This window comes from Castanea sativa, chromosome 7 (assembly GCF_040712315.1).
Source record: "Castanea sativa cultivar Marrone di Chiusa Pesio chromosome 7, ASM4071231v1".
NCBI classification, from domain to species: Eukaryota; Viridiplantae; Streptophyta; class Magnoliopsida; order Fagales; family Fagaceae; genus Castanea; species Castanea sativa.
In genome coordinates this window covers 22861400-22932854 of record NC_134019.1, presented here as the reverse complement: position 1 = coordinate 22932854, position 71455 = coordinate 22861400, and the positions used below count along the sequence as shown (strand labels likewise).

The 71455-nt window shown below is 34.5% G+C and overlaps 2 protein-coding genes across 3 annotated transcripts; one reads left to right on the top strand and one right to left on the bottom strand.

Annotated features, from left to right (window-relative positions):
* Window positions 1-27304: 27304 nt before the first annotated feature.
* Window positions 27305-33064, top strand: LOC142643223 (soluble inorganic pyrophosphatase 6, chloroplastic). The gene is made up of 6 exons (XM_075817762.1): window positions 27305-27683; window positions 28673-28833; window positions 29620-29720; window positions 29833-30014; window positions 31742-31840; window positions 32693-33064. Exons 1-6 carry the CDS (start codon window positions 27429-27431, stop codon window positions 32783-32785), a joined length of 891 nt encoding a protein of 296 aa, XP_075673877.1. The 5' UTR covers window positions 27305-27428; the 3' UTR covers window positions 32786-33064.
* Window positions 33065-43459: 10395 nt separating this feature from the next.
* LOC142605386 (putative sphingolipid transporter spinster homolog 2) lies at window positions 43460-55633 on the bottom strand. Of its 2 annotated transcripts, none has more exons than XM_075776850.1 (16): window positions 55290-55633; window positions 54148-54279; window positions 53621-53722; window positions 51476-51580; window positions 50787-50862; window positions 49629-49703; window positions 49297-49399; window positions 49037-49096; window positions 48244-48325; window positions 48001-48098; window positions 47727-47803; window positions 47426-47539; window positions 46863-46982; window positions 45091-45219; window positions 44271-44349; window positions 43460-43713 (listed from the first exon to the last, which is right to left on the bottom strand). In XM_075776850.1, the coding sequence occupies exons 1-16, from the start codon at window positions 55427-55429 to the stop codon at window positions 43598-43600; spliced, it is 1608 nt and encodes a 535-aa protein (XP_075632965.1). In that variant the 5' UTR covers window positions 55430-55633; the 3' UTR covers window positions 43460-43597. The 2 variants fall into 2 exon arrangements, with proteins under 2 accessions (XP_075632965.1, XP_075632966.1); XM_075776851.1 differs by having other exon boundaries at window positions 48244-48319; window positions 55290-55574.
* Window positions 55634-71455: the final 15822 nt, after the last annotated feature.

Genomic DNA, 71455 nt, shown 5'->3' with positions numbered 1-71455 from the left:
AAGAATGTGAAATATATAATGCTTTTTAACCCTTTTTTAAGCATTTTTTATGCGTTATTCAAATTGTATTACAATCACCATTTTCAAGACTCCATTTTCTCAAAAACTATAATCACCATTAAATTGTAATAAAACAATTCATTTTCATTTTCTCAACAAAAATATGAAGCCCAACTCCAAGTGCAAGTCCAACTTTCCAACTAATTTATTAGTAGTTCTCGTAAACCGTGAGAATGTGTGAAGAGAATTTATCTGGTGCGGGCAATATCGCAACTACCACGTACCTAATCCAGCTTTTAACAGGTGAAAGTACGAGTGTGTCTTTTTCTCATCTGACGTGGGAAGCTAGAATATGATCAATGGTGATTGGTGGCAAGTGGCATAAATATTTGTCTCGATAAATCCAATAACACCACATTGTTTACTATTTTATTCGCAACAATTCAAACTAATTTACATACTTCACATATATAGAGTGCGTTTGGATTCCACTGAAAAATATTGTGTTTGTGTTTTTAGTTTTTTTTTTTTTTCCAACCACAGTTATTGACCTAGTCTTTTGTGAACAATGCATTCGTGCACTGTTTACGGACCCACAAATTTCATTTTTCAGCAACTTTTTCATTAAAAATGGGTCCCGCGGTACTATTCACACATTTTAAATATAATTATTTTTGTTTAGTTTAAACTTAACCAAAATTGAAACTCTATTTCTCTAACAAGTCTAACCTATAGTGGGGCAACTTAATAATTGAACTTGGGTTTGGTTTTTTGAAAATGTGGGAAAGAAAATGTGTAACGCAAGTCCCAATGTACTTTTCAACATTTTTAATATAATGAATTCTGATTTGGCTTATTTTGATGTGTCCCATAATATCGAAATTTTGCACTTAATGCTCTGTTTGTTTTAATGTAAAATATTTTCAAGAAAATATTTTCATATTTTATGGTGTTTATTTGGGAGTAAAATATTTGGTCAAAAGTAAAATATTTTCAATCAACAAAACCAACCAAGACAAATTTGTGTAAAATATTTTACACTTGAAATATTGGTAAAATATTTTACATTTGTTGCACTTTTTTGTCCCGATACATTGTCTTTCTTTCTCATCTCAAGCTCTCTCAGTTTTCTCCACAACCCAGCCCATCATCAACCTTTCTCTCCCACCGATCATCGGCTCCACCCTCTTCGGCACCACCCATCACTAGCTCTCCCTTCACCAGTGCCACCCATCATTCGATCCATGTCATCGACGCCACCTTTAGTTCTCAAGTTCGATTTCTCATTTTCCTAAGTGTTTTTTTTTTCTTGTTGTCCATCTCTCTTTTTATTGCTTTTTTTTTTCCTAGCGCCACTGTCAATCTTGTTTAGTTGGATTTCTGGAGATTGAGTTGCGGTGGAACTTACTTTTAGTGGGTTGAAGGTGGATCTGGTGATTGAGATCAGATAGTTTTTGGGTTGATGGAATTTGGGTCTCAATTGTTTGAAGGATTTCAGGTATGGCTTGCATTGATGAGTTTTGTTTAAAGTGTTTCAAAAATACAGGTTGTCAAAGTCTTCCTTGCCATGAACTCTCTTCTTGCAAAGTTTTCCAAGAGTTTGTGTTATAATAGATTTTATTGTATTCAACAAGTGAGTATAAGTTGAATGATTTATGACTTCAATCATATGTTCATTTTTTTGTTGTGATTTTGTCACAAATTGCCAAATGGAGAGATTGTTAGGACATATGTGTTTCATGTTAGAAACATATGTCATCATGTATTGGCTAATCCTTTGACAAAACGCACTTTACTTGTAATTGGGTTGATCTAGGATGTGTTTAATACTTCAAAGAATAAGGTTTCAAGATCAAGCGTTAAAACCATGCAAATTTGTCCAAGAAACAAGTGATGAAGTGCTGGTTTTTAAATCTCAATAGCTAGCTCGATAGCTAGTATCTATCGAAGTTTAAAAAGTTGTTCTAACCCGATGCTCGATAGCTGCTCGATAGATAGGGTATCTATCGAGATTTATGAAAAACGGATTTTTAGTTCTGATTTTCATCCAATCCGTGAATAGATGTTTGGGCTTTCTTTTCTCACAACTCTAAACATATATAAGGATTATTTTAAGGGCCATCACAAGTTGCACGAGTGTGAAGCAAAGAGTTGTTCATGCAAATTGTGACTGGAAACCTAATTTGCACTAATTCTTCTTTCTCTTGAAGAAGCTACTATGTTTGTACACCGTAGGGTTTTGTGACCAAGGAGTTTCGTGATCTTCATCGTGTGATGAATTGAAGAACTTTGCAGTCAACATCTTTCTCAAGTTGGTGATTAAGTCACATACTGGAATCTGCGCATCTGTTGGTTAATCACGTACTGGAAGCCGTGCATTAAAATGAGAGATTGTCACTACAGAACAAGTCCAATTGTGTATTAGGGTAATGTTTTAACTATAGGTTGGTATAAGATATTAGGATTCATTTACTTGTAATTGCTTGTTGTGATAATAGTGAATTCTCGAGAGTAGTGACCTTAAAATCACCCGGTGGGGTTTTTGCCTTGGAGGTTTTCCTCATTCATAAAAAAATCACAGTGTCAACTTTATTTTCCACTGGATTTTATTTTAGTTGGTGATTTGTTTGTGCTGCCACGTATATTGTATGTTAATCTGATTAATTAATCAACTTGACTAATTAATTGGTTAATTCATCACAAGGGGTCAATACATTCTTGGTCTATCACAGTGTTTGAAGACTTTCGTATGGACGCAATGGAGCATTCTCCTGTGGTGGACTTCAACCCCATCAAGCTTAATATTGATGCTAGGAGCTCTCTTCTCCAGACGAGCTATGAAGATGTTAATATTGAAGACGATGCTTCTACGCAGCCTACTAACGACGACCCCTAGCCCGAAGAGAATTCCCCCCAGTGATTTATTGAAAAGCAATTTATGATTGCCTTGTCTATTTCTTACTTTTTTACTTACCTTTTTTTAAAAAGAAAGGGTCTATTGTTTTGGACTACTTTAAGTTCATCAAGAACCGTTGGCTTGTCCATGTTTAAAGATGAATTTTGATACATTTGCCTTTTTTAGGCTTAACTTTTTAAAGGGTTTTTGGATGATAGTCGTCTACCCTTTTTATTTATAAATGTGTTTTTATCCACACTTTTATTGCCAATTTTAATTCCAAGTGTTTTTTGTCCATATTTAGGACTTCATTTTGAAATATATATATATATATTCCTCGTCCTTAGATTCTTGGAACTTTACTTAGTTACTTTTTATCTAGAGCTTGGATTATCCAATTGGTTGGATGTGTTGTCCATAAAAAAGTGTTGCATGCATGCCTTTCTTTGTCATTAAATTTTTGGACAATGTAATGGGGGGTTTGTTCCTTCCCTTTGTGCTTATGTTATTGCCTTAGGTTTTATGGCAGTTTGCCTTTTCCTCATTTGAGGATAGCTTATGACGATACATCTCCGCGTCCAGAGATGTTACACATCTTTAATTTCATATGGATGTTAATTTCATAGAATCATAAACACTTAAATTAGGAAATTCAAGATGCTTTATATAAAATAACTGTACATAACATCATTCATAAACATCAAAAAATCTTAGTATATAGCATCATCCAAACACATGTCCTTGCTAGTACTTAGTTCTTTTTTTAGGGAATTCAAATTACTTTATATACAATGGGACTTTGTTCATGACATCGTCTATAGCACACACTAGTAGCTAGTGCTTTTTAGGAAATTCAAATACTCAACATAAAATACTGTTATAAAACATAAATACTGAAAGATAACAAAAACAGATCACTAGTGAACACTAGTAATCCTTAATCTCGTTCCAGCTTTCGTCCAACCAAGGCCTCCAAGTAGTATGAACCGCGCCTTTTGGAATTAATCACTCTGTATGGTCCTTCCCAGTTGGGTCCCAACTTTTCATGAGCGGGATACTTAGTAGTCAGGGGCACCATTTTTAAAACGAGATCTCCAATGTTAAATTGTCTTGGCTTTACTAGTGCATCATGGTGCTTAGCCACCAAGTCTTTGTAATGAGCCACCCTCTGTTCTACATCCATTCTTACCTCGTCCATAAGATCCAAACTGAGACGAAACTGTTTTTCATTCTCCTTGTTGTTGTAGTAAGCCACCCTGTAGCTAGTTAGACTGACCTCCACGGGTATGACCGCGTCACTTCCATATGCCAACTAAAAAGGAGTCTCTCTAGTTGGAGTCTTTACTGTTGTCCTGTACGCCCAAATGACACTGGGTAGTTCGTTCAGCCATATCCCTTGTGCTTGCTCAAGCCGGGCCTTGATGATCTTCAGCAAGGATCGGTTTGCAACTTCAGCTTGTCCATTAGCCTATGGGTAGGAGGGTGAGGAATAATATTCATAATCCCCAACTGCTCGCAAAACTCTTTAAAGGGTGTATTGTCAAATTGGCGTCTGTTGTCTACGACAAGCACCCTAGGAATTTTAAAGCGGCAAATTATGTTCTTCCAAACAAAGTTTCTGACATTTCACTCTAAAACTTAGTCCTTACTTTTAAGCTCATGTAATCAACGTCCTAACAGATCATCCAGCGGCCTCCAGCTTTTTCATGGCCTTCTTTAGTGGGTGATCTGTTAGGATGTTGATTACATGAGCTTGAAAGTAAGGCCTAAGTTTTCTTGTTGCTATCACTAACGAAAATGCAAGCTTTTCCATGGGTGGATACCGTCCTTCAACTCCCTTTAAAGCTTTACTAGTGTAGTAGACGGGCTTCTGTACTTTTCCTTCTTCCCTGATTAAGGCTGAACTTACTGTGTAAGGAGACTATTAAATAGAGGTACAACTCATCTCTAGGCTTGGACAGGCTCAGCAATGGAGTTGAAGTGAGATCAATCTTCAAATCTTCAAATGCTTGTTGGCATTCATCCATCCATTCAAATGCATTTCTTAATACTTTGAAAAATTGTAAACATTAGTCAGTAGCTTTTGAAACGAACCTGTTAAGGGCAACTACTTGTCCAATATGGCTCTGGACGTCGTTAATATTCTTTGGGGGCTCCATGTTCAATATTGCTTGGATTTTATTAGGGTTTGCTTCAATCCCTCTCTATGAAATCATAACATTAAGAAATTTCCCTAATTCGTAGAGCCTTGTTGATTTATGGTTTGTTGAGGTTTCTGGATACTTTTGAGCTTGATTCCAGCAAACTTTAAGATCTAGGTTGATAGCTTCGTTGGTTTTGCTTCGAATGTTCTTTAGTTTTGAGGTTGAAGTTCTTAAAGTTCTTGAAGGCTTTGAGGCTTGATTCCTGCAAAGCTTATGTACTTCTGAGTGCTTCTAAATCTTCTCTGATGCTGCTTATGCTCTAGATGGCTTGGTGGGTCTTTAAATGCCTTAGGAAGGCTTCTATCTATAGGAGTTTGGGGGTGGGTGAGCAACACGTGGCAGAGTTTGATTGGTGACATATGTCACAGCCTGATTGGTTTGGTTATGTCATCGCTTACATATGCTGGATTGCTTTTGTCATCGCTTACACGTGCAGGGTTGCTTATGTCATCGCTTACTCATGCTGATGCGTGATTTTTTCTTTTTTTGCATGCATTTTACACCCCTATTTCAATGACACTTGGAAAATTTCTGTTGGTTTCTAAATAGTGATAGCAAAACCTAGCAGCAGTACGTGGCACTTTGTAATTGGCTGTATTTTGTGGACTTGGTAGTATGATGTGTCAGATTGTGATACGTCGGGAATTATCCCTCTCTACAAATATTTTGCACTAAAATCCAATATATATGACATTATCTAACAAATAAAAGTGTTATCTTTTATTAGAATTGTATGAACATTACACATTATGCATATACCATGAGATGCATATTATTTTATTTAGGTGTGAGAATGAGATTTGCATATAAAATATCTAAGGCCATGTTTGGTTTCACTAAAAACATAACATTTTTGCTTTCTACTTCATTTGGTTGGTCTTGAGCTAGTTCTAACACCATTATAAAAAATAAAAATAAAATAAAGGAAGCCAGGGGAGGAAAATTATAATTATCTCTAGAACAAAAACCAAAACATGCACACAGTTACTTAAAACACTTGAAACGTCTTCATTCTCATTCAAGACTTGTTTTATAGAACGCATTAAAAGATTGAACCGTCAAAATTAAGATTTTCTAGTACATTGCAAAATGATTTTTTTTTACCCTTTTGTGAAGTTAAACGGATGTTACAAAATCGGGTGTTTACAAAAAGAAAAGTTTTTATTTTTTATTTAATAAAAGAAAAGAAAAAAACCGAGCCAATATCGATGTCAACAAGACTACTTTTTTAGTTAGGTTGCAAAATCGATATAAATTTCTCCTCATAAAATCATCAATTTTATTTCTTTCAATATGTATACATTTCACCACCTTAATATTTATTTGTTCCAATCATGCATCTTCCTATTTGTATGCAAATATGTATTATATAAGTAGAATCCATCCTCTTGTACTGTCCAAATGCAATGGTCCCCACCACATTTGAATTCAAGACTACTATCTTCTACATACACATCAAAAGAAGCACTGAAGTTTTCATAAAAAAAATAGCAGTAGAAATCTGTGGTCTTAAAAAGAGCGGGTTTAAAAGAGAATTCCCACTCTTCATTGGGTTGAAGAGTTCTAGGGCCTAAATCATCATCCGCAGATTTACAATGATAGGTGAGGGGTTTGTTGTTGAGATGGTTGACAATCCGCACATAGCGCCTTTCGGGGTAGGATGTTAACTTAAAAGAAGTACTTTGGCCAAAGGCTAAGAGAAGGATAAACACAAAACAGTAGAGTTGGGCTATGATCATTTGACTCATTTTTCTAGTGCTCAAAAAAGATATTTGGTAATACTTGAAATGTATTGCCCTTCTTATTTATAACTAGAGATTGTCAGTTGTACATTCACAAAAATTGTTCAAATATTAAATGATTGGTAGAAATAATGAATGCACATTAACTTTACTAAAATTATATTGGCACCTCCCTTCTTTCAAATTGTACCCAAACCTCCATAGCTTTTCAAAAAGAATTTGTGCACCCACCTGCCTATAATGTTTAAACATTAAATCTAATAAAAAAAATTTAAAAAAATTAAAAATTCTGTATATTTTCACTTTTACCCTTCACTGTCAAAGGATATGGTTTATGCAATTTCCTCCGGACTACCTTCGGCCTTTGCCCATTATTAGCTTTTGTAAACATAAAATTAGAAAGAAAATTATTAACTCAATGAAATATGCGAATGCTTCTTGCAATTTTGTGGGCAGCTTCTATTCAGACTTAAATTCACTAAACAAGGAAAAATAGTGCACCATAAAGCTTTTGATAATATTCATAACAATAATGTTATTTTTCATGGGAAATCTTATATTTATTTGTTGGGATATATTGAATTTTGCAATATTAATACATTTTTATATTTTGGCTTGTTTTTGAATTTTGGTTAAAAAAATTTATTTATGTTTTTAAAACCATATGGATAAGAAAATGGGATTTTCATTTGTAAAAGACAATAAATGTATAAACACAAAAAAAAAATTCTAAATTATATTTAAAATTGCTTTAATTGATTAAACAATTTTAAGTTGCAAGAAATGTGATTGAAGTTTAATTTTAAAAACAGGGTTTAAAAAAAAAATAGAAATATAGGGGAGGCGAATGTAATTTTAGTTAACATCAATGGTAAACAGTGCAATTTTTTCAGTTTTTTTTTTTGGCATTCATTAACAAATGTCTTAACAAATGTTTTTTGTAATATCCAACATTAAATATAGTTGCATAGTAATTGACTTAATAGCACATTAAGTGTATTTCTAAATTAAATTTTCAATATTTGTATACTAAATTTATTGCCATATATCAATCAAAACAATTATTGCAATAAATATGCTTGTTTAATATTTGCACCAATTAATTTGTCTTACATTAATAAATACACAAAGTTAAATTGTCATATTTTATTTATTAAATGTCTGGCATGAAACTTGAATGTTTTATTAAAAAATGATTTGTCATAATTAATTATTTATATTAATAAATATGAGTAATTAATTGTCTAGCATTAAATGTACTTGCTTGTTAAATGTCTTAGCACTAAGTAAATATACCCAACAATAAATTACTCCTTGTCTATCAATAAATATGTTTGCTCAATCAATAATACAATGACGACTTTTTTATTAAGATTTATAGAGGTAGTCAAGAGTTATATTGAGATAATTGTAGAGTTTCAAAAACTAAAAATTCTTTGGCTTTTTAGGGGGAAGATTATCGTGGTTGACAAAAAGGAATAACAATCACCTAATAGCTCTTTCTCAAGATGTCTCTCGAATAGTCAAATGTGAAATGTGCTTTATTCTTCCAGTTATAAAGTGGGAAACGTCGGGAATTTTTTGCACTAAAATCCAATTTGTATGACATTATCTAACAATTAAAAGTGTTATCTTTTATCAGAATTATATGAACATTACACATTATGCGTATACCATGAAATCCATCTTAATTTAATTAGGTGTGGGAATGAGATTTGCATATAGAATATCTAAGGCCATGTTTAATTTCACTAAAAACATATCATTTTTTCAGAAAGAAATTGACTTGAGGAAGCGTTTTTTGACAATTATAATTTTTTTTGGACTAAATAAATCTATTTTTGAAAAATAAAGATCACAGGAACCCTAGGTGATGAGAATCAACAAGCATTCAAGGATCCATTGCATGTTCCAGTTGGGCCTATTACAAGAGCAAGATCCAAGAAGATCCAAGAAGCACTTAATGGGCTGATTCAAGAGATTTGGGTTGATTCTAATGTAGGATATTCCAAGCTTGGTCCAAAGGAAGATGAAAGTGTAGTAAATTTAATTCAAGCTATTTAGGGCTGATCTGACTTAATTGGGAGTGATTTATGGCATGAATTAATGGCTGATTGACTTTCCAGCTCTGTATCAGTTAAGACAGATTTTTTCCTATTTTGGATCTGCTAATTTCAGACCAAATCAGCTTTTATTTAGGGTTTTATTATTTAGTACGTTTTTTAGGTATTTTCCTTGTTTTTAGGTGCATTTAATGCTTTTTAGGTCAAACTTGATTCCTGATATGGTAAGGTATCAATTAGGAGTTATTTCAGAATATATTTTCTTGTCTGTCAAGTTTTGTGGAGTCCTTAAATAGGCTCTGAAGTCTGTAAACGTTTTTCAGATTATTATTGAATAAAATTCAGAAAAGGTGAGGCTTTGCTCTCTTTTGGTTCTTCAAGAACTGTGAACTTATCAAGGATTCTTCCTTGTGGCGTTCAAACTTTATACCTTTGGTTCGTGATTCTTTATAATCATTGGGTTAAGGTCAACTTATACCTTTAGTTCGCGTTTCGATTATAAACGTTGGGTCAGGGTTTCTATCAAATATCTGATTTTTAGCTTTCCTGGGTTAAATATTCCAATATTTTTGTTGGGTCTTAAAGCGTGTCGATTGAGGTTCGCATCATTCAAGGATCCATTGCATGTTCCAGTTGGGCCTATTACAAGAGCAAGATCCAAGAAGATCCACGAAGCACTTAATGGGCTGATTCAAGAGATTTGGGCTGATTCTAATGTAGGATATTCCAAGCTTGGCCCAAAGGAAGATGAAAGTGTAGTAAATTTAATTCAAGCTATTTAGGGCTGATCTGACTTAATTGGGAGTGATTTATGGCATGAATTAATGGCTGATTGACTTTCCAGCTCTGTATCAGGCGATTTTTTCCTATTTTAGATCTGCTAATTTCAGACCAAATCAGCTTTTATTTAAGGTTTTATTATTTAGTACGTTTTTTAGGTATTTTCCTTGTTTTTAGGTGCATTTAATGCTTTTTTGGTCAAACTTGATTCCTGATATGGTAAGGTATCAATTAGGAGTTATTTCAGAATATATTTTCTTGTCTGTCAAGTTTTGTGGAGTCCTTAAATAGGCTCTGAAGTCTGTAAACGTTTTTCAGATTATTATTGAATAAAATTCAGAAAAGGTGAGGCTTTGCTCTCTTTTGGTTCTTCAAGAACTGTGAACTTATCAAGGATTCTTCCTTGTGGCGTTCAAACTTTATACCTTTGGTTCGTGATTCTTTATAATCATTGGGTCAAGGTCAACTTATACATTTGGTTCGCGTTTCGATTATAAACGTTGGGTCAGGGTTTCTATCAAATATCTGATTTTTAGCTTTCCTGGGTTAAATATTCCAATATTTTTGTTGGGTCTCAAAGCGTGTCGATTGAGGTTCGCATCATTTGGTGTTAAATATTCCAATATTTTTGTTGGGTCTCAAAGCGTGTCGATTGAGGTTTGCATCACTAGGTCAAGCGTACGCATACATGCGTATGCACACGCATGCTCAAGCTCTACGTGGGCATACTTCTTGCATGCGTATGCATACACGAGGCATGCGTGCACAGTCTAGGGTTCCAAAAAACAAAAAGGAAAGGTTTTCTACATTTAAAACTTGGTTTGGAACGAATCCCATATCATCTGGGAGCCAACCAAACCCCCTTTTTTTATATTATTATATAAAGCCTAAAAATGTAGATTTTCATAGGAGGATGATTTCTAAAGGAAAACACACAACCTTCATTAGATAATATTGAATCGAAGAGGGAGTTTTTCACAAAACATCCTCAAGTCAATATTTTTCTGATTGAGACCTTTTATGGTCTTGATCTTTGAGTTTCAAAGGTTTACTAACTAATTTTGGTTTGGTTGTGACTAGATTGATTGAGGGGAATGGTAAAAATCAAGCTCTAAAGAGTTCTTGTGTTGAGGTAAAGGTTCTATCTTTGGCTCTTCACTTTTTCTTAGTTTTCTTTGATTCCTTTGTTTGTTCATATGTTTTAAGGCTTTGATATATCTGTTTAGTTTATGTTTTTATTTTGTTTTATGTCTAAAGTATGTTAAGTTGCTAGATTAAAGCTTTGGTGTTTTTGGTCTTCAAGTTTTTGGGTTTAGGGTTTATGAAGTGTATGCGTGCACATGCGTATTGCATGCGTATGCATATTTGAAGTATGTGTACGCATACAACTGGCCTGTGCACGCATGCCCTATATATGCGCATGCATACTCTTGCCCGAAAACCCTAATTGGTGTATGTTTTTTCTGTTTTCCTTGTTTTATTTATGCAACATGCCTCTATTTGAGTTGTTTTTCACATCTATAAGTCTCTGGTTCTCTGTTTTGTTTTATGTTGTTTATTTTGTCTCTTTGATGGTAGTTAGGGTTTGTCTTGTTTGTTTACTATGAATATGCATGTGTGTACGAACATGCATTGATGCATAGGTGTTGTGATGTGATGAGATAAGTGAGGTGTCATGCATTCGTAATAACATGCATTTGATGATGACATTGCCTTATGGATGGATATGAGCACGCTTGTTTGAATGTTATGGGTTTTGATCTTTAGATCCCTCTAATATGATGATTCCGCCATAACATGTTTTTGCCTTGGGATATTTCTTCCCTTGGAAATATATGTTTAATGCCATGATAGATGAATGATTATGCTTAGGGACGAATATGCCATGCTTGCTTGCTTTAGATGCATGCTACGGTGTATGTGAGTTAGGATAACAATGTTAAGTATATCTTTAATGGGATTAAGATGTGGAACACAATGAGTGGAAGCTGACCCATGAATTGGGTGGGGTTGGATGCTTAACACCTTCCTATCCCCAAAACTAAACTCCGGACACGTGCTCTGGTAGTAGGGTAGTCCTTCCACGAAGGTTGCTAATATATGGTTCTAAGACCTAATCTAGGTGGCGACTCCATTTTAATTTGCCATGGTCCACTCTAGGCCTAAGCGTACCCCAATACCACACGTCGCGGGCGCTTGCGCCTATAATATAGATTGATATAAAATCTTTATTTTTGAGTTTGGAAGTCTGATTACGTTCAAGGAAGGTGTTAAGCACCTCACAATGCCTGTCTGTAGACAATCCTTTATTTTGGTAAAATCTTAATTTTCGGGTATTGGCAATTAAAAAGGGCTCTTGGCATTAGCTTTCATGGCGTTAATGGAATTGGGCTTTGAGGTTTGGATTCAAAAAGGGTGTGGTCTTGATCGATGCTTCACTAGTATATTTTGGAGTTGTTGCCAAATTTCCACGACGAAAATTCAATAGCATTTCGCCTTATTTTCGTGGTGAAAATCCGACAACGCTTCGCCTCAAGTGCGTCATAGCACACAAAACACTATTCTCACCAAGCTTTTGCTGTGAGAATAAGTCAATGAAGGTGCCCCATTTTCACTGCAAAAATGTAGCAGAGTTTCGCGTTTGGTGCACTGGCAGGGTTTTGTGCCTGTGTATATGGTGCGCGTTAGTGTGTTCGTACTAGGGTGAGCCAAAGCTCACCAAAGCATCAAATGCGTTGATGCGTGTCGCATACATGTGGAAGCTAATGTCACTTAGCTGACATGGATCGAGACAATCACACTGCAATGATCATGCCCACAATGAAGAGTGAATACGCACCTATGGCAATCACCTTGAGTGCATACCCACACCACAAGGTCAAGAGCACCCATGATTATGAGAAGGTTGTGTTTGTTCGTTTAGACCCCTTTAACCAGATTGTTTAACCTAATTAATTATCCTAGTTGATTATTAGGTTTATTATTCAAATCTAGGTTAAACAATGATATACCATATCATGCATAAAAGCGGAAAAGTAAATAACTTCACGATATAATGACCTAGGAAAACCAATGAAACGAACCGTTTCAAGGTAAAAATCTAGGAAGGATTTGACCTAACTATCCTCAAGGTAAAATAAATCCCCTATAAGAGAATTGAAGTTTTTACAATCAAAGTTAACCCTAAATCTATTGCTATCTCATGTAGTAACTTACTGACACAACCACGTGCAAGCTCCAAATCCACGGACTTCTTCTCTTCTTGGATTTATACCAACACAAGTACCCTTACTTGTGACTTTAAGATCCTACTCAAAGGTTTCAGATCACTATCAATAATGATCTTGACACAGCAACTATGTTCTACCACTGCTTGATTGTAGTTCTTGCTTCAATAGATTCTTGTGTAGTTAGAAGGTACAAAACCTTTTAGATCTCACAAAGAGTAACACACAAGTCTTCCAAAAGTTTGAAAAACGTAGTTAGGGTTTCTCTTTTATATGTGGAGAAGTTGGAATGAAACCCTAAATGTTTTCGTGAGCTTGGGCCTATTTTAAAAATTCTGCAGAATTTTGTTCCTACGATTTTTGATTGGTTGAGTTTAATTCTCAATCGGTCGAGTAAGGCAAAAACTCACTTCCTTTTTCTGTAGTCAGCTGGACTTTAAACTTTGAAACAAACATTTTTAAGCATTACTTAACACCTAAACTAGACACGTTTTGTTCTCGGTTTGCCAACACAATAAAAACATGATTCTAAACATTTAAACCTAAATCTTTAGAACCTAAGAATTTCTCCCTTTGGGAATCCGTGACAAAACACACATACAAAATGTAATGCTTAAATTAAATACTAGCCCAAATACAAGATATTTCCCTAATACAATTCTTACACAACTACTTACTATTAGTTGCTAGTATAGACAGTAGTTGTTGAAAGAATTAACCTGTAAATTCCTGAAACACTAAAAACAAACCATAAACGCATGTGTGGAAAATACAATACCATAATCTAAGTAAAAATCTGAACTTTAATTCACAAAACATATAAAGAGACAGTAAACACATCAATAGTGAATAACCTCATCATCAATAACTATCATAACTAATAAGCACATCAATGTATGTGAATCAAGTACATAAACACTATACATATATAAACAATGAAATATAAACATCAACACTATAGAAAATACATCAAACTTCCTCTAAGTACAAAAGCTCTACTCTCCTTAAGCACAAAAAGTCCTAAAACCTACTCCTCCTTTTTATTACGAATTGCCAAAGGCAACATCAGCCATCAGAGGGTGGATGACGTGGAAAAGCACTCCTCTACTCTGCAAAATCTACTCTTAAGGAAGCAACTTTCATCAACAACTCATTGAGAAGCTGTCCATGAGCAGCTTAAGTGGTCATGAAGGACTCCATCATGGAATGGAGTGAGAGAGGAGGGGCAAAATCTACTCTTAAGGAAGCAACTTTCATCAACAACTCATCGAAAAGCTGTCCATGAGCAGCTTAAGTGGTCATGAAGGACTCCATCATGGAATGGAGTGAGAGAGGAGGGGCAACAGTAGGGGCTGCATAGTCAGTACCACCAGAAGGATCCATAACTGTAGTTAGATTCACAAGAGTATCCTCAGCAACAGACATAGTACCAAAGGTAGGAGCTGTAGTGGAAACTTCTCCTCTTGATCTCTTTGACGTCCCAGTGCTTGGTTCCACACTCTTCATCTGTGCCTGTCGCTGTCTAAGAAAGGTGGCTCCTATGGGGGCAGTAATGTGTACTAAATCTAAGGGATGAAACTCAGACAACCCTACAAACTTCAAAATCCTATAAATGTAAACGAGAAAGAATAATTTTTGACATTTACTCTTACTCTTAGAAATATCAACAATAGTTTGAATAAACAAAGAAGGAAAACACATAGACCCATCAGTAACAAGAGCATAAAGAAAAGCAAATCTATCTATGAGAATGGTATGAACATGAGATAGGATAGATGTTATGACAAGAAATCCTGTCCTATAAATAATTAAGTCCAGTGAATTGAAAAGAATTGATCCTTGGTTTAGTACCCCAAGAAATAGGCCTACCATAGAGAAGAGACATAATTTCCTCAACAGAAGGGAAATCAATGTATAGGAAGGTGGGATTACGAACTAAGTGCACTCCTAGAGCTTTAGAAACAATTTGTTTAGCTCTGGTAAACTCTTGACCACGGATCCAGGAAGTCATATATTGACCACCTATAGCCTCAGAATAGACAGAGAGGCTAGAGGAAAATTCTCTAATCAAAGCTATAGGAGGAGGATCAGATACCTCACATAGGGATACCCAGTCCCTAGACACAAAATTTCTCCGAATGAAGGGATCTAACTCATTCAAGACAATTTTCCTCTCACCCCATATAGACCTATGTTTAGTCAAGGTCTCATAAGTCTCCCCACATTTAGCAGACAAGAACCTAACTCTATCAACTAAGGCAGAGCCAGAAGAGGATGACCCAGGATTCCTATTTGCTCTAGTCTTAAATTTCCTACCAACCTTAGGAGCCATGATTAAAGACAAAAACAAAAACAACACAACAAAATGAAGGGTAGACTACATTAAGAAGAGTTAGAGATAAGATAATACGCAATTTTGAAAAACTATATGATGTCTGACATTAGAATTCACATGATGCATGCTCTAAGGGTCTCAAACACTCTAATTTCATCAAAAAGTTGAAAATTGGCCAAGAAAATTAAGAATTTTACCTATTTTGAAAAACCTAAATAAATAAATAAATAACTTCATATTGATCAATTGAACAACATAACAAGCATAAATCATGTCATAATTACTTAATCTATCAATAACATAAGCCAATTTCAACCAATTCAACCTAATTTCACAAAATCCTCAAATCTCGCAAGAACTTAAGAACCCTAACTTCGAAATTTTTTACAAATCATGAAAATTTAGAAAATAAAGAGTGGGAATCATGTTTAAATGATGCATGATGAAAAACCCATGATTCAGTTTTGATCAAAAATCCCAAAAACATCAAAAACCCCAAATTTGAAAATTGAGAAAATCCCTAAGAAAAATGCATGAAATCATGTAATTTGATGTAATTAAAGAAGAGGCAAAGTGTCTTACCTTAGAGTTTTGAAGAAAAACTTTGAATCTTTGATCAAGAAAAACTACAAAAAAAAAATTATGAGAAGGGATCGAGAGAGGAATCTGAGTGAAAGACAAAGAACAGTTTTAAAAAGTCTAATATGATTCCTATATGTTAAAAAAAAAAAAAAAGGAAATCTAATCGGTCGAGAGGAATCAGGAAGGCATTGAAATGTACTTGGAAAAAAAATTGACTACTTGAAAGGAATCGAGAAGCAATCGAGGAAGCCCGAGACTTTAAGCTGAAAATTTGAATTTTCCTCTTCCCTTTTTGATTGGTCGAAAAATAGACTTGATCGGTCGAATCCTGAAGAAACAGAAATTTTGAAAATTTTGGAAAACTTTTTTTGCAGAACCATTTGAAAATATGTTTTTATGATATAAAATGTATGTTCATGACTTCAAATGATTTACAAAACCAAACTTTTCTAAGAAAAATTCAAACTTTGACAAATTTCTTCAATCTTTTCTTTCCTCACTCCCCCAAAATCCATTAAACACATCAAGAAGTTTTATGTTGGAAGGTCACAAAACTTAACACACAATCACATGTACAGAGTTTAATAAAGATTTGCTTGTGGTGTGTGCAACTAGTAAGTGTATGAGATACTTACAAGGTAATATGTAGATAGAAAATAAGCACAATTTCTACATTTTTCATCACATAAGTTTGAAAGTGATTATCACCTAAAGAGTTACATCATATAACTCCCACATCTCCTAGAAAACACACTTGCAACCATGTAATTTAAAATAAAATAAAAAAAACTTTGCTTTTTCTTTTTCTTTTGAAGAATATTTTTCTTTGTTTTTCATTTTACTTTTTGCTTCTTTTATATATTGTACAATAACACCTTAAGTATTTTGCTATGCAAGTTCTACACCTTTCCGAACACGGCTTTTATGATTTGCACACAAGTGTTCATGATTGGTGAGTAATAGCGGTGAGATGATTATTTATGCCTTTCTTCTAGGATTTTTATTCCTTACAATCAAAAGAATGTGACTTCAAAATCAAGGGCATGTGATTTAAAACCATAAACAACTCACACAATATAAGCACTACATAGCACAAACTAGCAAAGTGCAGAAAAATAAAGCTCATTAAAGCTAAACAAGGTACATAATCATGAAATGCAAATTTCATAGGCCAACCTCAACTACACATCTTGAAGGTGTATAACACAAAAAAACTTTTTTTTTTTTTTCTTTTTTTTTCTGATTTTTTTTTTTAACTGAAAAATAACAAAAACAAACCTAGAATGCAATGTATGAATGTTATGCAAATGCAAATCCTAAAGAAAAACAATTTTGGTCACGAGAGATAGAAAGAATCAACACAAGGACCATGTTAGATAGACTCACTGAGACTGAGTCTTTTGCATCCAAACTCTTTTAGATGCAAACTTGGAGGTGAGATTTCTATTTGAATTGGCCCTAATTTCAGCTCCAGTATTTTTTTTTTTGATAGGTTCAACTCCAGTATTGGTATAGAGGTTAAGAACCTTTACTAGTTCATGGATAAGTGCCATAGGATCTTATGCTTTTGACACAGGCACTTTTTGTTTAGATGCTTGCTTCAAAACTTGTAGCTTAAAGCAATTTGGCCTAATATGCCCAGCTCCACCACAAAAGTGACAAAACTACTAAGGTTTGTGGTTTTTCTTGCTTCCAAATTGATTGGGATTCTTAGGTTTAGACTCACTTAGATCTACCCTAGTTCTTCTAGAAGCTGGAACTTCTTCCTTGTGTCCATTAACTTTAGACACAGATGGATGAACAATAGAAGTGGATGTTACAGGTACAAATTTGGAAGTATTAACAACAAAGGAAGATCCACTCTTAACAAAACCTAGACTTGTCTTATCAAAAACAGATTTTTGAAAAAAATGTATTTTTGAACATTTAACATATCATCCAATTTAGAAGTAAAAGTTCTATCTATTTGTTCCCTAGTAACAGATAATTCTAATTCTAAACTTTTAACCTTTTCAAGCAAAGTCATGTTCTCAATCTTAACAAAGTTCAAGAGTTCATTGGCATTAAACAACTTTAGCAGCAAATTCTTCTTTTCTTGTTCAAGAGTATTTATCTTTTTCAACCCTAACTCAACATTCATAGCATCTTTGGCTGCAATCTTGCATAGCTTGTTATAAGCCTCTTGCAAGTCAACATTCTCAGAGAGTTCCCCATGAAAAAAGGTTCTCATCAGCAGTCTCAATTTCACTCACTACAGCAATAGCAGTGAAATCCATGAAGTTTCCTTCTTGATCATTTTCAAACTCATGATTAGAAACTTCATTATCACTCAGAGTAATAACCATAGCTTTACCTTTGGATCTCAAGAATGTTGGACACTCAGATTTTAGATGACCATAACCCTAACAACCATAACACTGTTGTCCTAAAGAACTATTAAAAGATTGACCTACTTTATCTTTTAATTTTTCAGAATTGTTATTTTTGGCAGTGTCATTCTTCTTCACATTCTTAGGATCTACATAGTTTTTATTTCTTGCCCTCCTATTATTATTTCTTAGAAAATTTCTAAAGTTCTTTGCAAGATAAGCAATCTCAGTAAATAAGAGTTCATCATCAAATCCACAATCATCAACATCATCAACAGATTTTAAGGCCATAGATTTGGATTTTCTAGATTTTGGTAAGTCAGATTCATAGGACTTAAGAGATCCTACAAGTTCATCTACAGGGATAGAGTTAAAATCTTTACTTTTAGTTATGGCAGTCACTTCAGGTCTAAAATTTTCAGTTAATGACCTAAGAATTTTCCTAACAATTTTAGGTTGATAAAAAATTTCACCCAAATAAAAATAGAATTGCCAATATCATTCAACTTAGCATAGAATTCATCAAAAGATTCATCATCAGACATTCTAATACTTTCAAATCTAGAAGTCAACTACTGCAATTTATTGATGTTTACTGCCTTAGTGCCTTCATGCACTATTTGTAAGATGTTCCATGCAGTGTGAGCAATCTCCACATTTGAGATCCTCTTAAATTCATCCATGGAAACATGATTGAATATTGCAGTCATAGCCTTACTATTAAAGCTTGATGCTTCCTTTTGGGAAGTGGTCAATTCACTAATAGCAGTGGTTGGTCTTTCCCAACCATTCTCAATAGACAGCTACACTCTCTCATCAATAGATTTCAAGAAGGCTTTCATCCTAACATTTCAATAAGCATAGTTATTCCCATCAAAATGTGGGGGGATCACAAGAGAGTGACTGTGTTCCATGATGACAGGGGTCAAGGATCAACTCTAGGTTTAGAAACCTATAAGCAAGAGCTTGTTAAGATTAATACCCTTAAATCCTATTGTATGATGCTATGTAAGATATTATGTATGACATTGTGTATGACTTAATATTGTGATTAATAAAGTTGTTTTTTTATTATCTAAAATAATGGTAACATGAATATGGGACTCTATTGTATGATGCTATGTAAGATATTATGTATGACATTGTGTATGACTTAATATTGTGATTAATAAAGTTGTTTTATTATTATCTAAAATAATGGTAACATGAATATGAGACTCTATCATATAGTCCATGAGATGCATAGTATGTGATTTATGTGATTTAGTTATAGAAGATATAAGTCACAAGTTCTTATATTGATATGTTGATATGTTTTAAGAGTTAAGACATATTTCTAGTTGATATGTTGATATGTTTTAAGAGTTAAGAAATATTGAATTGGACCGCTGTGAGATTTATTATTCTCCTAACGACTGTCAATTGAATAATAAATCTCACGACTTTTATTTACATGAACTCTTAATCCTGAGAGGATAATGGACCTGATCATGAAATGTAGGTTGCTTTGATATATCTTGAGTGAGATCTAAGGTAACGGTTAAAACCTCAGTATGTTGAATAGCCACATTTAATATTGATGGAACATATATTCAACAAGATGAAATTCATAGTCTCTTAACGGAGATATAAAATATTCCCTTGAAATAAGTTTAATAGGTTTAGTTATTCAGAGAGTTAGCCCTAACCACTTTGGTAAAAAGTTACTAAAGTATATATTTATGAAATTGGATTTCATAAATATATGATGAATAACTTTAAAGGATTAAACCGGGTACTCAAGGATAAGATGTAGTAATTTACAAAGTGGCAGTCTACATTCATGACTTTGTATTACTACGAATATTTTATGAATTGGTTGCATGTATAATAAATTTTTGTGATATAATTTATAAATAAAGCTTAGAGTGCAACTATATTTATATAGTTGTATTAAATATAGTTAATGGTAACTTTGGACTTGTCAAGAGTTGACAAAAAAGCCCAAGGCCTATTGGAGCTAGTGTCTTATTGGTCCCTTTTGATCCCACTCCAAAATCAAGCAGTCGTAGAACATAATTGTTGCATTAAGATCATTATTGATGGTGATCTGAAACATTTGAGTGAGATCCAAAGTCACAGCAAGGGTGCTTGTGTTGGTGTAAATCCAAGAATAGAAGGAGTCCGTGGATTCGGAGTTTGCACGTGGTCATGTCAGTAAGTTACTACATGAGGTAACAATAGATTTAGGATTATATCTGATTGTATAAAAACTTCAATTCTCTTATAGTTGATTTACTTTACCTTGAGGATAGTTAGGTCAAATCCTCCCCAGGTTTTCACCTTGAAATAGTTCGTTTCATTGATTTTCCTCGGTCATCATATCGTGGTGTTATTTATTTTTTAGCTTTCATGCATGATATGATATATCCTTCTTTAACCTAAATCTGAATAATAAACTTAATAATCAGAGTGGGTTAGCTCTGATGGAAATATGCATGTACGCAGCGGAAAATTAACAGATTTATTTCATTCGTAATTGATGATACGCACTATGTAAATTTCAGAATATAGAATCAAGAAAGTGTACCTTGGTGCGGTGAATTTCAAAACCAAAGATCATCTTGAGAACACTTTTAATCTTCACTCCAATTCCACTAACGCCCAAGATGTGTGGTCTCTCAATCAGTTTTTGTTCAAGAGAGAATGAGAAAGTATCCAACACTCACATACACACCATTTCACAATGATGTCTCTCTTTTTCATACATTAAAATTTTGTATGTTTCTCTCTTTATAATTGATTATTTAATTGGGCTAACCAATAACCGCCCGTCATAGGGCGGTTGAGTATCTTGCCTAGGTGACGCATCCAACGTAGTGTCAATGGTGGACGACTGCGTCAAAACAACTCTGGTGATCATGTAATGGGACCAGTCATATGCCCCAAGATATATCCCTGAAGAGAGGCCAAAATACTATGGACGCAGGGTTGCGATATACTTATATGCCCACCATATCAAAATCTGCCAACAACCCTTTAGGCTTCTAAAGCCCAATCACGAAGCCTGCCTCACGAAAGCAATGAAGAATCCATAAGAAAGGGACCCCCAATCATAGGCCCTTATATTTGACACTACTCTCATGGCTTCTAGTAGCTTGCAAGTCAGCACCGATCGGTTGTTGCCAAACAGGTAACTACCGATGAAGTAGAAGAAAAACCACCTGAGAGCAATGTCATTTGGCTCCGCCTCCCAAGCTATGCTCACCCTCAGCCACTCCATGCGGATCTGAGGCTCGTTGGTTGGTCAAAAATACTGTCTCCTTGCCGGGTTAAGGGGATAGCGATTGCCCAAAAGTTTGCTCACAACATCAAAATCTACAAAATCATTTAGGACTAGATACCCACCAAATCTAAGGCCCAGAATGGCCGTCTAGTTAACGGGAAGGACTGCATACTCCCCACAGCTCAAATGAAAGGTGCTAGTCTCTGCATGGAATCGCTGCACCAAAGTCTCCGATATCGCATGCCTCATGGAATAGGAGGGAATCCTCAAGAACTCCTCAAAGCCCTACTCAATCAAAAAGTAGTGAGCATTTGTCTCAAGGTCAAACAGGCGAAGAAGGAATGAAGACCAGACTCCCCGACTGCGAATCTTGTCAGCAACTTGCACTCAAAATCAAAAAAGCTACCAGTTAGCATGCATATCTACACATTTAGATTTGGCAAGCGAAAGAGAAAAAAGGAACATACCTAAGCCTTCCAAATCTAAGCGGAATAATGCCTCTTCAGACCATGTTGAAGATGAATATCGTCTATGCTGTCATCGACCTCTCCAGTATAGGCCTTGGCCCCAAACAAATAAGGTAGAAACCTCGGTCTACAACTGCGGCCCCTCGGAGCGCCTGGACCTAGCTCAACCCTGTCATCAGCCTCCAAGTTAGCACTTACATCAAACATGAGCTCCTCATCTAGCTACTCGTCCCCTAGGCCTCCTCCCTTCTAAGCCCGAGGGAACTATGAATAACTGCCACCTGAACCAATACGGGACTGAGATAAGGCACTGGCCGTCTCCACCAAACATCGACTCCTAGTACAATGTGCTATATATATGCCCCCAAGGGGCGCAGGGTCATCACCACCTTGATTAAAGAGCCTCTGAAAGGTCCACGCAACCTATACACTAGCTGACACAGTATCGTCATCGCTACTAGATGAATCAGCTTGAGATGGAACAACGGCGAGAGCCTTCCCGTGAGCACTGCCGGATCTCATCCGTTGAGACATACCTACGGAAGCAAATTCAAGATTGATTAGTAAGCCCAAGAACATTTGGCAATGCAAGTAAACAAGTAAGTATGTCTAACCCTATTGCCTAACACATATCATGCATGTTCATACCAAAATGTCATGTTTTCTTAAAAAGTGTCAAAATTTTCAAAATACCTCTCTTTTAGGATTCAAATTCGACAGTGACCATTTAGTCTTAGGCATCCTATGCCTTCTTTGAGATTCAGATTTAGCAACGACCATTTAGTCTCACCAAGATTCAGATTCGGCAACGACCGTTTAGTCCTATGCATTCATCAGCATTCAAATTCGGCAACGACCGTTTAGTCCTAGGCATCCTATGCCTTCTTCAAGATTCAAATTCAACAATGACCATTTAGTCTCACTAGGATTCAGATTCATCAACGACCATTTAGTCGTACGTATCCTATGCATTCATTGAGATTCATATTCGGCAACAACCGTTTAGTCCTATGCATCCTATGCATTCACTATGATTCAGATTCGACAGCAACCGTTTAGTTCTAGGCATCCTATGCCTTCTTCAAGATTCAGATGCGGCAGTGATCGTTTAGTCTCACCAGGATTTAGATTTAGCAACGACCATTTAGTCCTATGCATTCATCAAAATTCAGATTCAGCAACGACCATTTAGTCCTAGGCATCCTATGCCTTCTTTAAGATTAAGATTCGACAGCGATCATTTAGTCTAACTAGGATTCAAATACGGCAACGACCGTTTAATCCTACGTTTTCCAAAACTACCATCACTCAAAATTACATTGTCTTCACATTTTCAATCCTCTCAAATTTTTTCGTCTTTATCATGCATAGTTTCTCGTATCTACCTCACTTTTCTTTTAGTTTTGTTAGTGGTTCATGTGTTTTCATAGCATCCAACATATGCAAGTTTGCCTATGCTACATAAAACATGTGAACAAATATATTTTTCCAACATCATCATGGCATAAATGATGAAGAAAAAAAATAGACTTTTGCCAAGCATCAAGGACCAAGCTAGAAATTTTCCAGATCAGCTGCAGTTGCTCAATCTTGCTAAGTAAGGCTGGTCTCGACCTATGAACAGCATAGTTTCTACACGCAATTTTGAGGCAACAAAATGCGAAGTCATGTTCTTTATCCGACAACTCTTATTGCACTCGAGATGTTAGATAAAGAAGGGGCAGTTGTAGACACTATATTTTGTCTGCCCTTGATTTGCATGCCAGACCCCGAAAATTCTAAAAATATTATCTTTTCTCCATGGGGCTGCTAAAACATCTAGATCAACATGGTGTAACCCGTTCGGGCACTGGAGCAATCGAACTGTCTTTTTCGGTCAAATTGACCAAAATGACCTTGGTCAACCCTAGGTTGACCGAAACTCAAAGTCGGTCAAAATCATCCAAAAACAACATTTTTCATATTTCTACGTTAAACCCAAGTTACTAAGTGATTTTCATCAAATTTGACCAAGTTTGACCCAAGGTTGACCCCCGAGGGCATTAGAAATCCTAATTTTGATTTGATTGTTAGAACGGGTTGGGACTAGTGCCATTGCAAATATTATCAAATTCTCTTTCCAACGACTATTCATGGGTCGAAATCGAAGTTAAAACGGTTGAGGTATCTATAAAACCATGAAAAGTGCATCAGCACACATCCCGAGGCCATAACTTTTTATCTAACTATTGGATTTTCAATTTCTTTAGTGTTCTGGAAACTAGACATCCATAGCTTTCCAGGGAAACCAAGTTTAGCTTAATCTAAGTCTGGGAAGGCCTTCAAATACACATCGAAAGTTGGACTAAGCAAAAGGCTAAAACTACTAATGTCAGCAAGGTGGTCGGCGACCCTTGTAAGGCCGCCGACAGCCCTACAAGGTGCGTTGGATGTTGAAGGGTCGTTTTACCATAATAAATACCCCTAGACCCCTCATTGTGAAAAAAAAGAAGAAGAGTTTTGGGTAGTTTTTCCAAGCAGATTCTCTCTCTCTCTCTCTCTCTCAAACACCTTTAAATACCTTAGATTCTCCTATTTTTTCTACAATAATCAAGGTAGTTTTCTTGCACCCAATCTTCCTCTCCTTGGTTCCATACCTTGGATTTGAGATTTAGAGGTGTGGAAGTAGCTTTTTAGCTACAATCCACACCCTTTTCTTTTATAGCCTTTTCTTAGCTTTATCTTGCTTAATAAAATGCTTTATTGCTTTTCCTAGCATGTTCTTGCTTCCTAGCATGTCTTTATAGTTTCTATAGCGTGCTTCCTTGCTTGCCACAATTTATCACTTTGATGTTGTTAGCCTAGCCTTCTTGGGCTAAGATATGTCTAAATTTAATGATTGTGCTTAGATCCACATGTGATTAGGCTTTTTGCCATCTTTATGCTTAGATCTACATGCCTATGTGTTCTTTGTCATGTTCATGCTTAGATCTACATGCTTTTAGGCCCCTGGCCATGTTTACGCTTAGATCTATATGACTATGTGTTCTTTGCAATGTTTTTACTTAGATCTACATGTTTGTGCTTCGATCTACATCCCTATGTTTAGATCTATGTGTGTTATGTGCTCTGTGCTATGCTTATGTGCTTAGATCTATGTTGGTTGCTATGCCATGTGATTCTAAGGCCCTTCCATCTCTTGATATCTCTCTTTCTTGTGTTTTGGCCCTTTTGTTAGGGTGTAGATCTAGATCATTTGGTCTAGGCTTACATTCACATAACTAGGCCTATATTAAAGGGTTTGGATCATTTCCTTTACATGTCTATATTTTCTTGCTTGCTTTTATGCTTCATCTCCATGTTAGCCTCTCTAGATCTAGGTCTTGCCATGCTTTATGCCCCTTGTGGGTTTGCTTGTGTGGTTGCATCCTTCCCCTCCTAAGGTTCGTTTGGATGTAACCACTTGTGAGATACACCTCTGTGGTGTTGGTGTGCTTGATTACACAATATGCAATGTTGATATGCTCACCTTGCTTGCTTTGTGCCACTCATTTGGCTTTCTTTGCTTCTTTGCATCTTTGCACGCTTGTCTACATGTTCATACATGAGTCTGTGTGTTGTCCATACTCCAATCCAATGGAGCTATGGACACTCGATCCAAACCTACATTTGTCCTCTTAGGACACCCTTTTTGTTTGATAACATGTTGTTTGCCCCCTTCATGTGCTTCACATGTTTGTTTGCCCCTGTTTGGCATCTTTCCCTAGCTTGTCTTTTAGCATGCTTTCCTTCTATTTGTTTCTTTGCTTGTCTGCTGCCTTGTTTCCTTGTTTGTTGCGTGTACATGCATGGAGCGAGGACACTTGAAGCAAGGGTGCAACCTCCTAGGCACAAGCAAAAAGGGCAAGGATGAAAGCAAGAGAATGCAAGCCCACAAAGGGCAATGTTCAGTAGATTAGGGGGGCTAGCCCCTCCAAAGCGATTTTCTCTTTCCCTATCTCTAAGCCTCTTCCCTAGAGCATGTATTAGGGTTCCCCCTCTCCATGTACCCCTTTATTTTTCCCATTCTATGCTTGGGCCGCATTCTCTAGGTATGACAATGTCTGTTTTACATTTCATGTACCTTGTTGGGCCATACCCTTGTGACGTTCTCAATGTCTGTTTTACTTTTCTGCCTAATATGATAGCATTGTGCATGATGTATGTATATCTATATCTGCTTGTATATGGACTCTTGTGGCTACTTAAGTGGCCTTCTCTAGTCATGAGAGCTCTTGACCTTGTGGTGCGGGTAAAGCTCAAAACAATTATCGTAGGTACATATTCATGCTATATTGTGTGCATTATCATTGTGGTATGATTGTCTTGATCCATGTCACCAAGTGACATTGGTTTCCCCGTTTATGCGACACGCATCAACATGCTTGACGCTTTAAAGGGCTTCGGCTCGTCACAGTATAAGCATGTCAATGCACACCGTATACACAGACACAAAACTCTGCCGAATTTTCGTTGTGAAAATGGGGTATCCCCATTGCCGTATTCTCATGTTGAAAGCTTGGTGAGAATAGCATTTTCCTTGCTATGACGCATTTAAGGCAAAGCGTTGCCGGATTTTCACCATGGAAATTTGGCAACGACTTCAAACACATTTGGAAGTAGTATCGATCAAGACCATACCCATTCCAAGATCAAACCTCAAAGCCCAACACATTTAAAGCCCCGAAAGCTAATGCCAATAGCTTGTTTTCAATTGCCAATGTCCTTATATTTTGATTTTACCAAAATAAAGGACTATCTATAGACAGGCGTTGTGGGGTGCCTCATACCTTTTCCACATATAACCAAACTTTTGAACTCAAGAATAAAGAATTTCTACCCATTCACATTAAATTAGGAAAAACGACAATTTTCTTAACCTAGGATCGGTAATAAAATTAAATAGAGTTAAATGACCAATCACACTTAGAAAAATCGAATGACTGGTGGCGACTTCACTTAGCTTTAGTAATATTCATAAAATCGACTTATATTGCTATCACACACCCTAGGTACGACACACCTCTATATCCACAACAACTCTCAAGCCAAAAGAGGTGGAGAGCTTGCGGCGATGGATAGTCCAGCAGCCGTGAGGCGTCTACATATTGGCTGATGAAGACGAGACACAAAGTATATGCATTCAGATTCGCATCATGTGAAACAACATCATAGGCTAGAACAGAGTACAGACCAGACACACGTGCGAGACATCATCCGCACAGTTGTCACAGTATTGAGTACTGACCAGGTTCATTCAACTTCAAACAAAGCAAAAACACGCGCTGCAAACCTCGCGTGAATACAAACGCAGTTATCAGTGTCGGATAATCCAATCACCAACTGCCACCTCATTATAAATAAATACAAAAAAAAAAAGGTTAATCAGCAGCATCACTGGGACCAAACTTTGCTGACGCAATTGTTCAATTTTTCTGTGACTCTCTCACTCTCAGACTTTCACTCTCAGCCAATTAACCATGGCGGCCACGAGAGCCATAGCCGTAGCGAGCAACACCACCACCACCTCCGCCACTTGCTTGCTCTTCAAGAAGCCTTTCCTCTCCAAACAGAGTACCCTCTGTTTCAAGAACCTCAAGCCAGCGTCTTCCTTGGTTTCTAAGAGGTTGTTCACTTGTAGAGCTATTTACAACCCCGAGGTTCAGATCAAAGAGGAGGGTCAGCCGGAAACCCTTGACTACAGGGTCTTCTTCGTTGAAAATTCCGGAAAGAAGGTACCTTTTAACATCTTGTTTGGCTCACGAGAAAATGGGGGGGGGGGGAAATAAGAGAAAAGTTGGAGTTTTGAATCTTTTAAAATTATTGATTCTGATAACTGTTCATATATTGAATTATTATTGTTTGATGCATTGTTCTGTTGTGTACTCCTAATTGCCCAATCTGTGTTTGGAACATTGGTGTGCCATTGTTTTCACGGTTCTATCTGAGCTTTTTTTAAATAAATAAATAAAGGATTGGGAAATGAAAAGAAAATTGAGTTATGAATCTCTGATTTTTCTTCCTTTGTTTTGGGGAGTTGGGACTTTGGGAGGAGTAAAATCTGATGGTTACTCAGGCTAGCTGAAGCATTTAGGCCATTGATGATGCTCAGTCTGTGTTTGAAGGAGTACAAGTTTTGCTCTTATCGTCTGGCTACTCTCTATTTGCCCAATTGTGTGAAATAAAAGAAATTGATGATTTTGGATTATGTAGAATTTGAAAAGAATGTTTTGAAAATATGTGGAGGATAATAGTTTGGCCTAGTTGAGGCAGTCATCGTTTAGTTTTAGATATGGTAAACTACAGAAAACATGGCTTTCAAAAATCCAATATTCCTTACACTTTTAACCAAGGTTTTTTTAGCATTCAACTGCAAGTTGGTCATTGCCAAGAAAATGTAGAAAGAGACAAGAAATGAAGAACTTATAGTAGGATTTTCAATTGCATAGCCCAGGAAACAACAAATTTTACACAATTATTGTAGTTTTTGGGCCTAGTTGAGGGCTCTCGTCTCCAATTAAATTAGGAACTTGATTTTGGATTTGATTTTTTCCTCTATTTTCTTTTTGGGCAAAGGTGGATGATGGAAAGTTATGGTAGTTGTTATAAGATAAAATGGAAACACCTTCCTCCCCCCCCTTGTGTGTGAGAGAGAAATTGAAACGCCTTTTGTTTTTGCCTTTATGTACTGATGTTGAGAATAATTGCTTGCTCACTCATGCAGGTTTCACCTTGGCATGATATTCCACTGCACATGGGTGATGGTGTTTTCAACTTTATTGTTGAAATACCCAAAGAATCAAGTGCAAAGATGGAGGTTGCTACTGATGAGCCATTTACCCCCATAAAGCAGGATACCAAAAAGGGAAAGCTTCGATACTATCCGTAAGATTTTGATGTTTTAGTTTTCCTCTTGTTGTATGTTATTGTTTGTCCTGATTTATGTACTTGTATTTTTATGCAAAGATATCTAAGCTCAGATGTTGGTTGAGTTTGCAAAAACCCTAGGGTTGAATATGAGAAATAGGCTAGTGCTATTGCTCACCAGTTGCTGTCTTCCATATAGGAATTGTTATGGCAAGAATTGGTTAAAAATGATGAAACCTAACTCAATCTCTATAGAGGTTGTGAAAACCCTAGGGTTGATTTTTTTTTTTTTAATAAGTTTATTAAAAATTAAAAAATGAAAGAATATTGCAAGAGATGCACCACTTGGCAAAATTGAATTCCAATTAAAACTCAATTTACCCTAGGGTTGAATATGAGAAATAGGCTAGTGCTATTGCTCACCAGTTGCTGCCTTCCATAGAGGAATTTTTATGGCAAGAATTGATTAAAAATGATGAAACCTAACTCAATCTCTATCTGTTATATTAAACTTTATTGATTGTGTAAAATCTTATTGTAAATTTATATTTGAATCGTAGATCTAGTGTAGTGCATCTTCTGAAGTTTGAAATTTGTTCCTTAATAGTCATTATTGATACACAGAGAGGGGCTCCAATGCCCATCTTTGAATGTAAACAAGCTGTAACTATAAACTCACTTTCTCTACCCATTGTAGGCTGTAATGGGTAATAACTTCATTGGGGCCCTTGATCTCGTTGATATCATTGAGTTTTAATTCCTTAAAAATCTAAATCCTGATTGATCTTATTATTTGATTGACAGCTACAATATAAATTGGAATTATGGATTACTTCCACAAACATGGGAAGACCCAGAACTTGCTAATGCAGAAGTTGAAGGAGCATTTGGTGATAATGATCCAGGTATATCACCAGATTTTGTTTTAGTTTTGACCATTCTAGTATGTCTATGTCCTTTTTTGGTCCTAAATAGCAATTTGTATTAATATCCTTGCTGTTTTCTTTTAATTTGCAGTTGATGTTGTTGAGATTGGTGAAAGTCAAAGAAAAATTGGACAAATTCTTAAAGTCAAGCCCTTGGCTGCTTTGGCCATGATTGATGAAGGGGAACTTGACTGGAAAATTGTTGCAATTTCATTGGATGATCCAAAAGCTTCTCTTGTGAACGACATCGATGATGTTGAGAAGCATTTCCCGGTATGCCCATTTTCTAAGTGCTGTTAAATCTATCCCCTTTTCCCCTCTCCCTTACTTTGCTAAATGTTGTAACATCTTCAGTCGTACTCTAAGGCTTTGTTTGGTTGGGTAGGAAAAGGATGAAGGAAAAGTGGATGGAAAATGAGGTTTTTCCTCTGTTTGATTAGCAAGACAGTAAAACTGGATGCCCGGGTGTTTTTTACCCGGGCCCACCAAAATATTTTCTCCCCACAATGTTGAGAAATGAGAGGAAAAATGGTTGGTTAGTAATATTACCTTTCTACCCTTCTTCCAACTTAATTTCAGCAACCCAAGTGCCTTTTATCTTCTTCATCTAGTCACCACCATGCTGTTGTTCTGCAAATGCCAACATTATCAGATGACTACTCTATTGTTTTTTGGCTTTGGAGACAAAACTAATCCTGCTTATAATAATATATTCTTTTTATTTCATACCTGTGTGTGTGTGTGTGTGTGTGTGTGTGTGAGAGAGAGAGAGAGAGAGAGAGAGAGAGAGAGAGATATTTTTACTTTTATAAGATGTCATTTCTTCTAATTTAATTGATAATTTTATCCCTTATGTAATATTGGAAAAAATTACTTCTAATATATTGTTGAAAAAATTAGTTCCTCTGAAAGAGGGGGATGATAGTAAATTTAGACAAACTACACTTTCCATCATCTCGTTTTTTTTTCCTCAACCAAACAAAATAAACCTATATTTGTTTTCCATCCTTCTACTTTTCCATCTTTTATACCAAACACACATGGTAGAAAACTAAAATCTTTTTATCATTTCACTTTTATATTCTCTGTATATTTAATCTCTTCCCACTTTTCCATCGTTCCATCCAAACAGACCATAAGTCTTTATGCCATGTTTTTAATGGAAAGAATGACCAGAGCATGTGTAAATGTTTTATAAACAATATTTACTTAGTGATTAAACAGCTTATATTTGTTCAGTTTGTAGCAACCATCACATTTACAAATAAGCAATGGCCAGGAAGTATTCACAACGTACATTTTTGATTGTATAGATTATTGTGCAAAATAGGCAGATAGAACATCGTTTATGTGAGCAGATGGATTAGGACTATGGCTGCTGTAAATCTCCATGTGATAAGTCATTATCCATGAAGAAGAAAAAGGAATCCAGTTTGCAAGAATTAGAAAATTGTGCAAGATAAGTTGGGTTTATTAAAATGGTGATGTGGCACTTAACTACTTGGTGGGTTTGTAGATGAGTTGCAGATTTTGTTGAGATTGCGTCAATTAATTATTACTAGACTTTTGATTCTTGTTGGAAATTATAGGCTTATTAAAGGATTACATACAGGTCCAATATCTAAGAGAAGGTATAGATATAGACAAAGACAAGAGTAGTAAATTATTTTCTGCTGTGGAGCTAAAAAATTGAAATAGGGCTTTGTTGAATTGAGTATTTCTGTGGTTTACTCATCTCATGTGCATAATAGTAAAGCTATTATTAACATTGTTAATCCATTAGCTCAAACAGCATATTGTCTACAGACGTGTCTGTCAATGAACAAATCACTAATTAATTGGAGAATCAAGTGTGAGCTAGTACAAAGTGAAGCATTGGTTGCCATAGTCTAGCCAAAAGAAAAAAGAGGCCAAAAAGAAAAAGCAAGAAGAAAAATAGTGAAGCAATTGCATTTACAGTAAGCAAAATTTATGGGGTCTTATTTGATGGTTTTCTTCAGGGCACTCTCACTGCAATTAGGGATTGGTTCAGAGACTACAAGATTCCTGATGGGAAACCTGCAAACAAGTTTGGTCTTGGAAACAAGGCAGCAAACAGGGTATTTTTTCTTTTTAGCTGTCTGATTTTCAATGCTTGATTCATTTGGGATGCTGTCTCTGCTTCCTGTCATTTTCTACACCAAGATTGCTGGCCACATATTTTGATCAAGGATTTTTTTTCCACATTTTAAATATAATATTTATTATTCTAAAGTTTTCTTTAAGGCAAGTGCTGTATCTTTGTTCTTTGGTACAAGTTCATTCCATGTTATTTGTGTCAAGTATGGTCGCTAGTATATATGCATGTTTTTATATTTCTTTTTGTACAATCCAGATTTTGAAGATCTCCCCTATGTTAAAAGGATTCTGAATCCAGTAGCATACTAGCATATAAACATATTACTTGCCATACCAAGACGGTTGCTTTCAAGTATAATTGATAATAGGAACTCAGTTGAACCAGTTGCTAGTTTTCTCTTTTTTGTATATATTAAATTCTAGCCAACTATCCACAGCATATGAGAAGGTACCTGCTGGTTTAGTTAGTTTGGTTGTTAGATGTAGTTACACAGACCACACATATTCTTTGCCTGAGCTATACTGCTATCCTTTTTGATGATTGATGGTGAGATGGGTTGAACCGCTGACATTTCCCTTCTTTATCTATCTTTGAAAAGATATAAATAAAAATGCCACGAGTTGAAACCATTTCATGATCCATATAAAGAAGCACATTCTGTACATAGCACTACACTATATACATTTATACTTGTCGCTGTTATTGCTAGTATTGTTGTTGTTGCTGTTGTTTCTGTTTTATGTTCTCCCATTGTATGCATGCATGGTGTTTTTAACTTTTTGTTCTTCTTGTTTTCATTTTTTCCTGATATCAAATTCTGCCCGATATACAGGACTTTGCTCTTAAAGTCATCACTGAGACCAATGAGTCGTGGGCTAAACTTGTCAAGAGATCGGTCCGTGGTGGAGATCTTTCACTTGTATAAAATGAATTGGCAGAGCAGAACTCGGGATGGGACATGACAACTTGTACTGTTAGTGACTTATCAGAGATTTTCCTTTCGCAGAGCGATCCCTGGTAATATATTAAGTTAAAAGCCATTTTTCCCATTGTTGAGCAAAAACGATGCATCACTCATCCATGGTTCTTTAATGTTCTGAACTGTACTTTTAGTGATGAAATTATCAATTGCTTTTGGAATGAAAGATGAGATTGGCACCTGCTACATTCAATAACAGAAACAAATATTTGAGTTTCTTGTGAATTTGCTTATATCTATTTACTGGTATCGTGCTTCTTATGGGAAAAAAAGGGCAAATTGTCCTTTATCGACTTGGGTTTATGAACTTCTCTCTTCTTGTTCCATACATTTCTAGCTTGCATAGAGTGGCACACGTTCTACTTTATGGAAAATTGATAAAATTACCACTTGAAGCAGTGACAAGTAAATGCCAGATTCATCAGATGAGGTGCGCTTGGAAATTTTACTTCATATATGTGATGAATGTTGCTCCAATTCTAAAAGTTCTAGTTATGTACTCTATTTACGGCAAAGCCTTTAACATGATGGGGCAATAGGCAACACCTAAGGCAGATTAGGCCTATGCTGCAGGCAGCTCCATCAAACTCTTTTCTTTCTTCAAGCAAACGTCCACTCAAAAGGAAAGGGAGAGAGATACGGACAGCTCCATCCATACATTTTATTTTTGGTAGGAAATAAAGCGTAATAAACTTAGTGTGGCTCCAGAAAATTTGTTCAGGGGTCATTAAAAAACTTAAATGAAAATTTTTTTAATAAAAGAGAACTTGAATATATCAAGTTATCAAGTTATCGACCTACAAAAAAAAATGTTTTACAATTTCCTTTTACAAGTTTTTAAATTTTGAATTGTTATATGGTAGTTCAATATGAGTATTTATTGCCATTATGGGTAATTATGATCACTTTATTTTGTTAAGTTTGTCTAATATTTTATTTTTATTTAATGCAATTGTTATTATCTATTTTTTTATATAAAAATATTTTAAACTAAATGAATAAACTTAACTCATTGGCTTTGTATTAATTATTGATGCACATAACCACACTCATTCATACTTATATAATACACCACATATCTACTTAACCAATCAAATCTTTAACAATCACTAACTTTACAATTTTTTTTCTTGAATTTTTTTGACTTTATAATAAAAAGTTATTATAACGTAATAACAATACACATACATGCAACAAAACAAACCATCTTTATTTCTGAATTACTAAATTATATAAAATTATATTATATTTAGGGTCATGTTATCAATGCTCTTAAAAAAATTGTTATATTTTTCATAAAAGTAGTGTCAAGTGGTAATGTCTCTTATGGTTGTATAAGATATCTGAAATTCAATCTCTGCCTATACCAAAAACTGATTGTTGTCTTGGTCTGATAATAAAGAGCAATTATCAGGAGCGGACGACATAAGTTGAAACTCTCTAAAAAAAAAAAAATAAATAAAACATTTCTCTTATATTTAACTATACACACAAACTTCCCCATTACATTATTATTTACTCAAATAACATTACATTATTATTTACTCAAATAACATTATAACAAAAAGTAATAAATACAATTAATATTAAACATTAAACACATATGTACACATATAACATAAATTTATAATAAAAAATGACAATTAAAATTACAGACTCTTACTTCTACTCTTAGAATTAGAAATACTAGAATAAGGGTGTATAAAATTTACGCGAAGGTGATCAAAAATAATATTTTTAAGAATAAATTAAAGTGTTAAACTAACCCAAAAAATAAATTGAAGTATGGGGATTCATTTGAACCACCTGAACAATGTTTAGCGTCGCCCCTGATTATAAACTGCATATGTTTAAGGCTTTAAGCTACGTGCTCTCTAATTGCTACCATTCAATTGAATATACAACTTGCTATTCGCGGTTAATGGTAAAATAGGAAAACCGTTGCAAATTTTGCTTGTAACCTTGACATTAGCAGCTAGGTAATAAATGTGAAATTCATGAACAAAAGTTTCTGTCACCAGATCTAATATACAGACCATTCACTGTACATAAAACAGTCAAACAAACACACCTCCACAACACATAATTAAGCCTTTTTTTTTTCTGGTTAAAAGTAATGTAATTCAGCTCGACCAGCAACTGAGTTCAAGAGCATCCTGAAACCTCTTCTCCAACGCAGAAGAAGGATCAACAATGCCATGCTTTTGCTTTTCATCTGATGTTGCTTTGCAGATGGAATTCACTACCGAAACCCACCTCACAGGCCCAAAAAAAGTTGCAGGTGGCGATGGAGGAGCAAAAGATGGTGGGGATTTTGGTTTGTCGTGAAGACACAGTATTAGCATTGCCGCTGTGGGCGCCATTGATTTGACTTACTAAGCTGAAATGAATATATATGACATAAAAATGCCATGTATCCTAACTCCTATATATATATATATATACACACACACACGAGAGAGAGAGAGAGAGAGAGAGAGAGAGAGGTTAAACCAGCAAACAATCTGTGGGTTTTGGTTTTGTTGGTTTTAGGAGGTTGCTCAGCTGCGTTCAAAGACGATAATAACCTTGGGCATAGGATGAGACTATTGGCTAAAACAGTGGGTCATTTGGGTTCAAGTTTGACTTTTTATAAGTTGAACCATATCAAAATTGTGACACCACATTACGGTAGTACTACTTGGTTGAGTGAACTTGATTATAGCTCTTTGCCGTTTTGGGGAATTGCCTGTTGTTTTGTTTTGGGGAAGTACAGCTTGACTTTGTCGTACGCTGACACGCGTGAGTCCACAGTTTTTCAACTGAAACTTGTTGCGGCCACCCTTTACCCGAAATTATCATGTCCACGCTATTATATGCAAACGTGATATTATCCGATAGTTTTTATTCTGTATTCTTTTACTGGTTAGAGCATCCACAACGTATAGGTCAAATGGCAAATGTAAAGCCCATTTCCCATTTAGCTCCAAAACCATCACTCCATTGAATATTGTAAAAGCTAAGAATTGTAAATATTTATACAATCCGGCTACAGTGTCATTCTAAATATAGAATGCACTGTAGCTTAATGGTAAATACAAATAATATTATTTAATTCTCTCTCTCTTCTTTTTTATTAAAAAATTCCATGACTTTCTCTCTCTCTCTCTCTCTCTCTCTCTCTACAGACCCAAAACCCATAGCCACGGCCACCACACCACGGCAAGCCACCACACCACCGCAGATCGGCCTCTTGCTACCATTCGCCTTTTCGCGCAACTTCTCCTGATTCTTCTCTTCACCTTCTTCCCAATCGTCTTCTTCCAATTCAAAATCAACAATTACGGTATCGCCGGAATCTCCAGCTTTCTCTTTGTCGAGCCTTCCATGGAAATTTGGGCTTCTTCATCTTTGTTCTCTTCCATCGCCGTTTCTTCAATAATTTCAGTATCTTGATGGGTCTGAGTTTGCCGTGGGTCTGAGTGGCGATTGGGTGTGCTCGCCGTGGGTCCAAGTTTGCCGGCGTAAATCTGGGATTTGCTCACCGTGGGTTTACCGCCATGGGTTTGAGATTTGCTTGCCGTAGGTTTGCACTTGCTCACCGTGGGTCTGTCTTTTTTTTTTTTTTTTGGTGGTGGGTTTTGTTCACAGTGATGCTCATCAGTGGTGGTGGTGGTGCAATGGGTTATGGTTAAGGTTTGTGTTCACGGTGGTTGCTGGGTATGTGGCATGGGTTGGTTTCAAGTTCGATGGTTCTTTGTGTTTTGGGTTTCTTGTTTTGATCGGCGAGTGGAATGGGTTTCTTGTTTTGATTTTGGTTTTCTTGTGTTTGATTGGTGAGTGATTTGGGTTTTTCTTGTTTTGATTTTGGACTGAGAAGGTTGACTGAGAAGGTGGACGGTGGTGGTGGTGGTGTGACTGAGAAGGTGAACGGTCGGGGTGGTGTGACTGAGAAGGTTGACAGAGGAAGAGAAACAGAGAACAGAGAGAGAATTGAGAAATATTTTTATACTGTTATTTTTATATTATTTTAATGCGTAGTATGGTAAAATAGAAGTTTGGATGTTGGTGAATTGAAAATTGGTATTGTATAATTGATAAAGTGATTTTTAAGATGGTAAAATAGGATAGAATTAGAAAAAATGAATGCGAATGCTTTTAGAAAGTTCACATATATACATTTACACAAATAATATTATTTTATTAGTCAGGGAGACCTACATCAGACCCACATCAACCGACAATTCAGTGTAAATAATAATTTCTCCTTACGTGTGAAATGTTGATTGGTTCAACTTTTGGACCGGTTTTAGGTCAAACGAGTCTAAGTTTGGAGAAAGTATTTAGCATTATCAAATAATGACACGTCCAAAATCCAATAGATAAGCGATGCCTATACAAAATATAACTAATTAATAATAGTACTAAGAATAACGTTGAAATACAAATAAGGTTATTTTGCACTCATATTATTTAAATTATTGAATTTCGGCTGGTATTACTTTATACTAAATATTTTATAGTTGGCTACTCAAGTCAACGTTAGAAATGATAATAGCTACCGTTATATTGCCGGCTCTGTTAACAATGTCTAAGCAACAAGGCAGCAATGAGAAGAAAATGGATATAAATTGAGCAGAAAATATATTAAACAAGATTTAAGTACAGTAATTAGGTATTATGTCTTAAATTCCTCTTTTAAGGTTCTTTCCTTTTTCCTTTATATCTTTCATTCTTGTCTAGGACACAAAAATGTCCAAGAAAAGACAAAACAATCCACTCTGTAAGCTTATTAAAAAAAAAAAAAACCACTCCATTTAAAAACGTGGAAAAGGGGTGCTGTGGAATTCATGCTTTCTATTTGAAAGCCCTTGGCTTTTGATTTTGGAAGGTAGAAGAGTTTTTTGGACTTTTTGGTCTTGCTCATTTTGGCAATGAGCCTTCCTAGAGTTTTTTTTATTTTTTTTATTATTTTTTTTATTATTTTTTTTAATATGATAAAATTTTAACTAATTCATAATAATTGATTGCTCTTATTATTAGGTTATGATAATTGTTCACGCATAAAATCTTTATTAGTTAAGTTAACTGAGAGTAATTCTTAGGTACTCTCGAAGTATAGAGAATGGTGCTCCCTCCTCTCACATTCATGGTGAGGTCCGCTCATTAAATTCATGGTGAGGTCCATTATGAATGTGAGAAGAGGGAGCACCATTTCTCTGTGTTCCCGAGAGTACCTAAGAATTTTCTGTTAAGTGAAATCACTTGATTCAAATGTGTGTTTGACAATGTTTTAATTTATCATTAATAACTCAAGAAAATTAAGTGCTTAATTAAATTGATCATTTATTTATTTTCATTATTTTTAGAAGGATTTATTTATTTTCATTTTGAAGTGGTTTCATCCTATGGGTAATCCTTTTTGTCTACCGTATGAGCAACACTGCCCATGACTATTTACATTGTTGTGATTATCCTTAAATATGTTAATCACTCGATGTCACTACCATTACTATCATCACGTTCAATCAAACGATTGTGTTATTGTCACCATTGTTAACAATTGTCATTATCATTAATAAGTTGTTGATTGCTACTCATTAGCCATACTTTTTTTTTTTTTGGATACATCAATAATTGGGTTAAGTAGATTTAAATTTTTATGTCATCGTTAAGAATACTAGAAGCAGGAGAGGCTTGATGCATTTGGGGATCTAAGGCAAAAAATGGATTGAGGCCTTTTTTATATTTAAATGACATTTAAAAAAAAAATTTAGATATTACTTAAAATTCTATTATTGTTTTATATGCAAAATTACTAATTAATATGAACCACAAAGAATTTTTTTTTTGAGAAAATCTATAGACAAAAAATTGACAATTTATTACACCTATTGATGTGACAGATGTTAAGGTACAAATTTTTTGGCCCTAATTTCTTTAGCCCACTCACAAAATACTCACACAAGCCCAAGAATTATTTTGAAGCCCACATAAATATCTCCCACATATTACTTGAATATTCCCCATATTATTGGGCTCCCACAAATATTTCCTACATATATAAGCCCCACAAATTATCTTGGGCCTTCTCACAAATATTACCCATTATATTCCACATATTATTCAACTTGAGTTTTCACAAAAATGCCCATCACCTTGCTAACAATGTTGGGTCACAAAATTATACTTCTTACACAAAAAAGCCCGAATCATTTAACTTGTGGGCAAGACACAAAAAGCCCAACAAACCCTTTTTCTAAGCCCGTTGCTACACGGCACCTCTAAGCCCGTTGCTACACGGTATCTTACAAAGCTCGTTGCTACACGGCACCTCTAAGTCCGTTGCTACACAGCACCTTTACTAAGTCCGTTGCTACACGGCAATATGTTTACAAAATCTCAAACTATTTTACAAAAGCCCAAATACTAATTTGACACTATTTTACAAAGCCCAAATACTAATTTGGCAAACCATTTTAAAAAGCCCAAATACTAATTTGACACTATTTCTAAAAGCCCAATATCATTTGGCACTATTTCATGAAGCTCAATATTATTTTGGCAACTATTCCTAAAAGCCCAATATCATTTTGGCAAAAGCCCAATATTATTTTGGCAACTATTCACAAAAGCCCAATATTATTTGGCAACTATTTCGTCTATTTCCTAAAGCCCAAATATCATTTGGCAACTATTTCAACTATTTCCTAAAACCCAAATATTATTTGGCAATTATTTCCTAAAGCTGAAATATTATTTTGGCAAACTATTCACAAAAGCCCAATATTATTTTGGCAACTATTCATAAAAGTCCAATATTATTTGGCAACTATTTCGTCTATTTCCTAAAGCCCAAATATTATTTGGCAACTAATTCATAAAGCCCAATAATATTTTTGGCAAATATTTCAACTATTTCTAAAAGCCCAAATATTATATTTGGCACATACTTAAAAGGCCTAAATATTATCTTAACAATTATTTCACATATACCAAATCCCTTACTCATGGGAAATATAAGTATTTATCCTCCAAGAAAATACTTCTCTTACAAAGTTTATAAAAGCCCATGAGTGTCATCCATGACAAAATTCTTCATTTTGTAGGAACAATCAGGCCCAAAGCAGCCCTAACGTAAGGCCCAGCTAGACCAGCCCAGCCCATGCTCAAGTTCTAGCAGTTGAAGCTCACGTGAGCTAATTAGCCAAAACCCAGCACAGGTCAATAGCTGAAGCCCACTGCTGTCAGGTTTCAGCTTGTCCCATCGGGTCAGAACAGGACACATGTCCATCAGGGATCGAACCCTTCCTCCACACGCTGAAATATCATCATTTATTATGTAACATAAAGCTAAAATAGACTTGACATAAAGTTGAAAAGACTTGATACAAAGCTGAAGCACTTTAGCTAGCCATCTCCTCTTTCTTCTCCAACCCATTCAGTCAAACATCAAAGGCAGCCATTAAAGCTCCTGAAGCAAGCTCAAATCAACTCATTTTTCATGCTAAAAAATATGTATTTTCTGGTTTATGGACTAAGCACATGAACCCCTAATGGGGAAACTTAGGGAAATGTGGTTTGGAGGGCACCAAAGGGATCCCAGCAAAGTTCCCAGCAAAGGCTCCAAGGTTGACACTTGGCTTGGGGCGATGCAACCTGCCTTTGGGAGCTCTGAATTTAGTAAGCAGCACAACCAAGGTCATTAGCTCAATGCATGCTCTAACCCCATCAGCCAAGACCAATCAGCATTAATGCTAAGTCAGAATCCTAGCTAATATTACTAAAAAATAGCAAGAGTCTTACAAGAAGTCAAGCTTACCATTCTTAGCTAAAATTCTAAGAACGAATCTCTAAGGATTTTCTGAAGATTGGGGAAGGTTTAACAAAAGTTATTTGCCAATTGCCCCCTAAATCTCAACTATAAATAAAACCCTCAATTAATGCCCCAAGGAGGGGGGAACAAGAAGAGACCAAGAAACACATATACATAAAGAAACTCTCACAAAAACCCTTCTGTTTCAGCTTCTCAAAATCCCAGCAAAGTTCTCTCATTCTTAAGCATGGAAACTGAGTTCCCCCACTCCTAGCTTAAAAACACCTCACATACCTCTAGTTAAGAACATACAGCTCCTTCCTTGCAGAAAGTTCCAGCAACCCACTATGTACTCTCACTCACTGCCCACGCTACTCACAAATGGCTCTCACTACTCATTATATATACTACACCCAAGAGCATACTTTGGCACCATAATGATCTTGTTGCACTAGTTGGGATCTCTCTCTCTCTCTCACTTCATCTCACACTAAGCCTTCCTCATTATTTGTTATTATGGAACCCATGATATTTACTTATTTATTTACTATTGATGGTTATGATGTAACTGTTACCATATAATTTTTTCCTCATATTGTCGTATTAGAAGATTTTTCTTCAGAGCTAACGGATGATGAGTCCTAAAATATGGATGTTTCCCTCAATCTGTGAAAAAATTTACCAATGAGTTATTTTCTGCAGAAATATTTTTATGGTTGGGTTACTATTTTCTGCAGAAGCACTTTACTGCTGGGTTATTTTCTATAGAAACACTTTACTGCTAGGCTATTTCATACAGTATGCTTTATAACCACACTGACATGTCTGCTGTAGGGATTGTTTATGGGTCATTCTTGTAAGTCCAAACCTAGGCCCAAGGCATAAAAATACAGTAGATTATTTGGATCTTCGCCTATAGCCTTTGGGCCGTGCATTGAGCCCATCGTCGAGTTTCGATTAGGGCCCCCGACCCAACATAAATCTCATTTGTTGGAAAGGAAACTTTTTCGACCCCGACAATAGATTAATATGGTAAGCAAAAAAGTGACATTAATGGTGGACTTAATTGAAAACTAGTAAAATTTTGCCAACTTAATTGTTTTGAAAAATGAGAAGTAGCAATTATTTTTTTTTCCAGAAGTACTGCATTTATAACATTTTCACTACAAATCCTAAGTATTAAGTTGTTACTAATTCTAATTCGAACCAACCACTGATTTTTTTTTTTTTTACCACCAATAACAACTAGTAACAACCTACTCTTTAAGATTTATTGTGAAAGAATTATAAAAAATGTTGCGAACATAACATTTCCTTTTTAATAAAAAATTTATTTTTTTAACAATGAAAGAAAATAACCCAATTTGGAGCCTTAAGCATCTCTTTTGCTTTTACTGTAGCGCTGGCCTAGCCCAGAAGGTACCTGTTGATAGGGATGGCCATACCCATTGGGTAATGGATATCCTACCTTACCCGATCCAAATGTTTTAGATAATACCCAGTTCTTCATCGGTAGAACCTAATTGGGTAGGGTATGGATATTATCCGAATAGTTCGGGTAGGGTATGGATATTATCCATACTTGACCCATATATATATATATATATATATATATATATATATATATATATAAACTCTAACTCTCTCACTTTCACTCACTCTGTCTCTCTCTCTCACTTGAGCCTCCATCCTCACCAGTACCTTGAACTCATCACTCCGATCACCAGCACCATCACTACGGTGGTCTTCTCCATCTCCGAATCGGCGAGCCAGAGCTTCGAATCGTGAAGCAAGGTCTCGCCTTTCACAATCTTCTTGATCGTGAAGGGGATCCAAATTAGGGTCGCAACCACAATGAAGCCCAATTGCCTAGTGGAGAGGAACGGAGGCCGGTGAATCGATCCGACGGTAAGCTTGGTTTTGGCTTGGACGAAATCGACCATCGACTCAGCGAGTTGCGAGAAATTACCCTGGTCCATCTGCTCTGATTGCTTAGGGGACTGGTGCGGAGCGACGAGGCGGATGTGAGGGAGTGCATTGACACCGAAGAGTGCAAAGCTCTACTAAGACTCTTTGAACTTGATGTCACAGAAGAAAAGGTTAGGGGTGCTGGGGCTAAGGTTAGGGTTGTTGGCAATGAAGGATTAGGCAAGGAGAGAGAATTCTTCATGTGTACTTCTTTATTTTATTTTATTTTTTTAATTTTTTATCTAATAAAATTTCAATCTCTATCTCATAAATAAAAAAAAAAAAAAAAAAAGAAAAGAAAAGAAAAGAAAGAAGAAGCACAATAATTTTTTTTTTAAAAAAAATTTATTGATTAGTTTTTTCTTTTTTAAGATAAAACTATTGGTTAGTTTTTAAGTAAAAATGTTTTGGATTTAAAAAAAAAATTAAATGGATTTCAAGTAAGATATAGATATCCATGGATAATAAATCCAGGTAAGATTCGGGTATAGATACTAATGGATATTGATATTCGAGTATCCATGAGCAAACTTTTCGGGTAGGGTATGGGTCAGGTATACCCATACCCTACCCATAGCCACCCCTACCTGTTGAGCGCTACAAGGTTTTTAGCCTCATTCAATTGAAATTGAATCACTACCGCCACAATTATGCCTATTGAAGTGATATTTTTTTCTTCTTTTTTATTTTTTAAAAATACATTGACCGTTAGTTTTTAACTCCAAAACCACTAGAATTCAGGTCAAATGATTTCCCCACAAGTTGACCTGAACGCTGCACTGTGCATGAGTTGTGCAATGTGCACAAATTGTCAATTTTCTTTGATGACAGGGTTCAGCCTCATGAGTTACGAGCAATTAGTAATGAAAAATATTTAAGCAAATCAACTTGCACGTGATTAAATGCAAAACATTATTTACATAAAAGAAAGACATCTCAACCAAAAGTCCATCCTAACTGAAGGAAAAGTAAAAAATAAAAATAAGGAAAATAGCTTAAGATTGAGCTGAAGATTCTTTTCTCTCCGCTGTCTTGCTTTCGAGCAATGGTGTTCTGTTGACTTCATGCTCACTTTCTTCATTAAATCTATCCACACTCTTTAGAAATACTCCTGTAGTAGTACATATTGGTTACATAATTTCATGGGATCCGAAAAGTTTGGCATTATTTGTCTATGTAATTATGATACTTAATTACTATCAAATTCGGGTAGATAAGCTAACTTTTGAATGACTAACAACTGATCAAAGGCTTTGGTATTCGGGGTAGATAAGCTAACTTTGAATGACTAACAACCGATCAAAGGCTTTGGTAATTGGTGTGTGTGTGCGTGTGTGTTTCTGTTTGTGTGCTTCTTGTTTGAGGAGAATGGTGGAATATACTAAATAGTCACCATCCTGAGTTTGGTATGCAAGGACCTTTCTATAGAATCATAAAACAGGACAAACACCCACAGATTATTCTTATTCATGCAAATGTCCGGAACTCTTTTCTAGTAACCTATAGATTGCCACGTACAACATCAGCCTAGCCCGCCCACTATTTAATTGCAGAATTTACTGCAACATCATTGCCCTCACTAAAATGCTGTCTACTAAATGAATTGCCAACTTGAATTTTTCTTTGTAGGAAAAGGAAGAAAATAGAGAAGGGGAGAATAGAACTTACCAATGAACCAAATCCCAGCCGCTGGGAACAAAATCGATGTTAGAATAAGAGCGGTCTCCCTCCAGTTGTGAATATGATCCTGCATGATTATTACAAAGTAAGGCCAGTAAAATGACAGTCTACTATCAGGACTTCAATATCATAAGACCTTGATAAAGTGAACTCTACCAGGAAGAATGCAGTAAGCAAATAACATATAAGGAGAATATGTAACACAATCTCTGTTTGAATGACAATGGAACACACTGAAACTTTAAAAAGGAAATTCCCTGTTGTGTTTAAAATTTTATGATAATCATGATAAATGCAGCCTTTAAACTATTTGAGCATGAGATTCAAAAAGAAAGTTGACAATTCATTCTTAGTAGACACCAGAAATTGTCCAGCATGATTGTTGTGGCAAATTTGGAACAAGAGGATAGGAGGACATTTGAAATTGGAATCTAATTTTGTAGGTCTTCTTTTAACTGGTTGTCCTTGGACTGTGATAGACCATTAAATACAGGTGATTTCGTAGAATCATTGTACTCTTGAATTAGTAGGGGAATTTTGTCACTAATGTAATCTATAAGAACACATAATTGGCTATTATCCAGACGGGACTAAACTGCTAATATTTATTTGATTACCCTTTTGCCTGCATTTTCTTAATTTTTAATTGAAAATAACACTTCTATATTGACCAGAAAACTACAACACTCTGAACTGGCATCAGTAATATCCACACTTGATACCAGTAAAAGGGAAATTGTGAGTCCCTAGGGTCTCAACAAAATACCAATCTCCAACATTTTCATAGGCACAATCAAAGAAGGCAAACCTGGAGAACTCCAACAAGAGGTGAGGACGGAACATCTCCAAAGAGGTGAGTTGCAACAGTACACATAGCCATTGACAGTGGCCTCAAACTTGGATTCACACAATGGAGACATACAAAGTTCACAGGTCCCTGCAATAAAAAAGATAGTGTTCCTGTAGAGTGAGCATTCTGAATTCCTGGCTTATTCTTTTTTCCTTCTTCTTTTGGGTGCCAAAAAGTGCCACAAAAGAAAATTGTATACAATAAGGCGTTTCAGGTTGTATACAAAGAGATATAATGAAAATTTCATCTAAATCAGATGTACTTTCAAATTTAATACTTCCATGTTGCATACCAAATCAATTCGTCTGGACAAATATCATTAAGTTACCAATATAGGTTAATTTTTCAAGGTAAAAAGAAAAATCGCTCACAATAGTTATGACAGGAAATGTCAAAACAATTTTAAAACAGAAAACCTATATATCCCTCAAAAGTACATTAATGTAGATGCAAAATACATGGTATATCTGTCATAGCATATGCCCTCAACTCTAGGTCAAATTTTTAGCAGCCTCACCTGTATGATCAAATAAATTGTACATTGATCATAGGATTAAAGAAATCAGACGAAAGGTAATGTTGAGGAAAGTTACATTTGGGTTGACCCCCAAACAATATATAATATAGTCAGAGAGTATCAGAGTACTCTGATTCTAGATTAGAAGGGAGAGACATTACAGTTTGCCATTTTAAGTTCAGTATTCTAGGAATATCATGAGGGAGTGGCGTTACATTGGTCGTTAAAGTTAAGGAAATTTTGCTTATAGGTTGACGAAAGGAGAAAAAACTAGATGAATGTTATGGCACCATGTGGATGTTCAATTTCACTCTTAGAGCATATTAACTCATCGTGTAATTATTTTATGAGAAACATCTTATATTACATTGTTACCACTTACAATGATGCATCATAACCATAAGTGAAAAGTTACATCTTAATTATGACAAAGACTTGCTTGATGTAGCGTATATACTGAACATAATTCAACTGAAAAGCAGTTACATTTTCTTCTTCTTTTATCTTTTCCTTTTCCACCTTTTGATTCATTGCTTTTTTTTTTTTTTTTTTTTTGAGCATTAGATTTTCTTATCCATCCATCTCATAAAGGACAAAGAAGAAGTGAAGAGTTGGGGAGGCCACCTCTTTCAGTGAAAGTCCAAAAAGGACAAACAAATTACCTAAGCAGCAATTTAGAAAACAATTGTTGGCAACTTTGAGCATTGAGGATGAGTAAATCAAATTTACATGTACCAAAGAAGCATGACACACCCATCATTACAGTATCCTTTTGCAGGATAATGTGTATCAACATTGAACAATTTCAGATAGACTAAAGCTCAATAATCTAAATTACCAATTAGCCAGAAGCATGACACAGCCATCATTACAATATCCTTTTGCAGGATAATGCGTATCAACATTGAACAATTTCAGATAGACTAAAGCTCAATAACCTAAATTACCAATTAACAGCAGGCACAGGTGAAGCATTACATAAGATCACTAACGAATACGTAAGTTTGTTGAGGGTTTAGCTTAGGAACTACATGCTTAAGAGCTCAGCTAAAGAATCAATATTAAAAGTAAATTACAAGCAGATCGTATAGTCTGAATGTTCATAAGATGCATTTAATTTTACTTCCTATCAATGACAATAAAATAGCAGCATAGCCCAATTTCAATGGCGCAACCAAACAATAACAAATCTATATTGCATCGAGGAAAATACCTGAGTAGCAAAGACGAGAAATTCACCAACTGCAAAAAAAGCTAGGAAAAGATACATGCTCTTGAAACAAAAGGCACCAAAGCAAAACGCTGCTCCAATAAATGTTGTCATTGAAAGAAGCTGAAAAAAGTTAAAAAGGTAAGTGGCAAAGGCAAGGTGAAATTTTTTTGGCATGACGACTGTATATAAAGACTAGGAATATTTGAATTGTATAAGGCCATCCTGGAGGTTTTCTTAATTCCTGAAAGTTATCTGTACAGTAAGTGATATAGTATTATATCCAGTCAGACTTCACTGGATCAGACTTGAAAATATACTAACAAAAAAGAAATAAGTGACATAAATCTTATTTCAAGACAAGCCAATTAAATTCACAGCATGCTCAACTGTTATAAGCTTCTGTACTATGCAAATAAAATTGCCTCATGAAAAATATTTGATTATCTCGCTCTTCTATGCATGACAGTGACAGCCTAACAAGAAGAAAATAATGCACTAATCTTAAAGAAAAGTATCAAGGAAGGCAATCCTAGATCATTTTCTCTAAACTCAACAAAACCTACCTTAAAAGCATTCGGAATGGTGTTAGTCATAAAATCAAGAACAAAGCCTCCAGTAATCGTGCCCAATATTCCACAAACAACTGTAATCCCTCCAAATATCATATCTGCATTGCTCTGCAAAAATTCACGATTATATCCAGTGCATCAAGATCATCAAATTGTATCTAGGTACTATATTGTTTATAATTAAAAATTATATCTTATTTATACCAATTATGTGAAGTAAAATGAAAGTACCATTAAACAAGGTTGTAATGAATGATCTAAAATTAAAGATATCAGATCAAGGGCAAGAACTTACCATGTTATATATATTTTTACCAGCCTTAGGCCCCCAATATGAGTATGCTCCTATGACGAAGTTGTATGCTACATAACCTAAGGGTCATTCGGTGTCAAGAGAATTAGCATTTAAGGAGTGAGGAAAACAACATGTATAATGAATCAGTAAATTCAAAAGATCCCAAAATAAAATGACGACTTGCAGGCATGATTAACATTTCAGGATAACACGCTGAATCGAAAGAAAGTAGCAACATATGAAAGAAGGTAGGTAAAGCAGGTGAGAAAAATACCTAGAACGTTAGTGACATAAACCTTATCAAGCAAGAGCACTTTCATGTCTTTCATAAATCTTACAAATTGATTTGAACTTTTAATTGCACCTTTCACTCTGCCATAAAATAAGATCCAAGAAAAAAAAAATCAAAATATATTCACATATATAGGCAGGTGTCCTACACTCTTTACGGATAGTATATTAACCACGTTCAAAAATAAATAACACATCTAATAAGCTGAAGGATGAGGCTCCTCACTTGGCAGGTTTATACTTCTTCTTATCTCCAAAATCTTCTTTCGTAGATGCTGCTCCACCATTGCCAATTTCAACCTCTGTATCTATGCATTGAGAATCAAAATTTAATTATTACAGCTGATGAAGAGAACTACCCTATATTAGAAACTAATCAACAGAGCAGATAACTGATATAATTGTGTATAAGATATATTATCAATAATTTTAACTAGAAAAGAACCAAGGACTAGGTAAAGGAATGACATGAAAACGTCAAAATTTAGATCTCTTTTTCTTTTTTTTTAAACCATATTTTATGCCCTTCTGTATCTAAAAGTAGTTTATCATGGTTGAACTTTGCTATGCTAAGTGGAGTAAGTAGCTTAATACACCAAATCATTCCTTTTCAAATCCAGGACACAGAATCCATAAATTAACCAGCATCACTTCTTCAAGCTACTAGCTTCAAAAGAAATCTGGATTTCCTTACCAATGAAGCAATCCTTTCTTATGGTGAAGATGAGATTCAGACTAGCATAAATTTCATCATAAAAATTCTTTAATTACAAATTGTTCTTGAAGCTTAAGGTACCATGATAATCAGTAAAATCCTAAATTAAGACGTTTTATGCAACTATGATCACATTAAAACCTTGATGTTAATCATTGATGCATGCTCCATCTATATTGTACAGTTGGAATATTATCAGTTGTAAGATGTTCTACATCTATTGAATGAAGCATATAACAGATACGTAAAATATTAAAGCAGACAGTACATAATTCCAATTTGTTAAAATCATAATATGCAGTACCTTCTGAGGCAGCTGTCTCTACTTGTGTAAGTGCTTTTTTAGATTCAGCTGGAGCAAAGCCTGGATCACAAATTGCTTAGAATCACAACGAAAATGCTGGCAGGATGACAGGTAAATACATAACGAACATGCAACTTTGGCCAATGAGCTCTAGCTCAACTGACACCTTCTCCCCTTGCAAGCACTAGGTGGAGGGTGTGGTCATGAATTCAAAATCCACTGGGTGCATATCAAAAAAGAAAAGAAAAAAGAACACGCACCTTTCAACGTAAGAGGCTTCATAATAAAGCCTAGAACAACAAAAGGAAACATCAAAATTGCCTCTCCACAGAATGCATAACGCCAATTGAAATGATCTCCAACCTATATTTAAAAAGAGGAATTATATGTTCAATCTGATAACATCGGGGCAAGCAATATAAAGTTAATAGGAACGAGTGAGAAATGGAAATCAGAACATAAATTATAGCAGTAGCTGGAAAATGGTCTCAAATGCAGACAAAGTTATTACAATTTTACAATTACATATTAATTGAGATCATATGTGACCAAATAGACCTCAGTCATATAGCAATTGAGTAAACAGACTTACCAATCCTCCATAAATATAGCCAATTGCATATCCAGTTGGTATACACATGTAAAATATTCCAAGCCACGCCGTTTTCTGATACAAATACAGGCTATAAGACAGGATTCAAGCAGATCAAAAGTAAAACACAACAGAATTATTACACCAAATAGAAGATTCATAGCTAAGGGTAAAAGGACACAAACAATTAGTCAAGCCTGAGATTATATCCAAAAGCTAGTGACATTTTGAAAAAGTGAGGTTACAAGAAACATTACCATTTCCATAGATTAAAGAATAATACATTACTAGATCTACATTAAAAAGAGGATATACAAGCCCTCTTACGTAATATTAAATGGCAGCCCGAAATTCCACCAAAACATCTAACTCCCGTGGCAGACCTAATCATCTGCAAGCACTCCGCTCTAAAGGAGAAAGGAATCTTAGAGATCCCCTGAAGTAAATGAGAATAACCAAGGGCCTAACTTGCTATTTCTAGCCCCTAACAAAAATATACTTGTCTTCTTTTGATGACAACATTTTTTTTTTTGTCTGACTATTCCTCTGGTGACAAAATAAAGCATCTGGATATAAGAATCTTGCCCCAAACATTCAAAAAGGGAAAGAAAAGTTCTTATAATTCGATCGTGTCTAGATCCCACTGGCTTCTACAAGACCTATGAAAGCAACAACATTGGTGATTTAAGCACAAAGAGAAGATTTCCTATCCCATCCATGTTCCAAGCTCATAATCAGAATTGACAACTCTAACAAACATTTAAATATTTAGCGCATCAAAGTCTAGACTGAAAGTGGGCACTGAGCTTTGGTTCAAATGGTACTACTTCCAAGAATGGGTGAAGGGTGTAGTCATGGGTTCAAAACCCAATGGGTGCATGCGTAACTTACTAATAAATGAAAAGGTCCAAACTGAAAGAGCAGCAAAATTTCAGATGGTAGATGAAATATAACATGATCTAACCAAAGATGCTAAAGGGAACTGGAGAACATGAAATTTTTAGAATGCTTGCACATGGTGCTTTGACCTTGATATGCCATAGAATCATTTCATCCAAACAATTGAGGAACTTAATTAGTACAGTAGACAGCAGTCACAGCACACATCATACAAATTCAAAATTCCAATCATAGACAAAAGAGAGCAAAAAAAGAAACCTGAGCAGCTGGGGCTCTATCATCAATGAAGGGGGCTGCAAGACTTATAAATGATGCCTCACCAACACCAACTAGCCTACAAAAGTATAAAATAAAAAATAAAAAAAAAGAAGAAGAAGAAGAAGAAGAAGCATTACAGTGACTCATAAACTATATTAATTCATGTGTTACAAAACCTTACTACTTAAGTAACCAAAGAACTTCAAGGAAAAAAATATATAATATGAGTTGAAACACACGCACATGCACAAACACAGACATATGAATGTGTTCAATAGCTAGGGCATGATTATCAATCACTGATGCTGTAACACTTATAAATGATGTAGGGATGGCAAAATGTCCCCACTCAGTCCTGAGCCAACCAACACTGCCCCATCCTCTGTGGGGTTTCCCCACCCTGACAGGGAACGGCCAGGGGCAGATTTTTCCTATCCCTCCACCCTGCCCCACCCTGAAGTGTGCGTCTAAATATAGAATAAAATATAATTTCCTCATCAACAACAACTAGCTTACCCAAAAATAATAATAATAAAGCAACTCATAAAACCATATTAATTCATGCATCACAATATCCCTAACTACTTACGTAACCATAGAACTACAAGGAAAATATATAAGATGCATTGAAAGAAAAACATATGCACGCACACAAGAACATGTACATAGCCTACGAGTAAGCCACTTACATGCGAGCGATTGTAATGGACCAGAAACTCCATGAAGCAGCAGAACCAATTACACCAATAGTCCAAACTGAAAGTCCTACTCCAATAAGCCGAAATGGATTGACACTGCAAAATATCATTAAAAAAAATTAAGGACTCATACAGAAATAAATTAATGAGGGCAACCACGAATCAAACCTTTGGAAGATAAAAACAAACTTAGAGCTGAAAAAAAAAAGCTTTCTCTCTCCTAAATCATGATAGATAAATGTGACAAAGCTATGAAGTAGTAACTAGGAAGCATTGAGACTTCAAACTAGTAGCCATATCTGTTTCAGACATGAATCTGATACAGATGCTCTCGGATACAGCAAGATACTTCTTTAACTTTTTTTTATTTTTCTTTTTCTCTCACTCACTCACTTTCTCTCTTTGAAATCAATAGCTCTTTAGTTAGCTTTATTTTGTTGTTTTTATAAGTAAAAATGTTATTGAGTTAGGAAAAGAGGTTGACACACAGGATGTGTACAATCCCATTTCAAATACAAATCACAGAGAGAAGACACTGAAAAATCAACAGAAGACATCAAAGGAATGCCACCTTGTGCACTCATCCGATCGTACAAGAACCGCAAAATATGCTCTTTGATTACAAAGGTAGGACATTCAACTCCATCAAAGACCCTCTTGTTTCTTTCATACCACAAAATTCCACATGATGCAAAGAGGCATGGCTCTCCAGATATTTTTAAAGCCTTCAAGCATTTGTTGGTTATCTTTTAAACTAAAAATTCGCATAATATCTATTCAAAACTATTTATTTACAAATTATTAGAATATTGGTTAAGTGAATAAATTCACCATTTTCCATCAGCTTAAGCTTTTATGATTAGTGATAGTTTAACACATATTAATAAATTAAAATATCCATGCCACATTGTATTCTTAATTTTCAAGAATTGACAAATAGTTGTCCATTTATATTGTCTATGTATCTCATATCCGTATCAACAACCACAAAAACCAAAAGGAAACTCAATTGATTGCATGGAAGTCTGAACTTACAATCCAAGTCCCATAAACTTAAATGAATTTATACTGCATGTAATACATGATCTGAGAAGATGCCAAAAAAAAAAACTTCTTCTCTTTCTTCAACCATAGTAGATTAACATGGCAAAGCACAATGTAGAATAGTAAAAATGAATTCCACAACAAGTTCAAAAAATATTTCTGACTCAATTATATATTTAGACTTGTCAATTTCAAGGATTCAAATGTGAAGAAGGATGAACAGGAACCTAGGCATAAAAACATAGATTTCCTTATATTCGAGTTTAAAGCCTCTTTCCAATTTTGAAATATTATTTTTATGCATAAGAACTTATAATAAGCATCATTGGATGAACTACAATTTTTAGGGTAAGTATCAAGGCAATAAGATCCTTCCCTGCCCCAAAAGTTTAATGTATTTTAACAATATCTGCACAAGTAGCATGCTGATAATGAATGCCACAATCTCTCATGATCAAATTCCACATAAATTAGTATTCTATCATATTGACCCTAAGGCTCCTCTATCAAATGGCAAAGCTAGATAATAGGAGTACTGCCAACAACAAATGGTTGAATTACATTGACAGAACTGATTATGAAGATGACACTGGGAATATGTTTTTCTAAAAATTATGTTCTTAGGAACTCATGACTTTCCACAAATTTAAAACTTCACCACAAACTTCCTGTATAACAGATTTTGCAAACAGTTTCATGAATAGTCAGATCATTTAATCTATATGGCAAATTTGGTATTTGCATATTAATGATAAGATCTTCTCTTGGTGATGTTTGGTAAACTTAAAAGAAAGCATTGGACAAGATAAATTGATGATAAATAGAATAACATAAAAGTGGAACACAAAACAAAGAATTTAATTGGCAGCCATGGCAAATAAGAAAGATGCATGGAAATATAGAATCAATTCTTATATGCACCTTATAATCAGCAAAGTACCTCCCCCCTTCCCCCTTTCTCCAAAATGGAGGTACATTTTTCATTTATTATTGAATTCTGTTTCTTATCTTGAGTCTTTTTTTCTCCCTTTACCCTTCAATAAACTATAGCAGGATAGGTTGGCAATCAATGCAAAACAAGACGGTTATTACCTCTTTGCTAGTGTTGCAAATATGGGGGAAGCCACAAGAAGTCCAACCATAAAAGCTGATGATATAACTCCATCTTCAAAATTGCTCAAGTTGAACTGCCCCCTGCGTACAATAAGGAATTGAAATTAAGTCCAGGAAATTTAAGCTTCTTGAAAAAGTAAACGTCCCATAATTTAATGCTCAAGCAAATGTCCCATGAATAAGCATAAAAAGTGGATACAACACTCGGGGACAGTCACATCCACCCACCCAACCACATCCAAATAGATACACATGACCTCAATCAGTTAGTCCGCTGGAAGTGGACATTTTTACACCACATGAATGTAGTATGTACACAAATATGAGTAGAGAAGAAGTGAAGTAACAAATAGTATTCTCAACCCCCCACCTTGACCCATAAAAAAAATAAAAATAAATAAAAGATAAGAAGAAAGGGAAAATGAAATAGACTAAAGGTATGTCAAATGCCAGCGAGGAAAGCTCAGTTTCACAGGTTCAAATGAAAAGACCCAAGTTAATCTTACTGTATTCCGGTTCCAGGTGTGCATGAACCACTTTTGTTGCAAGTTCTTTGGCTACCATTCACACCATTACTTGCTATTGCTCCGCGATCCAAGTAATTTATCAAGTTAATCACACAAAAGATAAAAAGTAACCTGCAAAAATGACATAAACAAGTTTATTACATTCTGCTATGAACAACATGAAATAAGGACCATAAAGTTTGAAACTTCAAGAGATTTTCAACCCAAACTCAGAGTTAAATAACAAGTTATAGGCATAGACTCAGACACAAAATACAATAAAGTCATGTAACTTTCCTTTTTTTTTTTGCCGCGCGGGGGGGGGCGGAGGAGTTGCAGGGGGATAATAAGCCAGGGTTACATACATGCCAAGCTTTTATTTGATTGTCTAAATCACCCTGCCTTTCAATATCAAAAACATAATAGCTGTCATTTTGCCACTAACACCTAAGCATCCTCAGCCAAGCTACTGGGGCTGATGAACTAGAAATTAAGTAAACAAGAAGTATCATTTTCCTTTAAATCACTAAATGTTCCATTCTGTAATCTACCGGAATAACTTTTTATCAGAATCAATAATGAATTTTCAGAACACTCTATCATCTTGAAAATGGGACTTCAAAAACCTTAAGAAAATCATCTTTAGTAAAGAAACAAATCAACATGTGCTCCAAGCCATCCATGTCTATGGTAGAAAAGATGCAAAGAAAACACGCATAGGCAAATGTGCAATGAGATATCAAATCATAGACAAATTTTTTGTATTTTAATCGATGCCCAGTGACCAATTTGATCACAGAAGAGTCTGAATTTTAATAACAACCCATATATAAGAATCTAACTGTCCCAACTTACTGTATTGAACGAACTTTCTATTCCTTCAAGGAATATTAAAGATTAAAACATACAAAAATCAAGCAACATAACACTTAAAGTTCAAATTTGAAAATTCTGCACATTGACATTGGCTTCCAGAAACACTAATACAATTGAACCAAACTGACCCAAATGAGCAAATTTTCTCTATTTTCTAAACAACCAATACACAAAGAAAACCCACAACTCTCAATATCAAGAACCGAAAAAAAAGGTCTCTCAAAAAAAAAAAAAAAGTTAACACACACAAAAGCACAAGAAAGTACCTCTTGGGTGTGAACCATGAAGGAGTGGGAGCAGTTTTAGGAGTAGGAGCAGTTTTAGGAGGTTCCAAAACCATGCCTTTCTCATCAGCGCAAGGCTTAGATTCCTTTGCAATTGTTTGTTCTTCTTTCTCCATTGCCATCAAACAATGAAAGAAAGAAGGATTTTACAGTGAACGGTTAAACTTTGATTTTATGAATAGTAGTTTTTGGTTGGGAAAGGTAGAATGGAAAAAGATTTGGTCTTTAAAGACTAGTTTAGCGTCAGCTAACAGCTTCTTCTTGCTGTCAAATGATTGGTACGGAGTGTGTTTATAAAGCAAAGGGTGTCGTTGTGGGTTGGAAATTGGTGTCTTTGAATTTTTGTTCGATTTAAATAAGGAGTCCGAGGAATAGAATAAATTTTTTTTTTTTGGTTGAAATACTTAGTTGTATATCCCAAAACAAACACTAATTCCAGACGGAATATCCTATAAGTTTGTTTAGATATTTTTTAAAGGTTTTCTCAAAAAAAAAAAAAGAAGATATTTTTTAAAGGAATTATTTTCTTGAATGCTCAAGTTATTAAATTTGGTTTTCTCAAAAAAAAAAAAAAGTTATTAAATTTGGTTTAAATTTTAAAATATCATCAATGCCTTGTTATATTATATCACTAAGCCCTGGCCAAATAATACTATTAGCTTTTATTTAAAAAAAAAAATATTAGCTTAAGGGGTTACAAAAGAAAAATCCAGAGTAACAAGTAAATATGGTACCTTATTTGTAGTATATTAGATACAGTACCTTATTTGTAGTTCAGTAGATTTCAAATTAAGTACAAATATTTGGTTAAATTGATTAATAAAATACAAACATGTTTCTTTTTTTAAAAGAAAATTAAATTAAATTAATCAAAATATTTGAATTTAATTAAGACACATGACTGTAACTAAATTCAACTCATTAATTTGAAAAAAAGTTTTGTGAAAATTGTGTACCAAACCTTTCCGCACTCAAAACAATCTCAATTTTCTTATAAAAAAGGAAAAGAAAAAAAGCAATCTTAGTTCATAAGTGGTTTACGACTATACGTGGGTTCCAATTTTTATTAGACCATGATTTTAGGAGATCATATCTCCTGGCTAACAATAATAAAGATATCAATATCCCATAATATAATATAAATTGTGAGAGACAGAGGAAAATAAAAAGGATTTAGTGAAGAATATTCCTCGATATTCTCGAGATTATTGAAATGATCCTTTAGCTTAGCCAATAAAGAATAATATATATATATATATATATTTATATATACACCTCGACATTTTTAAAACTCTCACAATTTTTCATGTTAGTATAATATTTAAATAAAATTAAAATTTTATTTAAATAAAATTATTTTTGTTTAATCTTAACTTAATAAGAAGTGAAGCTCTATCTCTCTAACAAATACAACTTAAACTTAAACTCAAACTCATCATTATCATTTTTTTAAAACAAAATTATTTTTGTTTAATCCAAACTTAATAAGGAGTAAAACTCTATTTTTCTAACAAGTCCAACTTAAATTTAAACTCAAACATTGATAATTTATCTCCAAATTTGCGAGAATAATCATGAATATTATAAAAGCAAAGCAAACCCCAATTTTTTTTTAAAGCTGAGTAAAGGTATGAGCTCTCCTTATATTATTTTCTTCTCATCTACTTTGTTTTTTTTACAAAATATGGTGGAGTCAACACATAATCAAAATAGAGTTCTTAGCACTTGCAACAGTGGAGCTAAATAGCTATATAGCTATTTTAGCTCCACCAAAACACCAAAAAGAAGCATGCAGCAGTGGAGCTAAATCTATATTTTTTTAGCTCATTGCTACAGTGCACATCTATAGATAGATGTGCACTGTTCATGAGAGCTAAAAAAAAAATTACTTTTTTATTTTGTGTTCACATTACCTTTTTTATTGTGGTGTTTTTATTGCAGTGAGATGTATTATTTTATTGTGGTAGATATATTATTTTATTGTGATGTTTATATTATTTTATTGTGTTGAAAGCTAAAATAGATCCACTGCTGCAGCATGTGTGTAGGTAAAATAGATAAAGTAACTTTTAGTGGAGCTAAATTGCTAAATTTTTAACTCCACTGCTGTGGATACTCTTATAGGAGTAGGAGTTTTGTCTTCCTCTTTTTCAATGAATAAACTATGTACACAAGAGGAAAGGCGGTGTGCTTCTTGGCCACATAGAGTATGTCCTTTTCCAATACTTTTATTGTTTTTTACTTTTTGTTTTTATTAAATTTGAATTATTTGAAAAATATTGAGCTGACCAATTAAATAGGGTTGAAAAAAAAATTAAAATAAAAAGGACTGGGTGAAGCGTGATAGGTATTATTGTAATTTTTTTTTTCTTTCAAGATAACAATTTTATTGTTTAAATAATTATTGAATTGATGATTGTTTTTCATCGTTTCAAGTTTAGACCCGTTGAAATTTAAAATTTATTATTTTATGGGTTCATATACTTTTTTCTTTTTCTTATATTTGTCATTTGAATAGTCATATATTTTTTGAATTGTTTCAATAACTTATTCTTTAATTATATCCTTTTTGGCATTTTGGAAGTTTTAACATCTGAATTTGTGTTAGTTTTTGCAATATTAAAACATGTTTTGCTAATTTCAATGACTATATCATGTATATTCTTTTAAATGTAATCAATTTTCATTTTATATTTCTTTATTGTGTAATTATATACATTTTGTTTTGTTTAAAAAATTTATAGGAAGTAAATTTAATGATTTTTTAATATTTTTTAGTCTTTCAAAAGTTTTAACATTTGAATTATTCTTTTTGATGGTAACACATCTTTCTCTTATATTTCTTTGCTGTGTAGTCACACACACACACACACACACACACACACACACACACATTATCTTTCATTTGTAGGTTCTGAATCTTTTGATTCCTTTCAATAGTTATAGCCATAGATTATTCTTTTGAATGTAACTTATCTTTCTCTTATTATTCTTTTGAATGTAACTTATCTTTCTCTTATTATTCTTTTGAATGTAACTTATCTTTCTCTTATATTTATCTATTGTTTAGTCATATATATATATATATATATATTTTTTGTTTTGTTTCAATAATTTCTAAGCAATGTATCATCTGATTCTTTAATTTTTCTGGTCTTTTATTAGAAGTTTTAATATCTGAAATTTTGAATAAGTCATTGCACGTTCAAGTAATGGCTTCTTCATCAAATTGTAATACAAATTGAAGTCATACAAGAGCAAATCATGCAATGATGTAGTTTTTTAATCAATTTAAGATTTCATAAAATTATTTTAGTCTACCTCATCCAAAAAAATCGAAACTAGTGTTTTTTTGTTTGTATAACTTGGGAATTGACAAATTGGACTTAAAATCAAAAGTATGTATGACTTGTGTTTGTTTGTTTTTTGACCTTCTATAGGAGTAAAAGTTATTAAAAGATGCGCCATTATTTTAAGAAATACTTTTAAAAACTTTTTATGAGAATCCACTTAGTGTGTGTTTAGTAAAAAATATTTTTGCCAACTTATTTTACTATTCAGCTTATTTTTGCTATTATTCATAGATTTCACTGCATTTTTTGATATTATTTATGGGTCTCACTGTACTATTTCAGCTAACTTTTACCTTTATCTACAGTATTTTCAGGAAAAAGTCTTCAGTTTTAGCAAAATAAGCGGATTCCAAACAAACCCTTAAGATATAAAGATGTTGTTGAGTTATCTTGACATAAACATGATTAATTTCAACCTATTTAATAAACATGTATCAGATTAACAATGATATAGCACATAACCATTTCAACCCATTTAAAAAATGACAAAAACTTAACAATTTTTTTCTTCAATATCATATCATTGTATACTATATAATAAAAGTTGGGTTTAGAAACCGTGGTTGCACCAAGTGGCTTACCAAATTACAATAATATTTTGTATAAAAACATTATTTAGATAGAGAAAACAACTTATTTATTTTTATCAATTTATTTAGTTAAAATAACAATAAGTGTTTTAACAAAATATGCAACATGCATATAAGTTTCAGTTGATAGAGATAACAACTTATTTATTCTTATTAATTTCTTTAAATAATGTAATAATAGAAGGCGTTTGGTTTGCTGTGATGTTACATTACACTGTAATACTCCAGTATTACATTATTATAATCTTACATTAATGTAATCTCAATACAAAAATACAGCATTATATTGTTTAGGAATGTAATGAGATTAAGATGATGTGATATATTTTGTAATTTTAGATTATAGTAATGTTAGAAAAAGTAAAATAAACTAAAAACTTTAATGTTACATCATCGTAATGTGCATCATATTAAGGGCACATTATAGCGAACTAGACACACCTAAGTGTTTTTTTTACAAAATAAAAATTTTACTCTAGTCTAATCTAAGTATATATGTGTGTAAAGCTCCCTCTTGGAGACTTGATAGAGACATCAACTTATTTATTCTTATCAATTTCTTTAGATAAAGTAATAATAAGTGTTTTAATAAAATTAACATGCAACATGCATCTAAGTTTCAGAAATTTAAGTTTTACTCCAACTAAAAATCTATTATCAAAATTTCAATACTTATATATATATTCACCAATGGTCTTTCCATAAAATCTCTATTGCATATCACATTTTTTTTCTTGTATTTTTTTTTTTTTTTTGAGTTGCAACTTACACATATGTATTTGCATCAGAATGATATACATGTTATGTAGATTTATAGTAGTTGATAAATTTATATGATACTCATGGAACAATTTTTTCCCTATTAAATTAATTATTTATTAATTATGGGGATATCTAATAAAAGTTGAGCTTAAGAGCTGTGGTTACACCAATTGGATACTCTCACTAATTAATAAATTATTTATTTATTTTTTGTTAGGATATATTTCCTCTAAGGGTTAATATTTAACAATTTTTTAGTTTAGGTAAAACTTTATCATTTAATTTTCAACAAATTTGAATTCTATTCAAACTAAAATTTTATTATAAAAAATTTCTAAACTTAAATCCCACACAATAACCCACGTTTTCTTTCTTAAAAAAAATCCCCTTACGTTTTGATTAAGTGATAAGATTTAAAAATAATTTAAAACAAATTTAAATTCTATTCAGACTAAAAGTCTATTATAAAAAATTTTAAAACTTAAATCCCACACAACCCATATTTTTGTTTTTGTTCTTTTTCCTCAAGTTGCATGATTTAACAATAATTTAAAACAAATTTAAATTCTATTCAAACTAAAAGTTAATTAAAAAAATTTATAAATTTAAATCCCACACAACCCACATTTTTTTTTCCCTCAAGTTGCATCTTATTAAATTAATATTTTATTAGGATATTAAGCTACAAAGCTTTTAACTAAAAGATAAGATTTAACAATAATTTAATTTAAATAAAGTTTTATTATCTAAGTTTTTGAAATTTAAATTCCACTCCAACAAAAAATCTATTATCATTTTTAGAACTTACTTTTATATATATATATATATATATATATATATATATATATATATATATATATATATATATATATTCAGTCATGATTTTTCGATACAATCCCTATTAACCAATAAATTATCCCTATAATTAAATCCCACAAAATATACCCCACATTGTTGTTTTTTTTTTTTTTTAAATACAACTTACACTAGTGTTTTAATCTAATAAATTTATCTTATTTATTGTTCATTACTCCGAATTTGAGTGCAAGATATTATGCTAAGGGAAGTTTACTATAAAAAAAAAAAAAAAAAGCAAAACAATGGACACTCATTTAAGTTCTTGGTTCTTTTATGTAATTTTTTATTTTTTCTATATTCTCAATTTTTGAACTTTTTTGTGTATGTTTTGATTTTTGGTTTTAGTTATTGTATTTAATTTGTGAGTGTGTTGATTATTTCAATTAAGACTATCACTAGGAGAAAATCAGTATTAAGGAACTATTTTGTTATTATTATTTTGTGCTGGTTAGGGTATAGATAAAACATAACCCAAATAGAAATGATCAAAGTGATTTCATATCTCATATAAAGAAATTAACACAAAGCACAAAAAGGATTTTAAAATATGAAGATAGATAAACAGTGATAAAGTCTAAATAATCAGAACTTAAATTAATTTTTTTAAAATTATTTACTAATTTTATAAGTTACTATTACTATTGAGATAACATAAGAGTTTTTTTTTTTTTTTTTGAAAGGGGTCATTCATTCATAAAATCATAATAGCAAAACATCGTCAGTCAAGGCCTCCACAGCTGGAGAAGGGGAATCCTCCATCCAATACACATCATTATCTATAGAATTCCTAGCATGCTGAGCAACAGCATGTGCAACCTTATTCCCATCCCTCCTAGTAGTGCTAAAGCTAGCCCACTCCAAACAATAAACCAAATGGCGAATATTTTCCACCACATAGCCTAGCAGAGAACAATCTATCCTTGTCGATGAAATGGCTTGCATAACATAAGAGTTATATAAAGTGACAAAGCCAAGATTTGATTTCAAGATAAAAAAATCTATAAGTTAGATACGTATGTCTCCATATACCTGTGGATATATACATTATGGATGAGCACAATGCGCGTATTATATATATATATATATATATATATATATATATATATATATATATATATATAATACTTAATACCAATCTGTTAAAAAAAAAAAATACCACTTGCGTGATTATTAACCAACAAATATAGCGCATTCATTATATTCACCAATTTTTTAGGTTTTTATAATCTCAATAAGTTGTGTTGTAATTTTTTTCATACCCAAAATTCTCATTTTAATTCTCATATAATGATTTTTGAAATTTGATAAATCACAAGTAAAACTTATATAATTTTTTTAAAAAAATTTATAAAAACAACTTTAAACCATATGATTACCATTTTGTGTGTCTAAAATTTTAGAGATTAACTTGAAAAAAAAAAATCAATTTATGAATATTATTATTTTCAAATATTATTTTATTTTATTTTATTTATACAAGATAGAATTATAATTTAGAATAATCTTAGAATATATGTGTGTGAAACTCCATCCTAGAGACTTGAACCCCAGTCCCCAACCCTTACCCTTCACAGCCCACAAGAACTTTGTACTTGTAGAATGACTATTACGCCAAAGGTACTTGGTGGTAAATTTTATTACTTATACACAAATTTATGAAAATTAATAAGTTACGACATAACTAATTTAAAGTAATAACACTTTTGAAAGATAACAATATTTTTTTGTACATTTTCTTTTATTCTTAATTTTTTTATAACTTTTGAATCCTAGAAATATTCATATAAAAGAATATTTTCTTTATATTATTATTATTATTATTATTATTAGCTTCCTTTGTTTTCTCATCAAACAGATAGTTTACCTCCAAGTCAAACCCAATAATCAAAGAAACCAACCTCTGTAATTGTCTCAGTGTTTGTTTGTTTGTTTTCTATCAAACTGTGGTTTAAGTTCTCTACAAAGCTTTTATTACTCTAAAAAAAACCACTTCAGTTAGGATCAACTATTTTTTACAACTTGTAGGGGTGTCTACAAAAATTGAGTAATGTTATGGGTTCCAATTAGCTCAATTTTTAAGTCTCTAATAGTTGAATAAGAGATCTGAGGTTCAATCCTCGCATACACTAAAAACTAATTAATGTCTTGATCTGATGATAAGAGTTATTTGTGAAACTTTCTCGAAAAAAAAAATTGAGTAATGCTAAAAATATAAACAATTTATAAATTGCGGATGTGGTGAGTGGTTACTAATAAATGAAAAAGTGATATTAATGGTGGACCTAAATGAAAACCAATAAGAAGTTGTCATATTAATAGTTCGTAAAAATATTGTAAAATAATTTATATCCGTTGCATTGATCCAAAAATTTGTGATTGATATAGAATAAGCCTAACATCTATTGTCTAATTCTCCATGTACCAAAAAATATAAATTTAAAAAAAAATAAATCTAACATCACTTTCAACTAGACACCATCACTTTTATTACCCATCAATCAAAACTTTTCATCTCTACCAAGCTTTTAGGACATAATAAAATTTGCCCTAACTTGTAAAAAATTTATACCTACAATTTTTTTTTTTGCATAATTATACCTATTTGGTTTACCCAAAAAAAAAAATTGCATACCCTTTCTTGAGAATACCAAAATTTTGGGTTCAACAAAAATAAGAGTAATGTTAGGAATATAATAAAATGTCACAATAATTTTACAACATTCTTAAATTAGCATGTTAACTCACACATGGAGCCACCACAATTCTTTATTTAATTTTGTTTTCTTTTGATAATTTAATTTAATTTTTTTGGTATGCTACTTTATAAATGTAGACTCTCTCTCTCTCTCTCTCTCTCTCTCTCTCTCTATATATATATATATATATATATATTACTCGGCATTTTCAATTTTCGTTTTATCTTTCATCAATCCCTTTTTGCCTTTTAATTCTACTAGTAGTAGAATTTTTTTAAAATTTCATGTATTTTGGTGTCTTTTTTTTTTTTTTACTGGTGGTGTCGATATATTCAGTTCTCTTTTTATTAGAATTTTCTATAATTCAAAATTTTTAATGATTACTATATAAAAAATTTCTAGAGTTGCCACTAATTAGAGGATGATATTAATGCATCACTAATATAAACTTTTGAATCATTTACATTTTCTTTTAAGTTCAATATTGTATTTTTTTTCCAAAATTTAAAAATCAATTTTATTATCATTATAGAATATCCTTCTTACTCTAAAGTTAATTAGTGTTGCAAGTCAAAAATTAAAATTAAAATTAAAAACTAGTAAAGTATCTAATGGTTGAATAAGAGATATGAGGTTCAATCCACACCTATATCAAAAATTGATTGGTGTTTTGGTCTGATAATAAAAAACCAAGGAAGTCAATAACGTACCAAATACTATACCGGTTTGGTCAGTGATATGATATATTTCAGGCACCAGTCAATACCGGTATACTGTTTTAGGTTTACTGTTTTTTTATATATTACACACACACACAAAATCTCTAGAACCATGTTTACAAGATTATCCACTATTCTTCTGCCCCAAGAAGCATAGGAATTACAACACAAAGGAACAACTTTGCCGAGGCAATTCATCATTAGAGAAAAGTTATAGATGCACGACAAGTATAAATTGGTCTCATTTTTCTTTAGTGGAATTACATAAACATAATGCTGAAATCGCATTTCGTAATGAACCTGTAAAATTGTCTCTCCAAGGAAAGAAACAACCCCCTTATAACAAATGAAAGTAAACCAAAATTAATTTAAAACAAAAAAAAAAACAAAAATAAATTTCAGAGTATAGAAACTAAAAAAAAAAGCAACAAAATTGAAAAAGAAAATAAATAAATTCTATGTTTTGCATTAAGAAATTCTGAAGAATGACATGATGGAACAATTGCAAGATACTCGTATAAAAATGCCAATTTCTAAAACCTTATGCAAAACTTATATCATACAATGGCAATGATTTTCAAATTTGATAAAGGTAAAATTTTACCTGAGAGTGAGAAGCCGTGCCCCAGACAGAGAATGAGAAGCCGAGACATAGCAAAGTGAGAAGCTGAGACAGCAGAGTGAGAGACATAGAAGTCGAGAGATGAGAGACACAGAGCAGCTGAGAGAGAGCGTGAGAGAAAGAAAGAAAGAGGGCTGTGCGGCTAGGACTTAGGGTTAGAATTAGGTTTAGCACAATTATCATATTGCCCTTCAAACTTTGTCAAAATTACAAAAAAAAAAAAAAAAAAAAGTGGCTTAGAGTTTTTTAGGCCAGTACACGTCTGGTACAACCGGTATATTTTCTGGTACGAAATAGAGGGGTACCTGTTCTGGTGCACTGGCCGATACAATATTTACCGGCTGGTATGGTACGGTATCTGCTTCAATGTAAAAAACTATTATTATAAGCGGACACCATAGGTTAAAAATAAAAAAAATACTTAAACACATTAGTGCTTGTGGTAATTATTGGTGTGAGGACAGGTAGACCGAGCATGTTTATTGGGTTGTGAGCCCTGCTTGAGGACGAGTGAGCACTTGAAGATGGTCAAAGGGATTGTATAAGCCTAAGTTATTAGGCCGAGGGGAAAGGAGGAGAATGACGAAGCAACTGAGGTTCCTGAGGATCCAAGCCACCTTGGGAGAGCTTTAAGAAAGATAAGCTTCAGGGAAGGTAGCAGAGTTAAGCCAAAAACAAAAGAAGAAATATCTGAGAAGAAGATTGCCACTAGCACATTAAATGTATTGCACCAAATAAATTAACCACGTTTATGAATAAATGACACATGAACAGTGTCAACCTAGCTCACAACTCCTGACAAAGCTTCCAGGAGGTCCTGATGGGACAAGCATCCAAGAGATTTCCAAAATAATCAACATGTGGAGGGCTAAGATGTAGAAGTGGGGGACTATATAAGGAAATGGATACCATAAAAAATGGGGCATGTAATCTAAGGAAGAATGAAGGAAAAAAGAGAGAACACACTGTATTTAGATAAGTTTGATTAAATATAAGAACATCTCATCCTCAGACTTGACCGAGGAGCTTTATTTTCATCAATTTACATTCTCAATCTTATTGGCATGATCCTATTATTTATGGCTTGCACTTAATTTGTTAGGGAGTTTTCTTGTTAAACCTATCCTTTAACAAATATATTTTTTTGGGCTTGTTAGGCTATCATTTACTATTCTTGGTGGGTCAAAGTTCAAATTACAGTCCTTACAATTGGCATTTCTGTCCTTCACAACATTTATTGAGAACCTCAAGGTTAGAGATTAATGATTGACTGAAGTTGAAGCAGTTATTCTTGTATTAAGCTTTTAGGATTTATTAAATGTAAAATGTCTTTGTGTGTATGTGCATTTTATAAGTTTGGATCAAGGCCATTTTTTATTCCATAGGACAACCTTCATATTCCCCCAAGGCCTTGGATATAATTTTGGACCAATATATATAGACACACTCGGTTTTTTTAAAAAATTGGTGAAAGGCCACGGCCATCTTGTCCTTAGGGTAGATTCCTTATTATTATTGTTTTTTAATCTCATCGTGAAATCAAAAAGGAAAAAAAGTATCTATATGGATTTATTCAATAAAGAATAAAAATTTGGTGGGCTGAACCATGGGCATATGGGTACAAATTATCATCATTAATTCTACTTTTAGCAGTAATCATGTCTTTAGACTTATTAATTCATAGTTAAAATTAGGGAAAATAATTTTAGAAACTGATGATGTCAAAAATCGTCAGTAAGCTGAATGATCCTCACGTGCACTAGACAAACCCTGTGAAATAAAGAAGAGGAAGACCTTACAGAGAGTATCGGTGTGGTACCGGTCAAATACCCTCCGAAGGTTAAATTAGAGAATTTTTACAACTCTAGAGTACCAGAATTGGGGTAAATTAAGCATACCTTGAAGACTACTCAGGTCACTTGGGTGCCACGTGGCTTTGCCACCCATCTCCATCAGGTTCGTCCACCATAAAGAGTCCGTCCCCATTAAAGAGTCTGTCTACTTTAAAGGGTCCGTCCATCCCTCTCTCTACCTCCCGTTCAAGACGAGACTTTGTCTACCAAGCCTTTGACTGTCAAGCTATCCAGATCATCTCTCTAGGTGTTACCGTCGCTTTATTATTAGCTTAGCAAATTGGATTCGTCTGCTAGGGAATTTATCCCTATCAACTGGACGGACATGTGGGGTAACAGTTCCACTTAGTTCTAGGGAGTCGTGTTTTGATTGACAAGGTGACTGAGTGCCATTAATGCTGAAAGACACGCTGCAAAATTTTAGTGGCTGGTTGCTCGAATCAAAGCATCGCTTCATCTTCCACACCATTTTCCCTATATATATATATATATATATATATATATATATATATATATATATATATATATATATATATATATATGTCTCCTTTCACATTCATTTCCACTTTCCGCTATCATTTCTTCAGTCAAAGCTTATCCATCTCCTGCTAGAATTTATCAGTCCGTTCTCTCGACGCGTTTGTTCATCACAACATCTCCATCTCTTCTCTGCATCATACACTTGTAAGTGTTCTCCGTCTTGTTCATGCCTTTTATCTTCTTTTTTCATTTAAGTGTTATACGTCCATCATGTATATAGATTTATAGAGTTTTAGGAGTTTATCCGTCACTTGTAGGTGTAATAATGTATAGTGAATAGTCGAGTGAACAATTGTGCGTCCGCAAAGGAGCGGGCTATGATGATGTGTACCCGTCAGGTGGAGGCGACCCCGACACCTCTTCTCCTGAAAAGGTTCCATCTGCCAACTCACCTTAGCAGGGGGAGGATGAGGATACAAACATGAATGGATTTGAGAATGACATGAATGGAGACTAAAGCAATGAAGAAGGCTTTGAATCTCCTTTTAGAACCGTTATTGGCCCCGATGGCCTTAGGAATTTCATTCTTCCCCCTTTGTGGATGGTCAATGATTTCATTTCCACCATTAAAAGTAGTCACTTCAATACCTTGCATGAGAGGTATCAGATTCCCGTCAATATCCTCATTTGTTTGCCCCTTAGGTTTAAAAAGTGTTAGTGCCATGGTGCTGATGACGTCGAGGTGTATGAGCAAATGTTCAAGGTAGGATTTAGATTGCCCTTGAGTGCTCTCCACCGTCGTTTACTCCAATACCTAGGGCTAACCGTCACCAAATTGCTCCAAATGCTAGGAGAATCTTTCTTGGTACTAAGGTCCTATACGGGGTTGAAAGTAAAGGGAGACGTCAACTAACCGTGAAGGAGTTCTTTCATTGTTACCATCCTTCTGAGATTGTTAAGTCTAGGGGGAATTATAGCTTTCTACCAAGGAAACCGTTGCTTAGGCTAGTGTACAAAACACCTGAATCTAACCAAAATTGGAAGATCCGGTATTTCTTCATCTAGGGAGACAACTGGGTGTGTCACCTTGATGAATAGGAGAACATGCCTCTAGTTGATAAAACTTGGGGCATCTTGCCTTTGTTTGGTGGGTGCCCGTCTGCTTAGTTTTTTGCTCGTTTATCTTTTGTATGTTTTACTTGTTAGTCTAACCATCTCTTATTGAAACTCAAGAACGCTCAGAAGTTGATCTTGAACAGTGGAGTTTTTTGAAAAAGATTTTCAAAGTTTCTTTGAGAGGATGTGGAAGACGCTCGTCACCTTGGACACTTAACACTGGTACTGTGACGGTCCCGAGCCTACAGCCACTACACGTCGTTATGATTCACAAGCACGCCAGTGTGAGTCTGTCGCCTATTCCTTACTTTATCCTTTATCTTCATTAACTTTTTAGAAATTCTTGTCAAACTTTTTCTTTTCGTCCTCTTTAATGCAGAAATGGAAGACAGTAAGAGGAGGGCTTATATTCGCCAACAGATCGCCGTGCAGGTGAAGAAAAAACTGGATAAGGTCGTGCCCCCAACTGTAGGGACGGGTCCCTTAAAGCCATTCCTAAAAAGGAAACCAATGGACAAGGTTGATCATCCTCCTAAGAAGCCAAAGGTGGTGACTGGTCCAATCGTCGGGGAGACGACTCCGACTACCAAGCTGCCTCCTCCCCTCGTCATGAAAAAGGAAAGGGTTTAATGACGACCCAAGGTCCTGTTGCTAAGCAGTTCCTTCCCCCCTTCCTCCATGAAGACTCGTGTTATGCCATTGGGCAACTCTCGTCCATTATCAAGGACGATGATTAAGAAGACTTGGGCAACCATGCAACTGAGGCCATGGGGGAGACGGGCCTTTTCAACTTGGCTCAGGTGTGCGCCCGTCCTCTTTCTTTCCCGTTTCTCTATTATCCTCACTTTTAACCTTATTTTGGGTTTCCTTTTGCAGGGGTGCTATGATGAAAGGCCTAATGGACTATTGCATGGCCTGTGAAGAGTTGGTTGGCCATCTGAAAGAGTGGGCTGAGGCCGCAAAGACAGGGTTGAATGAGCTCAAGGCTTGGAGAGGTGCAGATCAAGAAACTTGACCTGACGAAGAAAGCCCTGGAGGAGTCGAAGAGACAAACCGAGGTGCTGACAAACGTGCTCGAAGACAAGGAGGGAGAGATCTCCTCGTTAAGGAAGCAAGTCCTTCAGGCCAAGGAGGACCGAAAGACGAAGTTTAGTAACTCCGACGGCTTCCTTTACGAGCTCGGTGGTTGTTATGCCGAGAGCTTCCTTCCCTGATCTGGACATGTCTTCCATCTCAATTGATGCTCTGGCCTAAACCCTAGCCAGATTCGTAGATCCTGAAGGTACTGACAAGCTATTTGAGGCTAGTCTAACTCCCAACACCCAAGGTGATGGAGAAACTGCAGTTCAAGATGAACAGGTTAAGTCTGTCAAGGATGAGAACCGTCCCCTTGAGGAAGCTAAGATGGCAGGTGACGAGAAGGTTGCGGATGAGGAGTCCCCCGTTAACCAACCATAGATTTTATTTTTGTTTTTATAAAAAGCCTTGGGAGAACAATATTTTTGTAATTTCTTTAACGTTGCCCTCCTTTTTGGGTTTTGTATGTAAACATTTGCCTTCCATGGGCCTTTATCCATTATCTTTTTCCATACCTGTCGCTTACATTCTTACTTGCATTGTTTGAACATGTTTTTGTTATTAGATTTCAATGGATTTCTTTGTCCATGTTGAGGTTAGGTAGGACCAACAGTTTGTCCACTTAGTGGACTAATAATGTAAGTTGGAATCCATTCACATTATGGACTTAGCAAATTTTTGAATATCCCACCCAAAAGGTTGTGTAATCCTCAGGAGATCCCTTGGGTTGCACCCGTCCGTCCACAGCCTTACAAATTTCAAGGTAGTTATTTTTTTTTAGATTTCCTTATATTCGACCATTCATGGACTTAGGTAAATTTTAAGGCGTCCTTGGATGCGTCCGTCAACTTATGAACACGAAGGCATCCTTTTGTGACGCATCCGTCCCCTTATAGACGTGTATTAGTTCTAAGATATCCCTTAGAATGCATCCGTCCCCTTATGGACGTATATAAGTTTTATGGCACCCCTTTGGGATATATATGTCCACTAAGAGACTTAGAAACAGATTCTAAGGCATCCCTTGGAATGCGTCTGTCCACTTATGGACATATATAAATTCTATGGCACCCCTTTGGGATGTGTTCGTCCACTTATGGACTTGCATAAATGTTACGGCGTCTTTAAGGATCGCCCATCCACTTAAGGACTTTAATAAATTGCAAGGCATCCCTTGGGATGTGTCCGTCCATTTATGGACGTATATAAATTTTATGGCATCCTATCGAATGCATCCGTCCAGTTAAGGACTTAGTCGTAAACATGGCTTTGTGGAGATGTACATACATATGACATATTTGAATAACTCCTCTAATTATGATAAATATGTGCATAAGCCAAAAAATTGTTCTTGAAAAAATAAAAGCTGCCATTTGGCTTAAAAAGGTATTGTAGATAATAATAAAAAAACTAAAAAGGAATAAACTGGAAATGAGGAGTAGTCTGTATGCCACCATCTACTGGTAGTATTTCTTTAGGTGCTCAGTGTTTCATGGATGGTGCAACTTCTGTCCGTCGAGTGTCTCTAAGTGATAGGTGCTTTTTCTCCACTATGAAGCGATTTTATAAGGTCCTTTCCAATTGGGTCCTAGCTTCCCTTGGGATGGATCATTTGTGGCGCCCGTCACCTTCCTCAAAACGAGTCTCCTACTTGGAAGAACCTGTTCCTGACCCTGGAATTGTAGTGCTTGGCCATGAGGTCCTAGTATCGTGCTAACCTCTGTTCGGCTATTGCTCTATTCCTGTAGGTTTTCTAGCCGTCATCTTGTATGCCAATAGTACACTTAGTAGCTCGTTTTCCCATATACCATTTTCCCCCTCAAGTCAAGTCTTGATAATTTTGAGCAAGGATCGGTTCGTGACCTCAACTTGTCCGTTGTCCTGAGGGTACACGGGTGAGGAGTAGTGATTTTTGATCCCCAACTGTGAGCAAAAATCCCTGAACGACTTGTTGTCAAACTGCTTTCTATTGACTGAGACCAATACTCTAAGGATCACGTACTTGCAAATGATGTTTCTCCA

What these genes read in the sequence shown, in the direction of transcription:
- LOC142643223 (XM_075817762.1), top strand. Translation starts at nt 27,429, where the DNA reads ATGGCGGCCACGAGAGCCATAGCCGTAGCGAGCAACACCACCACCACC. An exon ending in GGAAAGCTTCGATACTATCC is followed by an intron (nt 28,834 to 29,619) that starts GTAAGATTTTGA and finishes TTTGATTGACAG; the next exon opens with CTACAATATAAATTGGAATT. An exon ending in GAAACAAGGCAGCAAACAGG is followed by an intron (nt 31,841 to 32,692) that starts GTATTTTTTCTT and finishes CCCGATATACAG; the next exon opens with GACTTTGCTCTTAAAGTCAT.
- LOC142605386 (XM_075776850.1), bottom strand. Translation starts at nt 55,429, where the DNA reads ATGGCAATGGAGAAAGAAGAACAAACAATTGCAAAGGAATCTAAGCCT. An exon ending in ATAGAGCCCCAGCTGCTCAG is followed by an intron (nt 49,704 to 50,786) that starts GTTTCTTTTTTT and finishes TATTTGTATCAG; the next exon opens with AAAACGGCGTGGCTTGGAAT. An exon ending in TTCTCGTCTTTGCTACTCAG is followed by an intron (nt 45,220 to 46,862) that starts GTATTTTCCTCG and finishes TTTTTATTGCAG; the next exon opens with GGACCTGTGAACTTTGTATG.